Genomic DNA, 72089 nt, shown 5'->3' with positions numbered 1-72089 from the left:
TCCTCTCGTTCCCAAGTAAACTCAGGTCCTCGTTTGGCATTCCATCGTACTCGTACAATCGGAATCTTGTTGCGTTTCAAAGTTTTGATCTCACGATCCATAATCTCAACAGGTTCCTCCACAAAGTGGAGTTTGTCATCAATAGTAAGTTCTTCCAATGGTATGATGAGTTCGGGTGCAGCAAGACACTTCTTCAAGTTTGACACATGGAAGGTAGGATGAACTGAGCTCAATTGTGCTGGTAGATCCAAACGGTATGCAACTGGTCCAACACGTTCCAAGATCTCGAATGGACCAATGTATCGTGGGTTCAACTTTCCACGTTTTCCAAAACGGATCACACCTTTCCAAGGTGCAACCTTCAACATTACACGATCACCAACATTAAATTCAAAGTCTTTCCGTTTAAGATCGGCATAGCTCTTTTGGCGATCACGGGCAGTCTTAAGTCTAGCTTGGATCTGAGCAATCTTCTCCGTGGTTTCGTGAACTACCTCGGGTCCGGTGATTTGCTTTTCGCCTACTTCGGCCCAACAAATAGGAGATCGGCACTTACGACCATACAATGCTTCAAAAGGTGCAGCATTAATGCTTGAGTGATAACTGTTATTGTACGAGAATTCGGCGAGTGGCAAATGCCTTTCCCAGGCCTTTCCAAAATCAATGACACATGCACGCAGCATGTCCTCCAAGGTCTGAATCGTTCGTTCACTTTGCCCGTCAGTCTGAGGATGATAAGCAGTACTCATGTCAAGACGAGTTCCCATGGCTTCTTGCAAAGAACGCCAAAATCTGGAAGCAAAACGGGGATCGCGATCGGAGATGATTGATAAAGGTACACCATGACGAGATACAACCTCTTTGATGTACAGCTGAGCAAGTCTTTCCATTGTATCAGTTTCCTTCATCGCTAGGAAGTGCGCAGATTTGGTGAGGCGGTCAACAATAACCCAAATAGTATCGCATCCGCCCACCGTCTTCGGCAGCTTAGTAATGAAATCCATTGTGATCCTTTCCCACTTCCATTGTGGGATTTCCGGCTGTTGAAGTAACCCAGAAGGTCTCTGATGTTCGGCTTTAACCTTCGAGCAAGTCAAACACTTTCCAACATAAGTCGCAACGTCCTTCTTAAGATTCGGCCACCAATACTGTTCTTTAAGGTCGTGGTACATCTTACCTGCACCGGGGTGAATCGAATATCTCGATTTGTGTGCTTCATCAAGTATCAGGCTTCGTAGATCTCCATAGTAAGGTACCCAAATTCTTCCGGCATAACATCGGAGTCCAGACTCTCTAACCTCGAATCGAGAGACAAGTATGTTCAAATGCTCGTGAGATATGTTCTCCTCTTTGAGAGCCTCAACTTGGGCTACTCTGATCTGGTTGTTGAGGTTCGAATGGATGGTGATGTTCAGAGCCCTAACACGGAGAGGTGCCGTCCTCTCCTTTCGGCTTAAAGCGTCAGCTACAACATTGGCCTTGCCAGGGTGATAACGGAGTTCACAATCGTAGTCGTTGAGCGTCTCGATCCATCGACGCTGTCTCATATTCAATTGCTTCTGATCGAAGATGTGCTGGAGACTCTTGTGATCGGTGAAGATAGTGCTCTTAGTTCCATACAAATAATGTCTCCACAATTTGAGTGCAAAGACAACGGCTCCAAGTTCAAGATCATGTGTAGTGTAGTTCCGCTCGTGAATCTTCAATTGGTGGGAGGCATAGGCAATAACCTTTGATCGTTGCATCAATACACAACCAAAACCACTCTTCGATGCATCGCAATAAACAACAAAGTCGTCACTGCCTTCAGGAAGTGATAGGATAGGTGCGGAGGTTAACTTCTTCTTCAAAGTTTGGAATGCTGATTCGTGTGTGGGTTCCCAAATGAACTTCTTGCCCTTGTGAGTCAGTGCGGTCAAAGGACGCGCAATCAGAGAAAATCCTTCGATAAACCTTCGATAATAACCGGCGAGACCTAGAAATTGGCGAATATGTGTTGGAGTAGTGGGGGTCTCCCACTTGCTGATGGCTTCAATCTTGGCGGGATCAACTTTGATACCCTGGTCGCTCACAACATGACCCAAAAACTGTACTTCCTTCAACCAAAATTCGCACTTGGAGAATTTGGCGTAAAGTTGCTCTTGTCTTAAGAGTTCAAGCACTAGTCGAAGGTGTTGCTCATGTTCTTCTTCGCTCTTAGAGTAGATGAGGATATCATCTATGAAGACGATAACAAACTTATCCAAGTAAGGCTTGCAGACACGATTCATGAGATCCATGAACACGGCAGGTGCATTTGTCAAACCGAATGGCATCACGAGGAACTCATAATGACCATAACGGGTCCTGAATGCAGTTTTCATCACGTCACTTTCCTTCACCCTTAGCTGGTGATATCCGGATCGCAAATCGATCTTTGAATAAACGCTCGATCCTTGTAGTTGATCAAAAAGGTCATCAATTCGTGGAAGAGGATATCGATTCTTGATAGTCAATTTGTTGAGTTCACGGTAGTCGATACACATACGGAAGGATCCATCCTTCTTCTTTACAAACAACACAGGTGCGCCCCAAGGTGAGAAGCTTGGTTGGATAAACCCTCGATCTAATAGCTCTTGTAGTTGACTCTGTAATTCTTGCATCTCGGAAGGTGCGAGTCTATAAGGTGCGCGAGCTACAGGTGCAGCTCCTGGCACTAAGTCAATCTGAAACTCTACTGCTCTCTGCGGTGGTAATCCAGGCAATTCCTCTGGGAAGACATCAGAAAATTCGTTCACAATTCGAACGTCGTTCACGTTCTTCATCTCAGTTTCTACCGCTTTCACATGTGCTAGGACAGCAAAGCGTCTCTTCTTCATAATCTTTTGCGCTTTCACGCAACTAATGAGGTTCAACTTCGAGGTACATCTCTCTCCATAGATAACCAGTGGTTCGCCATCTCCTTGTGGTATGCGAAGTGCTTTATCTCCACAGATAACATCGGCCTTTATCTTGCTCAACCAATCCATACCGACGATCACGTCAAAACTTCCCAGTTTGATAGGTATCAAATCAATTTCGAAATCTGCACCAGCTATGTTGATAATAGCTCCACGACTAATATGGTCAACCTTTTCAAGTTTTCCATTGGAGACCTCGACAAGCATACTTTCCTTCAAAGGAACTAACGACCAATCTAACTTATCACAAAAATGTCTACACACATAGCTCCTATCGGCACCAGTATCAAATAGGACAGAAGCTAAAAGATTGTTGATCTTGAATATACCTGTCACCAAGTCGGGGTTGTCGCGAGCGTCCCTTACATTAACATTGAAGGCTCTAGCACGTGGTGGTCCGCCATCCTTACGCTTGTTAGGACACTCGTTTCTGAAATGGCCCGTCTTTCCACATTCATAACACTTCTTAGGCCCATTGTTGTTGTGGTTTGGCTTCACATTCAAAGTGGTAACCTTGCAATCCTTGCCAACATGTCCAGATCGTTGGCACTTCTCACAGATAACATTGCAATACCCAGTGTGGTGCTTGTAGCACCTATTGCATTGTGGTAAGGTTCCTTTGTAGTTCAGATTGGTGCGGTTGTTGTTGTTGGGGTTGGTGTTGTTGTTGTGCATGTTGTTGTTTTGCCTGAACCCTTCATGTCGTTTTACCGGGTTTTGATCATAGTTCCTACCCCTGTTGTTGTTGTGGTTGTTGTCCCATTTCCTCTTTTCACCACTAACAGTTTCGAACTTAGCCTTCTCCGGCTCGTCAAGGATGATTTGATTCAAGAGAGTATGCGCCATGCGCATTGCTTCGGGAACACTTGGTGGCTTGGATGAGGTAACATTACCCTTGATGGACTTAGGAAGTCCCGAGAAGTATTTCTCCAAACGCTTAAATTCGGGAGTGACCATGGTTGGACACATAAGAGCCAATTCCAAAAACCTACGGTTGTAGTTGTTAAGGTCGTTCCCTACGGTTTTCAATTCCATAAATTCGATTTCCATCTTTTGAATCTCGGTTCTCGGACAGTATTCCTCGATCATAGCACATTTAAATTCTTCCCAAGGCGTAGCATACGCCTCATCAATTCCTTTCGCTTGGGCCATGGTATTCCACCATGTGAGCGCGCCATCAGACAGCGTGCAAGATGCAAATTTCGTTTTGTTAGCCTCAGAACAATTGCTAACCCTGAATACCGATTCCAACTTTTCGAACCATCTGGTGAGACCGACGGGTCCCTCAGTGCCACTGAAGTAGTGTGGCTTGCAGTTTTGGAATTCCTTGTAAGTACACCCATCTCGGACGACAGGTGGATTGACAGGCGGTGGTGGTGGAACTTGGGGTTGTCTTTCAGCTAGTGCAGCAGCGACTCGCTCGTTAATCATTTCCTCAATTTGTGCCGCGGTGGGGATAGATCTCCCGTTGGCCATGATGTTCTATACAATCATTTTGACTCAAGTCAAAATCCATTATGCAAATAATAATAGTACATTATATAACAACCAACATGAAAACAGCACAACACATGTTGATTAAATAACGCAAGCAGATATAAGTACCACAAAACCATGAGATGATAACGTAAATAGAACACTTGCGCAAGAAGTAAGCAACACAAATTTCATTCATTAATGATAATAAGTTCATACATTACAATAAGTTCGTACATTACATAAGTGAAATATGAAATTACAAAAGAGGTTACAATACAGAATCTAGTACTAAGTCCTACGGCGATGGTGGGTACAAGATGTCCAAAACATGAGTCAACTGCTCCTCGAGCTCAGTAACTCGAGTCTGGAGAATCTCAATCTCCCGCCTCATTTCCTCATTAGAGGAAGATGGTGGGGCAGGTGGTGCTGGCGGTGCAGGTGGAGCCGGTGGTGCTGAAGTGGATGGTCCGGCTCTGGGTGGAGACGGTAATATCTGTGGGTCGGCGGGGTACGGCACCAGCCGTTTACGTGCAGTGATCCTACGACGCCGACCATAAGCGTCAGTGACAGTACGACCAGGAATTATGCCAGCGAAGCGATACCGCTTCTTCGGCGGGGTAGAAGGTGCCTGAATCGGTCGGTCAGCGGGATCCTCCTCATCACTGGAGTCGTCAGATGAGGTGTCGTCTGAAGAAGCATCGGTGGAAGAACCGTCGCCTGAATCATGCGGTGGTGGCGCGGGTGGCTCAACATATCCGAAAGCGGCCAACATCTGTCGGTGTCGGCCTGGCGTAATCACGGCTAAGCGGCCGTCGGCAGTGCGTCGGCAAGGTGTGCGCCAGTGGTTACGGAAGGGACCTTCCCCGAACTCCGCGGGGATCTCCATGCCACCAATGCGAGCCAGTTGCCTCAGGGGTCTGGAAGAAGACGCCGGGATAGGCACACTAGAGCTAGCTCCAGAACTAGAGGCGCCGGGGTCGCCAGTGGGTGTCGGGGCCGGAATGTCAGCAGCAGCAGCAACAGGTGCAGCAGTGGGTGGAACAACGGGGCCTGAGCCGCTCGAGATGTCAGTAGGTGGAACGTCCGACATCTGAACAAGGAAAAATAAATTTTCCATGTCAGTATGTCATAAAGCAAGCAAATAATAGGCCAACAGTTTAATTCATGTATAATAATAAGTAGCATGGCAATATCAGTAATCGTACGAAACTAGCATGCAATCGAAAGCAAGTAATAGCATGCAGTAGTGAAATCACGTAGTAGCATACGGCATATAGCAGTAACAGTAAGCAGCAGCATGCAGTAAGTTCAGCGGAAACAAGTAAACTAACAAGTTGTAGATTAGCCCTATTAGTGAATCCTACTCGGGTCGGTCTTAGACTCACTAATGCATCCTAATTCCCTACAACCAATGCTCTGATACCAAATGTGACGCCCCGTACTAAATCATCATGTACGGACCATCAACAACAGGATCATTACAAGGTTAAGTACTATATGCGTTTTCAAAACAGAGTTTACATTCATAAATAGAAGTGACGTCATAACATACGTCAATTGTTTTACAAATCAAAAGTATGCTTCGCTAAGTAGAAGCATTAAATAAGTGTACGTGACCATAATGGTCGTTACATAACATAAGTTCATAAGTAAAAAGTTTGAATGCAACATAAGTAGTCATGCGATAACAACTCTAGGCAGCGGGTTCTACAGCACGACTAGTAAGATAGCGGAAGCGACTTCAAGCACCTGAGAAAATACATGCTTAAAAGGTCAACACAAAGGTTGGTGAGCTATAGTTTAAGTATAACAGTAATGTAAGTAGGCCACGAGATTTCAGTGCTACAACGAGCGATTCAAAAGTATGTAAAAGTATATGCTTAACCGTGGGCACCCGGTAACTAACTTAACGTTTAATGTACCCCCTTAAAGTGCACTTGGCAAGTGCGTATAACCTCGAAGTATTAAACACTCGTTAAATGCTAGCGCTACTAGCCCGAGTGGGGATGTCAAACCCTATGGATCCATATCTAAGATTCGCGTTCACGGTTCAAAAACCAATGATTAAACGTTACCGAGCTAAAGGGAATGTTTCTGCCGTTATATAACCCACACATATATAAAGTTTAAGTACTCGTGCCTAGTATGTAAAACATAAAATCCGCATGTATTCTCAGTTCCCAAAATAAGTTAAAGTAAAAAGGGAAAGCTATAACTCACAATGATTAGTAGTAATGGTAAGGTAGTAGTCGGAAAGTGGTGTGCAAGTAACGGTCCAAACGTCCTCAACCTAAGTCAAATAGCACTAAGTCAATAAGTCGTCTCAAAAGGTTTACAAGTACGTAATTAAGGTCATAAGGGTCATCATCAATCATTATTAAACAAAAGGTAACAAGTAAGACTCGTTTATGAAAGTCGTTTAAAACAAAGGCTGACTTCGGTCAGTCACCACGGCCTCTACCCTTACTGAATTAAGGTGAGACCAGTGGTCATGGCTCCGTCTATGAGTCCCTTAAGTGTGGTAAAATTTACAGAAGCAAACTCGTCTTGGTTTTACCGTGGCGACGGTCTAAGTGCGAGTAGGTCAGAAATTTCTGCACAACGTTAAAGGACATGGTAACGATCGGAGGGCCATAAATCCTAAACCGTAACTCGGATTAAGACGAGTCCTATATGAAAAGTTATCTACTCGAAAAGTTCTATCTAAAAATCAAGGTTAGAACAGCCCAGGTCTACTGGTCTGTTCCAGAAGCATCAGGTCAGTAGGTTTTGGACAGAACAGTGGGTTTTGGAGAGTTCCGGTTGTCTCGGTGCTTGATGTTCATCACGGTTCTCATTCTTGATGCGTATAGCTTCAAGTGTACAACTCGTTGATGTGTTAACATCATTTTGACCAAGGTTTGTCCATCATAACTCAAGTGCAAGTGTTGTAAGTGTTTGATGAACCAAGGTTACATCAAGGCTTAGTTTCAACACTTACATGAACTTTAGAAGTAAAAACAAGTTATAAACTTAAATCAACAACTAGTAAAGTGTATGTAAGCTTTATAGCTTTTGTTTATGACAATTTAAGAAGACCATAAGCTAGATAACTTAGATCTTTCAAAGGTATTTGAAGTTGTAACTTGTAAGTTACACTTCTATGTTCTTGAAACTCATAAGTTAACTTTTAAGTTCAAGAAGATTATGAGATCAAGTCTAACTTGTAGTACTTGACCAAATAAACTAACAACATGTAAATAAAGTGCATAAATGGAGTAGTAACTTAAGTAAACAAGAAAATGATTCATAGTTGCTCATACTTTTAAGGATTCAACCAAAGTTGATCTTTAAGTGAAGTAACTTCAAAGTTACTTCAAGAACTACAAGTAATGAGTTTATACAACTATGAACTTTAATCTTTTGAAACAAAATATGTAGAACATAACTAGATAGATTATGTTCTTTGAATATTCTTGTTATAACAAGATAAAGATGAAGAAATCAAACTATTAAGTTTGCTTCTTGAAACATGAAAGTAAGTAAGTAAACAACTTAGTAACTTACAAGTAATTAACTTTAAACAAGAACAAGTAACAAAAGTTTTAACAACAAAGATTGATGATGATTAAAGTAGCTAAGGCTACGGTTTTTAGTAAGCAAAAGGAAGAAGAAATTGTTCTAAGTTGCTTACAAGTATGAGAGAATGAGAGAAGAAGTTTGAGAGCAAATTTGAAATGCAAGTGTGTGTGTAATGAATGAGAGAACTAGTGAAGTAATAATGTAAAAAATGAAATGAAAAATCTCCCCCCAAGTGTAAAGAGGCCGACGGTTGGGATAGGAAAGGGGGGGGGAGGGTTTAGTCCCTTGGTTACTTGCCTACAAAGCTTACAAAAGTTAGATTTTAGAAGGTGGTTCATGGGGATGGCAAGTCAACTAGATTCAATCCTAAGTAACTAACTAGTCCCCTTTAAATTAATACTTACACTTGTAAGAGTTGGGCTAAATGTCCATTAAAAAAAGTAGGGTGGGCTTACACAAGTCCACTAACACTAAAAGGCCCAAGTTTGCAAGTAGTTAACAAGTAATCCAATAAAAGTCCAACTTAAGCCCAAGTAATTAACTAAAAGCCTTAGTTAATTAAAATGATTAATAAAATTAATCATGGATGTAAATAATATCTTAAAATATTATTCGTGCAAGTTTCGGGTGTCACAAAGACGTTTCGGGCATTTAAAGTTCAAGTACGGGCAATTAAAGCAACATGTAAATGTAATAACATACATTCGTTTAATCACACGTATTAATAATAATAATTATTAATAAATAACGTTGGAAAAACCAGGGTCGTTACAACAAAAGCCATGCGATCGTATGGGGGTCAGACTCGGGCCACATCTATAAATAGACACGATTTTTGCTCGAATGGTACACGAGATTGATTATCAATCTTTTCTTTCTCTCTATATTTATAATTTATATTTATATTATAATTTTAAGTTAAGTTAATTTTAATAATAAGGTTATTGTAAGAATGTTTTACGGGTTTTAAAGTCAGAACTCTGTCCGTGTAACACTACGCGATAAATAATCACTGTAAGCTATGTTCTTCCTTTTTCAATTAATGTCTCGTAACTAAGTTATTATTATGCTTATTTAAGCCGAAGTAATCGTGATGTTAGACTAAATATTAAAGACGGGGTTATTGGATTTTGTACCATAATTAGGGTTTGGACAAAAGACCGACACTTGTGAACATTGGACTATTGACTATTAATAGGTGGGGGTATTGTCTAATTGAATGACAACTCATTGGAACCTGTCAAACCTATCTTCAAATTAGTTAATCTAATAATTATTAAAATGATTACGAATGTCCTATTTAGTGATGTTTATACGACATCGTTTACAATCATTTAATTAATCAATTGGATTGGGTAATTGATTATTCATTTTGGCCAAGTGGATAAATTAATATATCATGGACTAATTAAAACAGGGGTGGATTACATACAAGGGTAATTGGTGTAATTGTTAACAAAGTATTAAAACCTTGGATTACACGCAGTCGATAACCTGGTGTAATTATTAACAAAGTATTAAAACCTTGTTACAGTTTAAATCCCTAATTAGTTGGAATATTTGACTTCGGGAATAAGGTTAATTTGACGAGCATTTTATAGTTATGACCGATGAACTATTATGGACAAAAACCAAATAGGTATCAAATAATCCAGGACAAAGGACAATTAACCCAGGGTAATAAATTAAAATCAAAACGCCAAACATCATGATTACGGAAGTTTAAATAAGCATAATTCTTTTATTGTATTTCTCATCGTACTTTTATTTCCTGTCATTTTATTATTCGCAATTTTATATATCGTCATTTAAATATTGTTATTTATTCTACGCACTTTAATTATCGTCATTTATCTTTACGCTTAATATTTAAAATCGACAAACCGGTCATTAAACGGTAAAACCCCCTTTTATAATATTACTACCTATATATAATTATATATATTTGTATAACTATAGTTGTTAAAAATATAGTACGTTATCACTAGCTCCCTGTGGAACGAACCGGACTTACTAAAAACTACACTACTCTACGATTAGGTACACTGCCTATAGTGTTGTAGCAAGGTTTAGGTATATCCCATAAATAAATAAATAAAAACTTGTATCATATTTCGCCGTATTTCATATTAAAATATAATCTATTTCGTACTACCCCTCGCACACATCAAGTTTTTGGCACCGCTGCCGGGGAACTCGGCGAAACACTATATTTTTAATCTATATTTGTAAAAATATAATTATATATAAGTTTGAAAAAAAATATAAAAATATAGAAAAAAAATTAAAAAAATATATATATATTTTTAAGAGTTTGTTCAAAATATATAAAATTATAAAGTATTTTTTTATTTATAGTTTTTAAAATATAAGTTTATTTTATTTTATATAAATTATTTTGTAAAATTAAAATCTTGTAAAAATTAAAAACAGCAACTGGGCCCAAATCTGGCCGAAGCCCAAAACTGAAGCCTACACAGGAATAGTACCAGATCGAACCTATTTTAAGCCCAAACCGGATCCATCATTGTTTAAATCCTCAATCACGGAGATTCGAAGGTATAAACCGCAGCAATCGCGGATCTGCTCTGACACTGATACCTAGGATCATTAATTACATAATTAGGGTTTAATTTTTAATTATTATTATTTAAAACCTAATTAGGGTTTATATTTAATATTTAGTTTTAGTTTTTAATTAATTTGTATTGTAAGTTTTAGTTATTATTATTTATATTAATACTTTTATAAATAATAATATAAAAATAATATTATTTTTTTATAAAAATTGCATTTTTATCACTTTAATTTCTTTTTGTATTTTTTTATCAGTTATTCGTAATTTGTATATTTATCGTTCGTAATTAGTTTTAAACTTAGTTTTTGCCGTAGTTATTTTATATTTCTAGTTTTTAGGTTTTGCCGTAAAATCTCTTAAGTGCTTTTTCTTTAGATTAAGATTTAGGCGCTTTAGAATTTTGCGACGCAGTTTTTAGATTTTAGTGCCTAATTAAGTTATATCCGTTTTGGATATAGAATTCCTTTTAAGTTTTAATACCTTTAGGCGCAACTTTTTAGATTATAATTTTTAGACTTTTAAGTTTCGATGCTTTACTTTCTAATTATTATTTTTCGACTTTTTATTTTTCGACGATTTTCGACGCGCGCTTTTTCTTTCTCTTTTCTACGCTCTAGTTTTTAGGACATAGAATTTCCTAGAATTTCTTTAAAATATCGACGAAAAATTATTTTAAGCGATTAAATTGATAGACATCCAAAATTTTCTGCTTCGTAGTAATAGTTGGATTTGTTAGTGCCTGAGTTGTGGATTTTCCGACTTAAAGGATCCTGGCTCCGTGCTGCATCTTTTGGCTATTCGAAACGTGGGCAAAAGCAGAAAAGTCTATTAATTTGATAACTTATATAATTTCTAATAGGATATTCAGTAAATGCACCGAGCAAAACGTTCACCACCTTTCATACGTTCACCACTTGTAACTCGATCAAGACATTTAGCTAATATTGCCGCTGTTGATTTTTCTTTATAATCATCATCAAGTCGAACAAGTACTCCGATTCAAATTTCTGATAATCCATTTTTTGAACCCGACCTCACAATTGAGAACCCGGAGGATATTCAAGGACAATTCAGAGATCCTGAACCACTAATCATTCCTCCTGAACCACAAATCATTCAACCAGAGATTGTCAAGGAAGAAACCATTAAATCATAATCCTCTAGTGATTCAGATTCAACAAACTCAATTATGGAAAATCAGGAACCTCTAAGTATGGAAGATCGAATGAGAGTCACAAGCACGGGCCAAGGTCACGCCATTATTAAGCCAGATGTTAATGCACCAGATTATGAAATTAAAGGACAAATCCTACACATGGTAAATAATCAATGCCAATTTAGTGGTGCGCCGAAGGAAGATCCAAACGAACATCTTCATACCTTTAATAGGATTTGTACTCTATTTAAAATCAGAGAAGTTGCGGATGAACAGATCTATCTCATGTTATTTCCCTGGACTTTAAAGGGAGAAGCCAAAGATTGGTTAGAATCGTTACCTGAAGGGGCGATTGATACATGTGATGTTTTAGTTGAGAAATTTCTTAAAATATTCTTTCCGGCATCTAAGGCCGTGAGACTTCAAGGAGAAATTGTTACGTTCACACAAAAGCCAAATGAAACTTTATATAAAGCGTGGACAAGATTCGGAAAGTTGTTGAGAGGATGTCCTCAGCACGGTTTAGACACTTATCAAATAGTACAAATATTCTACCAAGGTGTTGACGTTGCTACACGAAAAGACATCGACACAACAGTTGGTGGTTCCATTATGAAGAAAACTGCAACCGAAGCTTACAAGATTATTGATAACACAGCCTCCCACTCACATGAGTGGCATCAAGAAAAAGATATTTTTCGTTCATCTAAAGCGGCTAGAGCCGATTCTAGCCATGACTTTGATTCCGTTTCCGCAAAAATAGATGCTTTCGAGAGATGAATGGAAAAGATGACTAAAGATATTCACGCAATACGAATCAGTTGTGAGCAATGCGGTGGACCACACTTAACGAAAGATTGTAACATTGAACAAATGATGGAATAACGTGAGAATGTTTCCTACATGAACCATAGGCCGGGAAATAATTATCAACCGCCAAGGCCAAACTTCAATCGAAATCAAAACATTCTTTAAAATCCAAATGGACCCAACAATAACACGTACAACCAACAAGGTCCGAATAACCAAACAACTCAAAACAACACTTTCAATCAACAAAGACCTAGCTTGTATAAACCAACACAACAAACCGAAGAGAAAAAGTCAAATCTATAAGAAATGATGACAAAGCTAATGGAATCTCAAACACAATTTATTACATCTCAAACCCAAATAAATGAGAGGTTTGATCAGTCATTAAGAACTCAACAAGATTCCATTTTGAATCTAGAAAAAACGTAGGTGCTCTTGCTAGCATGATGAGTGAGAGGGAACAAGGAAAGCTACCGAGTAATACTGAAGTAAATCCTCGGAATGAAAACATTAACATGGTGTCAACAAATTCTGAAAAACAGCACTAGAAGAATGGAAGATTTTAGATATAAGTAACAATGAAGAAGTTACAACACCACCACCACCCGAGTATGTAAAGCCAGTGGTGGCACCATACAGTCCATGTGATGCCCCGTACAAAACCATCGTGTCCGAATCATCAACAACAGGATCATTACAAGGTTAAGTATTATATGCTGTAATTAAAGAAGTTGCATTCACGATAAAAAGATGACATCATAACCGACGTCAATTGTTTTACACCAACAGTATGCTTCTACGAATAGCAAGCATGAATAAATGTATGTGACCCTTAGGTCGTTACAAAACATAGTTTCAAATGTATAAAAGTTTGAATGCAAGATAAACATTTCATACGGTGATAACACTAGAGCAGCGGGTATCTACGGCAAGGCTAGCACGACAGCGGAAGCAAATAACCTTAAGCACCTGAGAAAAACATGCTTAAAAACGTCAACACAAAGGTTGGTGAGCTATAGTTTAAGTATAACAGTATGTAAGTTAGGCCACGAGATTTCAGTGCTACAAAGAGCGTTTCAAAATAGTAGGATAAAGTATATGTTAACTGTGGGCACTTGGTAACTAACTTAACGTTTATACCCCCTAAAAGTACACTTGGAAAGTGCGTATATTTACGAAGTATTAAACACTCGTTAAATGCTAGCGCTACTAGCCCGAGTGGGGATGTCAAACCCTATGGATCCATATCTAAGATTCGCGTTCACGGTTCAAAAACCAATGATTAAACATTACCGAGCTAAAGGGAATGTTTATGCCGTTGTATAACCCACACATATATAAGTTTAAGTACTCGTGCCTAATATGTAAAACATAAAATCCGCATGTATTCTCAGTTCCCAAAATAAGTTAAAGTAAAAAGGGAATGCTATAACTCACAATGATAAAGTAGCGGTAAAGTATGACTCGGAAAGTAAGCAAGTAATGAAGGTTGTCCAAACGGGTCCTCAACCTAAGTCAAATAGTACTAAGTCAGTATATCGTCCGAATAGGTTTAAAAGTATGTAAATAAGGTCTTAAAGGTCATCATCACTCATCATTAATCAAAAGGTGCAAAGTAAGTTTCGTTTATGAAAGTAGTTTAAAACAAAGGCTGACTTTGATCAGTCACCACAGCCTCTACCCTTACTGAATTAAGGTGAGACCAGTGGACATGGCTCCGTATATGAGTCCTTTAAGTGTGGTAAAATTTACAGAAGCAAACTCATCTTCGTTTGACTGTGGCTACGGTCTAAGTGCGAGTAGGTCAGAAATTTCTGCACAACGTTAAAAGGACATAGTGACGATCGGAGGGCCATAAATCCTAAACCATAACTCAGATTAAGATGAGTCCTATATGAAAAGTTATCTACTCGAACAGAGGTATCTAAAAATCATAATTACAGTAGCCCAGGTCATACAGCTCAGACACAGAAACAGTAGAACAGTAGGGTCAGTAGGTTCCGGTGGTTCTTGGTGTTCGATGCTTATCACGGTTCTCATCCTTGATGCATATAGCTTCAAGTGTACAACTCGTTGATGTGTTTGCATCATTTTCACCAAAGTTTGACCATCATAACCCAAGTGTAAGTCTATGACATGAAGCACAACTCATTTAAGAGTTGTATGTAGTTTGATGAACCAAAGTTACATCAAAGTCTTAGGCTTGTCACATACATGAACTATAAAGTGATATTAACCAAGTTTTGACTATTAGGACACAAGTGTAAGTCTAAGATGTGTATCACAACTCACTTAAGAGTTGTATGAAGTTTGATGAACCAAAGTTGCATCAAAGTCTTAGATTTTACACCTACATGAGTTATAAAAGTAATATTAAGTTATGAACTTGAAAGTAGACTTATGCCAACAAGATCTTAAGTTGTAGAACATAGTTCTTAGTTAGATCTTGAAGATCTTAGACCCAAAAGTATAGATCAAACATAAGTGTACAAAGTTATAATTAAAAAGTTTCATTTACATGTTCTTGAACTAGTAAAGTTAACTTTTAGTTCAAGAGAAATGAGATCAAGACTAACTTGTAGTACTTGACCAACAACAACCAAAATCACAAAATTAAAGTGCAAGTAAATGAAGTAGTAAACTAAATGAACAAGTTAATAAGTCATGGTTGTTCATACTTTAAAGATTCAAACCAAAGTTTGATCTTTAAGAAAGTAAACTTTAAAGTTTACTAACATGAATTACAAGTATGATTTACAACACATGAACCTTAAATCTTTTGAAACAATAAATGTAGAATCATAAACTAGTAAGTTTATGTTCTTGTGTTCTTGAAAATACAAGATATTATGAAGAATCAAACTAAAGTGTTGATTCTTGAAACTAGTAAGTAAGTAACAAACAACTACAACTAACAATTACAAGTCATTAAACAACAAAGAACAAAAGATGATGATGATGAGAGTGTAGCCAAGGGCTACGGTTTTGTTAAAGAAAAGAAGAAGAAGAACAAGTTCAAGTTGCTTACAAGATGAGAGAAAAAGTGAGAAAGAAAGTTGCAAGTTTGAGAGTGTTTTTGAGAATGAGAGAATATGAGTAAACAAGTAATGAAAAAAAAGATTTTTGAATCCCTTTGTGCCCATCTAGGCCACGGCTTTCAGCAGAAAAAAAGGGGGGAAGGGTAAGGTTTAATGGTTACTAGCATGTAAAAGTCATAAAAGGTGGTTAATGGAGGTGTATGCATGGGGATTATATGTTAACTAGATTCCAATTGTGAATAACTAACTAGTTACATCTTAAAATGATACTTACATGTCCTAGTGGGCTAGTTAATCCAATTAAATAGGTAGGGTGGGCTTATAAGCCCATGTTCAAGAGTCCATAACATTAATCAAGCCCAAGTTCAAGTAGTTTAACAAATAAATCCAATTAAAGCCCAAGTAACTAACTAATCACCATAGTTAATTAAAATGATTAATAAAATCAATCATGAATGCAAATAATATCTAAATATATTATTCGTGCAAGTTTCGTGTGTCGCAAAGACGTTTCGGGCAATTAAAATCAAGTACGGGCAATCATGGCAACATGTAAATGTAATAACATACATTTGTTAAATCACAAGTAATAATAATAATAATAATTATTAATAAATAAACGTTGGAAAATCCAGGGTCGTTACATTACCCACCTGTTAAAGAAAATTTCGTCCCGAAATTTAAGCTGAGGTAGATGGAGGAGTCGGGAAAAGGTGAGGATACTTCCGCATCATTTGATCCTCTCGCTCCCAAGTAAACTCAGGTCCTCGTTTGGCATTCCATCGTACTCGGACGATCGGAATCTTGTTGCGTTTTAAAGTTTTGATCTCACGATCCATAATTTCAACAGGTTCTTCCACAAAGTGGAGTTTGTCATCAATTGTAAGTTACTCAAGTGGTATGATAAGTTCAGGTGCAGCAAGACACTTCTTCAAGTTTGACACGTGGAAGGTAGGATGAACTGAGCTCAATTGTGCTGGTAGATTCAAATGGTAAGCAACGGGTCCAACAAGTTCCAAGATTTCAAAAGGACCAATGTATCGTAGGTTTAACTTTCCACGTTTTCCAAAACGGATCACACCTTTCCAAGGTGAAACCTTCAACATTACACGATCACCAACGTTAAATTCACAGTCTTTACGTTTAAGATCAGCATAACTCTTTTGACGATCACGGGCAGTCTTAAGTCTAGCTTGAATCTGAGCAATCTTCTCCGTGGTTTCGTGGACTACCTCGGGTCCGGTGATTTGCTTTTCGCCTACTTCGGCCCAACAAATAGGAGATCGGCACTTGCGACCATACAACGCTTCAAAAGGTGCAGCATTAATGCTCGAGTGATAACTGTTGTTGTACGAGAATTCGGCTAACGGCAAATGCCTTTCCCAAGCCTTTCCAAAATCAATGACACATGCAGGCAACATGTCTTCTAAGGTATGAATCGTTCGTTCACTTTGCCCGTCAGTCTGAGGGTGATAAGCAGTGCTCATGTCAAGACGAGTTCCCATGGCTTCTTACAAAGAACGCCAAAATCTAGAAGCAAAACGGGGATCGTGATCGGAGATGATCGATAAAGGTACACCATGACGAGATACAACCTCCTTGATGTATAATTGAGCAAGTCTTTCCATTGTATCAGTTTCCTTCATTGCTAGGAAGTGTGCAGATTTAGTAAGGCGGTCAACAATAACCCAGATGGTATCGTATCTGCCCACCATCTTTGGTAGCTTGGTAAGGAAATCCATTGTGATCCTTTCCCACTTCCATTGTGGGATTTCCGGCTGTTGAAGTAAACCAGAAGGTCTCTGATGCTTGGCTTTAACTTTCGAGCAGGTTAAACATTTACCAACATAGGTCGCAACGTCCTTCTTAAGATTCGGCCACCAATACTGTTCTTTAAGGTCGTGGTACATTTTGCCCACTCCAGGGTGAATCGAATATCTCGACTTGTGGGCTTCATCAAGTATAAGGTTCCGTAGATCTCCATAATAAGGTACCCAAATTCTTCCGGCATAACATCGGAGTCCAAACTCCCTAACCTCGAATCAAGAGACAAGTATGTTCAAATGTTCGTGAGATATATTCTCCTCCTTGAGAGCCTCATCTTGGGCTACTCTGATCTGGCTGTTGAGGTTCGAATGGATGGTGATGTTCAGAGCCCTAACACGAAGAGGTGCCGTCCTCTCCTTTTGGCTCAAAGCGTCAGCTACAACATTGGCCTTGCCAGGATGATAACGGAATTCACAATCGTAGTCGTTGAGCATCTCGATCCATCGACGATGTCTCATATTCAGTTGCTTCTAATCGAATATATGTTAGAGACTCTTGTGATCGGTGAAGATAGTACTCTTAGTTCCATAAAGATAGTGTCTCCACAATTTGAGTGCAAAGACAACGGCTCCAAGTTCAAGATCGTGAGTAGTGTAGTTCTGCTCGTGAATCTTCAATTGTTGGGAGGCATAAGCGATAACCTTTGATCGTTGCATCAGTACACAACCAAAACCACTTTTCGAAGCATCGCAATAAACAACAAAGTCGTCACTGCCTTCGGGGAGTGATAGGATAGGTGCGGTGGTTAACTTCTTCTTCAAAGTTTGGAATGCTGATTCGTGTGTGAGTTCCCAAATGAACTTCTTGCCCTTGTGAGTCAGCGCGGTCAAAGGACGCGCAATCAGAGAAAATCCTTCAATGAACCTTCGGTAGTAACCGGCGAGACCTAGGAATTGGCGAATGTGGGTCAGAGTAGTGGGAGTCTCCCACTTGCTGATAGCTTCAATCTTGGTGAGATCAACTTTGATACCCTGGTCGCTCACAACATGACCCAGAAATTGTACTTCCTTCAACCAAAATTCACACTTAGAGAATTTGGCGTAAAGTTGCTCTTGTCTCAAGAGTTCAAGTACTAATCGGAGGTGTTGCTCATGCTCTTCTTCGCTCTTAGAGTAGATGAGAATATCATCTATGAAGACGATAACAAACTTATCCAGGTATGGCTTACAGACATGATTCATGAGATCCATGAATACGGCAGGTGCATTTGTCAAACCGAATGGCATCACGAGAAACTCATAATGACCATAACGAGTTCTAAATGTAGTCTTCATTACATCGCTTTCTTTCACCCTCAACTGGTGATAACCGGATCGCAAATAGATCTTTGAGTAGATGCTCGATCCTTGTAGTTGATCAAAAAGATCGTCAATTCGTGGAAGAGGATACCGATTCTTGATTGTCAATTTATTGAGTTCACGGCAGTCGATACACATACGGAAGGATCCATCCTTCTTCTTCACAAACAACACAAGTGCGCCCCATGGCGAGAAACTTGGTTGGATAAATCCTCGATCTAACAGCTCTTGTAGTTGACTCTGTAATTCTTGCATCTTGGAAGGTGCGAGTCTATAAGGTACGCGAGCTATAGGTGCAGCTCCTGGCACTAAATCAATCTGAAACTCTACGGCTCTCAACGGTGGTAATTCGGGCAATTCCTCTGGGAAGACATCGGAAAATTCGTTCACAATTCGAACGTCGTTCACATTCTTCACCTCGGTTTCTACCATTTTCACATGCGCTAGGACAGCAAGACGTCCCTTCTTCATAATCTTTTGCGCTTTCACGCAACTAATGAGGTTTAACTTCGAGGTACATCTCTCTCCATAGATGATCAGTGGCTCACCGTCTCCGTGTGGTATACGAAGAGCTTTGTCTCCACAAATAATATCGGCCATTATCTTGCTCAACCAATCCATACCAACGATCACGTCAAAACTTCCCAGTTTGATAGGTATTAAATCAATTTTGAAATCTGCACCAGCTATGTTGATAATAGCTCCTCGACTAATATGGTCAACTTTCTCAAGTTTACCGTTGGCGACCTCGACAAGCATACTCTCTTTTAACGGGACTAATGACCAATTAATCTTATCGCAAAAATGTCTACATACATAACTTCTATCTGCACCAGTATCAAACAAGACAGAAGCTAAAAGATTGTTGATTTTGAATATACCTGTCACCAAGTCGGGGTTTTCGCGTGCGTCCCTTGCATTAACATTGAAAGCTCTAGCGCGCGGTGGTCCGCCATCTTTTCTCTTATTTGGACACGCATTTCTGAAATGGTCTATCTGCCCGCATTCGTAACACTTCCTTGGCCCTGTGGGGTTCGGCTTCCCATTCAACGTGGTGACCTTGCAGTCTTTTCCAACATGCCCAGACCGTTGGCACTTCTCGCAGACAACATTGCAATACCCAGTGTGGTTTTTGTAACACCTCTTGCATTGAGGTAGGGTTCCCTTGTAGTTCGGGTTGGAGTTGGTGTTTTTGTTGGGGTTTTCACCGTTGTTGTTTCCTCTGAAACCCTCATGTCATTTCGCCAGGTTCTGTTCATAGTTTCTTCCCCTGTTGTTGTTGTGGTTATCCCATTTGCGCTTCTCACTAGTACCCGCTTTAGACTTAGTTTTCTCCGGTTCATCGATGGTTATTTGATTCATTAAAGTATGCGCAATGCTCATCGCTTCGGGAACATTCGGTGGCTTGGACGAGGTAACATTTCCCTTAATGCTCTTAGGGAGTCCCCAGAAGTATCTCTCCATTCGCTTGAATTCTGGGGTGACCATTGTCGGACACATCAGGGCTAGTTCTAAGAATCTTTTGTTGTAACCATCAAGGTCGTTCCCAATGGCCTTTAACTGCATGAATTCCATTTCTATCTTTTGGATTTCGGTTCTCAGACAATACTCCTCAATAATGGCACATTTAAATTCTTCCCATGGCGTAGCATACGCCTCATCAATGCTTTGTGCCCGTGCCATTGTGTTCCACCACGTGAGCGCGCCGCCAGATAGCGTGCAAGAAGCAAATTTGGTTTTGCTGTCCTCCGAACAGTTGCTAACTCGGAATACTGATTCAAGTTTCTCGAACCATCTGATGAGACCAACCGGTCCCTCAGTGCCGCTAAAGTTATGTGGTTTACAGCTCTGGAATTCCTTATAAGTACACCCATTTTGAACGGGTTGAATAACCAGTGGTGGCGGTGGTGGAGCTTGGGGTTGCATTTCCGCAATGGCTGCGGCTACACGTTCTTGGATCATCTCTTCAATTTGAGCAGCAGTAGGTGTGGATCGACCGTTAGCAATGGTGTTCTAAACAAAAATTTTGACTCAAGTCAAAATCCAGCATTCAAAATATAATAATATAGTATATAACAACCAACATGTAAACAGCATAACACATGTTAATTAAGTAACGCAAGTTGATACAAGTACCGCAAAACACCATACAGTAACGTAAATAGAACACTTGTGCAAAAAGTAACATCAAAAAGTTTCCATTCATTAATAATAAGTTTCATACATCATCATAGATTCGTACAATACATAAGTGAAATATGAAACTACAACTAGATTACATCATGAAATCTAATACAAAAGGTCCTACGGTGAAGGTGGGTGTAGGATGTCTAAAACCTGAGTTAACTGCTCCTCGAGCTCCGTAACCCGAGCTCGGAGGATTCCCACCTCCCACCTCAGTTCCTCGTTAGAGGGAGATGGTGGGGCAGGCGGTGCAGGTGGTGCGGGTGGTGCCAGTGGTGCGGGTGGTGCAGACCGCACGAAACAGGGTGCAGACGTTCCGGCTCCAGAAATAGTCAGTACGTAACGGGGTGTCTTAGGCACTTGTGGGTCGGCAGGGTACGGCACAAGCCGCTTACGAGCAGTAACCCTACGACGTCGACCAAACGCGTCAGTGAAGGCTCGTCCTCCGTTGATCCCCAGAATGATGGTACCGTCGAAGCAATACCGCTTCTTCGGTGGGGTGGAGGGTGGCTGAATAGGTATATCGGCAGGGTCCTCATCATCACTGGAGTCGTCTGAGGAAGAGTCATCTGATGAAGAATCAGCGGATGATGAGTCATCCGAATCATGTGGTGGTGGCACTGGTGGCTGAACTGGCCGTCTATAGGCGGCCATCATCTGTCTGTATCTGCCTGGCGGAATCGGCACTAAACGTCCATTAGGAGCGCGTCGGCACGACATGCACATATGGTTACGGAATGGCCCTTCCCCGAACTCCGCGGGAATCACAACACCACCGATGCGGGGTTGTGGTTCCGAGGGTCTGGGAGCAGATGGAGCTGGAATCTCCGTAGGGTCCACGTGTCCGTCAATAGTATCCACTGGTGCCGGCGCACTACTACTAGCTCCGGAAGACGAAGCGCCGGGGTCACTGGTGCGTATCGGGATCGGTGTGTCGGCATCAGCTGCAGGTGGGGTGGCTGATGAGTCTGGACTGCCCAAAACGATAGCAGGTGGAGTATCCGACATCTGAACAAGGAAAAATAAATTTTTCCATGTCAGTAAGTCATAAAGCAAGCACGTATTAGGTCAACAGTTTAAATCATGTATAACAATAAGTAGCATGGCAATAATAACGAATCGTACAGAAGTAGCATGCAATCGAAAGCAAGTAATATCATACGGTAGTGAAAACATGTAGTAGCATACGGCATATAGCAGTAAAAGTAAGCAGCATGCAGTAAGTTCAGCGAAAACAAGTAAACTAGCAAGTTGTAGATTAGTCCTATTAGTGAAACCTACTCGGGTCGGTCTTAGACTCACTAATGCAACCTAATTCCCTACAACCAATGCTCTGATACCAAATGTGATGCCCCGTACAAAACTATCGTGTATGAATCATCAACAACAGGATCATTACAAGGTTAAGTACTATATGCTGTAATTAAAGAAGTTGCATTCACGATAAAAAGATGATGTCATAACCGACGTCAATTGTTTTACACCAACAGTATGCTTCTACGAATAGCAAGCAGGAATAAATGTATGTGACCCTTAGGTCATTACAAAACATAGTTTCAAATGTATAAAACTTTGAATGCAAGATAAACAGTTCATGCGGTGATAACACTAGAGCAGTGGGTGTCTACGGTAAGACTAGCATGACAGCGGAAGCAAATAACCTTAAGCACTTGAGAAAAACATGCTTAAAAATGTCAACATAAAGGTTAGTGAGCTATAGTTTAAGTATAACAATATGTAAGGTAGGCCACGAGATTTCAGTGCTACAAAGAGCGTTTCAAAACAGTATGATAAAGTATATGTTAACTGTGGGCACTTGGTAACTAACTTAACGTTTATACCCCCTGAAAGTACACTTGGAAAGTGCGTATGTTTACGAAGTATTAAACACTCATTAAATGCTAGCGCTACTAGCCCGAGTGGGGATGTCAAACCCTATGGATCCATATCTAAGATTCGCGTTCACGGTTCAAAAACCAATGATTAAACGTTACCGAGCTAAAGGGAATGTTTATGCCGTTGTATAACCCACACATATATAAGTTTAAGTACTCGTGCCTAGTATGTAAAACATGAAATCCGCATGTATTCTCAGTTCCCAAAATAAGTTAAAGTAAAAAGGTAATGCTATAACTCACAATGATAAAGTAGCGGTAAAGTATGACTCGGAAAGTAAGCAAGTAATGAAGGTTGTCCAAACGGGTCCTCAACCTAAGTCAAATAGTACTAAGTCAGTAAATCGTCTGAATAGGTTTAAAAGTATGTAAATAAGGTCTTAAAGGTCATCATCATTCATCATTAAACAAAAGGTGCAAAGTAAGTTTCGTTTATGAAAGTAGTTTAAAACAAAGGCTGACTTTGATCAGTCACCACGGCCCCTACCCTTAGTGAATTAAGGTGAGACCAGTGGCCATGGCTCCGTATATTAGTCCTTTAAGTGTGGTAAAATTTACAGAAGCAAACTCGTCTTCGTTTGACCGTGGCGACGGTCTAAGTGAGAGTAGGTCAGAAATTTCTGCACAACGTTAAAAGGACATAGTGACGATCGGAGGGCCATAAATCCTAAACCGTAACTCGGATTAAGATGAGTCCTATATGAAAAGTTATCTACTCGAACAGAGCTATCTAAAAATCATAATTACAGTAGCCCAGGTCGTACGTCTCAGATACAGAAACAGTAGAACATTAGGGTCAATAGGTTCCGGTGGTTCTTGGTGTTCGATGCTTATCACGGTTCTCATCCTTGATGCATATAGCTTCAAGTGTACAACTCGTTGATGTGTTTACATTATTTTCACCAAAGTTTAACCATCATAACCCAAGTGTAAGTCTAAGACATGAATCACAACTCACTTAAGAGTTATATGTAGTTTGATGAACCAAAGTTACATCAAAGTCTTAGGCTTGTCACATACATGAACTATAAAGTGATATTAACCAAGTTTTGACTATTAGGACACAAGTGTAAGTCTAAGATGTGTATCACAACTCACTTAAGAGTTGTATGAAGTTTGATGAACCAAAGTTGCATCAAAGTCTTAGATTTTACACCTACATGAGTTATAAAAGTAATATTAAGTTATGAACTTGAAAGTAGACTTATGCCAACAAGATCTTAAGTTGTAGAACATAGTTCTTAGTTAGATCTTGAAGATCTTAGACCCAAAAGTCTAGATCAAACATAAGTGTACAAAGTTATAATTAAAAAGTTTCATTTACATGTTCTTGAACTAGTAAAGTTAACTTTTAGTTCAAGAGAAATGAGATCAAGACTAACTTGTAGTACTTGACCAACAACAACCAAAATCACAAAATTAAAGTGCAAGTAAATGAAGTAGTAAACTAAATGAACAAGTTAATAAGTCATGGTTGTTCATACTTTAAAGATTCAAACCAAAGTTTGATCTTTAAGAAAGTAAACTTTAAACTTTACTAACATGAATTACAAGTATGATTTACAACACATGAACCTTAAATCTTTTGAAACAATAAATGTAGAATCATAAACTAGTAAGTTTATGTTCTTGTGTTCTTGAAAATACAAGATATTATGAAGAATCACACTAAAGAGTTGATTCTTGAAACTAGTAAGTAAGTAACAAACAACTACAACTAACAATTACAAGTCATTAAACAACAAAGAACAAAAGATGATGATGATGAGAGTGTAGCCAAGGGCTACGGTTTTGTTAAAGAAAAGAAGAAGAAGAACAAGTTCAAGTTGCTTACAAGATGAGAGAAAAAGTGAGAAAGAAAGTTGCAAGTTTGAGAGTGTTTTTGAGAATGAGAGAATATGAGTAAACAAGTAATGAAAAAAAGATTTTTGAATCCCTTTGTGCCCATATAGGCCACGGCTTTCAGCAGAAAAAAAGGGGGGAAGGGTAAGGTTTAATGGTTACTAGCATGTAAAAGTCATAAAAGGTGGTTAATGGAGGTGTATGCATGGGGATTATATGTTAACTAGATTCCAATTGTGAATAACTAACTAGTTACATCTTAAAATGATACTTACATGTCCTAGTGGGCTAGTTAATCCAATTAAATGGGTAGGGTGGGCTTATAAGCCCATGTTCAAGAGTCCATAACATTAATCAAGCCCAAGTTCAAGTAGTTTAACAAATAAATCCAATTAAAGCCCAAGTAACTAACTAATCACCATAGTTAATTAAAATGATTAATAAAATCAATCATGAATGCAAATAATATCTAAAAATATTATTTGTGCAAGTTTCGTGTGTCGCAAAGACGTTTCGGGCAATTAAAATCAAGTACAGGCAATCATGGCAACATGTAAATGTAATAACATACATTTGTTAAATCACAAGTATTAATAATAATAATTATTAATAAATAAACGTTGGAAAATCCAGGGTCGTTACAGTCCATCCATCCCATTTCCAAGAAAAGGAGTTGAGTATGAGCAAGTGATAGGTAATAAAGTTTGTGATACCTCTGGAAAGAAGAAGAAGAATAAGAAAGTGCAAGAAACAAAAACCGTAAAAATAAACCCGGTGAAGACAGTTCCACCAAAACCTCCACCCAGGTTGGATGATCTGGGTGAATTTATTGTTCCTTGTTTACTTAGTGATTGTGTCATGTATGATGCACTAGCAGATTTAGGTGCATGTGTGAGTGTTATGCCTCTTTCATTATATAAGAGATTAGGAGTAGGTGAATTAAGTCCAATGGAAATGAGTGTTCGACTCTTTGATCAAACCATTAGGCACCCAGTTGGAATTGCTGACAACCTACCCGTTCAAGTGGGTAATTTAACCTTTTTAGTCGAATTTATTGTCATTGACATAGAAGAGGACTCAAGTGTTCCTCTAATTTTAGGTCAACCATTCTTAGCGTCCACCGAGACATTCATTAATGTAAGAGAGGGTAGAATGACACTTAGTGATGGTGACAAATCGGTCACCATTGTGAGTCGAAAGGCTAAATCTCTACCAACCAAAACCATTGAACCAACAAAAATGATCGATAAGAACCATATTGTTTTACCAACTCTAACGGTAGTGCTTAACAATAATAAAACGCCTAAGTATGGGGAAGATGAAGTAACATCTAATGATGACCTGATAACAAAGAACCCCGTTGTTGATACGAAATTAAATGACCCCATTATTAACAGTTCAATGAAGAAACTTATTAAACGGATTCATGATGCTAGAATCAAGGGGAACTTTAAGTTATGTAACCGGTTAGTATCCAATCTATCGCCTAAAGAAAATGCGAAACTAGTTGAATTTATGGAAATTACACAGGAATCCGACCAATGGCTTAAAGCAAAAGTCACAGATATGCAAGTTGATTATGGTCCAAGAGAAATTGACAATGAAATTAATCACAATTTTGACACCACAGCTACCTAAGTGTGGGGAGATTCAAATGTTCTAAAAAGAAAACGCTGTCTAGAGTTAGTTGTTCTTTTCTCGTGTAGTTCCGAGAATGGAATCCGATTGGTCTTTTCCACTAGCAGGCACTAAAGAACTAGTTTTCTTCCCCCATTCTGAATTTTTGTTTTGTAGGTTTTGTATGAAATTAATACGCTTTTTAAATTTATGTTTTGTGTGAATTTAAAAACAAAAATTTTCTTTATTTCATCAAGTTTAAAAAAAATAATTTCTAAAATTCGTCGTAAGTTAAAGACTAGATCATAGAATCGAAATTGCTTAACCCAAAGACGGGGCGAAAAATTTTGTTATCATTATTTTTAATTTTATTGATCTAAAGTATACAAAAAAATTTAAAAACCCAAAAATCTTTGCTTTTAAAACAATCGCTTTAAAAACGACAAATTTTAAATTTTGTCAAGGGACGGACTAGGTAAACATACCGAAACTACCTAAAGTAAAAGGAAACAAAATTTTAAAAAATTATTTATTTAAATTGTTTTAATAAATAAAGGTTTTATAAAAATAATAATAATAATAATAATAATTATATATATATATATATATATATATATATATATATATATATATATATATATATATATATATATATATATATATATATATATATATATTATATGTTTGTAGTTTATCTTATGTACAAAACAGGGTAAAACAGCGCACTTTCAAAGACTGGCATTAAGTTCAGCAAAAGCTACTAATTTTGATGACATGACGCAAAATATCAAATGTGATATAAAATAATATGTTTGCAAACTCGGTATTTTTAATCACTTTTCTACACTAATCACCCTCATGAATTTATAATTATAGTCTGATTTCATGCAAATGAGGGCATTGCATGATCTCAATTGTGGGGAAGGGTTATAAATTCTCTCGGGTTTACACTTAGTTTAATTGCCAAATTTTGTGAAAATTTGAAATTTTTTTAACTAAATGAATTCAAAATCATGTTTATACATATTTATGAACGATAAAACTAGGTGTTAATACCGAATTTATTGTTACCTCGGAGAGAACATAAATGGAGAAACAACCCAAAAAGCTTGAATTCATTTAAAATGGAATAGAAGAGAATAAAATGGCAAAGAAAAGAGTAAATAAAAGCTAAGTGTGGGAAGAATGCACCAAGTTCTTTAAAACAGATATCACATATTTTTGTACAAGATTATTGCAGGTACTTTTGCTTTGGACTAAACTAATCAGTTTTACCCGATTTATTGTAATACCTTATAAAGAATAGATGGATCTACACGATGAATCAATTCCATCATTAAAAGGAAGTAAAGTCTTCCGAAAAAGACACGTGCTTCTTGATTTAGGTTAGGAAGTTGTCGTCCAGACCAGCTGTAGGTTGACGAAAAATCTAGAAAAGTCATCTCTAAAATTAGCAGGAAATCCACGGACCTCAGCATCAAACAGGGTCGCCAAGTGGTCAGACTTATCCTAGCCATGAGAGGATTTGTCTCATAAAATGGGGTGGGCGCCATGCAAATTAGCTTGATCAGACTAATGAATCAGACCTCCAGAAAGGATAATCTCCTTAAAGATTAAAAATCAGCTTTTAAGCCTGATATTACTCAATCCATGAGATTGACCTTAAAGATTGAGAATTACAAACGCACGGAATTCAATGATATCTAAACTCGAGCTTGAACGAGAAAATATTTTGATCAAATTAAAACCGACTTGTTTTCTGAAAGCCTATTTTCAATACGTTCACTACCATTGAACGTAAAATCCTAGGAATTCATCGGAATTCATTAGGTCACCTGAACCAAATTGGATGTCAACCGTAAGAACGGTGGTTGCATAGCATGGTCGAAGACAGGATCTTGTGCCAGACCGAAAAATTATAGGGTGATCTTTACTATTTCTCCTACAAAGGATAGTAATTGCATCCGACACGTTGTGGACCATGAACATCTGCATGTCATTAGACATTGCCTTAACAGTTGCTTGTTCATCGCTTTCCTTTACAACCGGACGGTAGTTTACCGAAAGGTAATATACGGAGCAAGTATACTGGACGTGTTGCTTTCCTAATACAAGGTTAGCAAGTGGGTGACACAAAACCGCAAGTTTTGAGCTAAAATTTTAAAATCTGAAACCCACACAACCCACAAAAATAATTTGCAAACACCGGTGAAGGGTTATTCCGGAAAACTTATCTAGGGTAAAAGCTAGAAAGATTTTTCAAAAGATCAAATGTTTTCATAAAAATCCAATTTCCTTAAAGGATCTAAATTTTCATAGTCATGTGGGACTGTAAACCACATCGTTACTATTATTGTTTATACCACCGTATCAAAATCACTAATGTATAAAGTGTGAGAATAAAAAATGATTCGAGTGAAGTGTGATTTAATTTCAAGTTCTGTATTGCTTGAGGACAAGCAACGTTTAAATGTGGGGATATTTGATAGTGCTCCAAATGAACATATATTTAGTCGCAATATCATCCCAATATGTAAAGTTTTTAGTTGTAATTATTCTATTTTTAAGTTGTAATCGTTTAAATAAATAAATGTGAAGACGAAACACGAAGATTAAAGAATTGAAGAAAAAGTGCCACTAAAGCCTGAAAAGTGCCACTAAAGCCATAGTGCACTCAAAAGTGCCACTAAAAGTGATTTAAAGACTTGCGCGGATTTTGGGAGTTAAGGAAAATAATTTTTTGTGCAAATTACAAATTGCAAAACGCAAAGTACAAGATATCTACGCGTACGAAAGAACGTTCGAAAATTCGAAACCGAGACATAAATCAAGCATCCACGCGCGAGTCAATGGACCTAAAATTACAAGTCAACTATGCACTACAATATAATATAATATATATATATATAATTATATATAATTATATATATTATATTATATATTAATTTAATCGAGCAGCTCACGTTTTGTTAAACAAAATATCCTGATTCAAGGGGCCATGCGATCCACAAAAGCCATGCGATCGCATGGGGGTCAGACTCTGGCCACATCTATAAATAGACACGATTTCTGCTCGAATGGTACACCTGATTGATTATCAATCTTTTCTTTCTCTCTATATTTATAATTTATATTTATATTATAATTTTAAGTTAAGTTAATTTTAATAATAAGGTTATTGTAAGAATGTTTTACGGGTTTTAAAGTTGGAACTCTGTCCGTGTAACGCTACGCGATAAATAATCACTGTAAGCTATGTTCTTTCTTTTTCAATTAATGTCTCGTAACTAAGTTATTATTATGCTTATTTAAGCCGAAGTAATCGTGATGTTAGACTAAATATTAAAGACGGGGTTATTGAATTTTGTACCATAATTAGGGTTTGGACAAAAGACCGACACTTGCGAACATTGGACTATTGACTATTAATAGGTGGGGGTATTGTCTAATTGAATGACAACTCATTGGAACCTGTCGAACCTATCTTCAAATTAGTTAATCTAATAATTATTAAAATGATTACGAATGTCCTATTTACTGACGTTTATACGACATCATTTACAATCATTTAATTAATCAATTGGATTGGGTAATTGATTATTCATTTTGGCCAAGTGGATAAATTAATATATCATGGACTAATTAAAACATGGGTGGATTACATACAAGGGTAATTGGTGTAATTGTTAATAAAGTATTAAAATCTTGGATTACACACAGTCGATAACCTGGTGTAATTATTAACAAAGTATTAAAACCTTGTTACAGTTTAAATCCCTAATTAGTTGGAATATTTGACTTCGGGAATAAGGTTAATTTGACGAGCATTTTATAATTATGACCGATGGACTATTATGGACAAAAACCAAATAGGTATCAGATAATCTAGGACAAAGGACAATTAACCCAAGGTAATAAATTAAAATCAAAACGTCAAACATCATGATTACGGAAGTTTAAATAAGCATAATTCTTTTATTGTATTTCTCATCGTACTTTTATTTCCTGTCATTTTATTATTCGCAATTTTATATATTGTCATTTAAATATTGTTATTTATTCTACGCACTTTAATTATCGTCATTTATCTTTACGCTTAATATTTAAAATCGACAAACCGGTCATTAAACGGTAAAACCCCCTTTTATAATATTACTACCCATATATAATTATATATATTTGTATAAATATAGTTGTTAAAAATATAGTATGTTATCACTATCTCCCTGTGGAACGAACCGGACTTACTAAAAACTACACTACTCTACGATTAGGTACACTGCCTATAGTATTGTAGCAAGGTTTAGGTATATCTCATAAATAAATAAATAAAACTTGTGTAATTTCGTCGTATTTCGTAATAAACAATAATAGTATTTCGTACACCTCCGCTCGCACATCATATACCTTATATCAGTATTATATGTAATAAATTCATAATTTATCATAAACTATCTAACGACAAAATTAAACATACACGCATGCATAAACATATATACTCGAGCACTAGTCAGGGATACACTATTAATATATAAAAGATAAGATATGAGTGCTCACGTATCAATATTGAGATTCAATATTGCAGGAAAGTACGTAGACGCAACGGAGATGATAAACACTAGATTTGACTCACGAACATACCCCCGAATAATACCCATAACCTCCATAGCTATAACCCATAATTTTCTTAGCTCTATCCCGCTCGTAAAACACATTTTGAAATAACCCGAACATACCCTCGTCGTAGTATTTTAGGTATAATACTAATAATAATACTTATACTAATAATAATAAGATTAATAATAATATTAATCTTTAATAATAATAATATAATTATCAGAGGGAGTAATATAAATGTAAGTGTGTGTGTCGAATGCCAGAACTCGATTGAGCTTTATAATGCTTTCTGAATCTTGACCCCATGCGATCGCATGGTCTTCAAGGCACACAGCCATGCGATCGTATGGCCAGCCGTGTCCAGCTCCCTTCGTTTAACTTATTGCTGCCGACAGTTTTTATTAATTAAAATTTTATATATTTAAATTATATAATTATATATATAATATATTATATTTACATGCATAGTTAAATTGAAATTTTAGTTTCGATAACTCGTACATTGTTTCTCGACTTATGTTCCGGTTTCGGTTTCTCGAACACATTTTCGTACGCTTAGAAAACTGGTACCTTATGTTTTGTGTAAAGTATCTTTATAAATAACAAGACTCAAATCAATGAAAACTAATCCACTCAAAATATAACTTATTCATTTGAGTGTTGTGGTCATTTGCTTCTATAAATCAATGTCTCGTTATTTATCAAAGTATATTTAATAATATGATTTTAAATTCAAAACGTTTTATGACTAATTTAATATTATATTTTATCACTTTGTAAAATATAAATATATTTTCATTTAGAAATATAACTTATATATTTTAGAAATATTTATTTACTAATATAATATTTAGTTTTTCAAAACCAGTTATATTTCAAAGTCCGGTTTATATAAGTTAACTCGTTTAAATAATAAAAGTTATTATATCAAATAATGTTTTTAATAATATGAAAACTAAATAATTAAATTACCAAGGGACACGAGGCAGTCACTGTAAAATATGATTTTGAAAATTAAACGGGAATCTCCACAACTTTTGACTAACTCTCGCTACTTGACATCTTGTCCTCATTTGAAGATCACTTTACCATTATTTCCGAATACCGTTAAAAAGAAAGGTTTCCTAAATCAAAGTGGACCTCTCAACAGAGATCCGTAATCATATCACCATGTATCTGATAGTTCAATCATTTGATATTATCTTTTAATCTCGTCGATAAATATAATAAACTTATATTGAAACAAATACGTTCATGTAAAGTATTATACATCTAATACTTGTTATAATATATATATATATATATATATATATATATATATATATATATATACATATATATATATACATATATATATATATATATACATATATATATATATATGTATACACATAATCATATCCATTTATATAATGGTTCGTGAATCGTCAATATTTGGTCGAGGTTAAATGAATGTATGAACACAATTTAAAATTTTTGAAATTCGACTCAACAAACTTTGCTTACCGTGTCGGAATAATATAAAGATAAAGTTTAAATTTGGTCGAAAATTTTCGGATTGTCAAATCACGTAAGTGTACACGTCACCTTGAAAGACTAACCGGTTAGTTACGATAATATTCTCTTGGGTAAATATGAGTGTAAAAATAGATTGGTTATATTTGATATTATGGTAGTCAAATGATATATCCGATAAGATTAAGTGTTTAATACGAGCTTATGTGATATTATCCTCTTTAGGGATGAATAAATATGTAAATTTAGAGATTAACAAGGGGGTATATGATATTATCATCTTTAAATAGGTAAATATGTAATTTTTAAGGTTAGTAATGTGATATATGATAAAATCCCTATTAATTTTCTACATATACTAAAAGCCATTAGCTTTATGATCGTTTGGTATACTCTAGCTACAATGTGACGTTTCCATTGTTTTATTCATTTTTCCTTTTTTTCCTTCTAAACATTGTGTTTACTTATCTATAATTTTATTTAAAACACTTTTTTTCTTATTTGATAAAAGGTTTGTACAAATTCTCGATATGCCTATTGGTATTATAAATTATCGAAGCATTGTTTAACATATACTCCATGAAACCATCTGCAAATGATTTTTCAGCATAATAAACGTGTAATCTCTACTACTGAAATAATGTTAAATATATAACGCAAAACTATCCCGTATCAACGTGGATAAGCGAGGAAACCCTTCTATGAACGAGCACATTGGCTCTCCCATAGAAGGTAAAACCTCGGGTAATCAAGCACCCCGAGTTTGAGATCTGGTACCGGGTGATTTGCGCATTATGCACACTCTCTTTTTAAACAATTTGACATAGTCAGAAATTTAACTAGAGTGGTGTGCTTCGTTGGACAACTCGCTCGTTATTATACATATGGATTATGGAGTTGACAATTTAAATTTAAATACGACAACAAAAGCGAATATGAAATGAAGAAATTTGACAAGCAAATTGCAAATGTCAAACATGTGTGAATTGTTGAATAATCCTCTTACTATACTTTCAACGTACAAGTTAATCAGTCGATTTATTTTTATTTCTACAAATATAAATCTGTTATTGGATAAAAACGAATAAAGATGGAGTGGACTGTGGAGTACGCCGTCATGCCAAATCTTTTCTAGCTAAGATCAAGTTTTGTATTACCGAATGGTGACAAAATCCACTGAGGAATTAATATACTAATAAATACGCACTTACATTTACAATTGAGTTGATAAACCTTGGTGACTCGATCAGTTATATTATACTCTTCAAGTCCTGATCGAAGATTTAGAGATATTTTTTTTTTTAACAGTAAGTTTTGGAAACAAGTTTATAAAACTAGAAATTTTGAAAAGGTTTTTATAAATCTAGTAAAAACGGACTTTCAAAAACCGATTTGCAGTTTCTCACAACAAACCGACTTTTGAAAAGTCGGTTTTGTCCATGTCATCAAAAAACCGGACTTTGAAATGTCGGTTTGCTTATGTGATATATATATATTTTTAAATCTTACAAACTATTAAAAGGAAAATATATCAAACTTACAAAAATTTAATGTGAAAAATAAAAAATCTTAGAAGCACTTTTAGTTTAGTTTTTTTTTTTTTAACAAGCACTTTTAGTTTAGGTTACAGTCCTAAAATTAATTTTTGCTTAATTAACACAACAATAACAAATAGTATATCTTTTATCAATTAAATTTCAAAACTGTAACTAGTTAGAGTTATTCTCAACGAGCCTAAATAATTTGATTTGAACTACATTTATAAATCTTTGCAAGTTTGATATTTTCCCTTCTAGTAGTTTATAAGATTTCAAAAAAAAAAAAAAAAAATGCGACATGACATTTCATAGTCCGGTTATTTTTTCTGGTGACATGGACAAAACAGTCTTTGTAAAAGCCATTTTGTTGTGACAGGTTGCAAACCGGTTTTTGAAAGTCGGATTTTACTAAATTTGTAAAAACTATTTCAAAATTTTAATTTTGTAAATTTGGTTTCAAAACATATTATTTCATAAAAAATAATCTAATAAACACCGAAAATCGAATCTCTTCGTTCCTCTTTCTTTTGGGGGGGCAAAGAAAAAGCTCGTAAAGTCCATTGGGTAAGCTGGGACAAAATACAAAATCCTATTGATAAAGGAGGGTTATCAGTTGCAAGTTTAAAATCGGCGAACCTAGCTCTAATTTATAAATGGCGATGGCGTTTAGTAAACAACCAAGACGCATGTTGGGCAAAAGTTATCTATGCAATACATGGTAAGAGCAACGGTGGAGATCTACCATGTGCCAAAAATGCTACTAGTACATGGGCGAACATTGTTAGATGTATAGACTTGATTCACGCAAGAAACTATATTTCATCAAATCGTCTACGTCTCAAATTGGGCGACGGCTCGAAAGCCCTATTTTGGCATGATCCATGGATTTTCGATTCATCTCTAGCTTCACGTTATCCTCGTTTATACTCCTTGGATATGAACCGCTCAAGTAATGTGGCTTCAAGATCTTCAAACGGTTCATGGTTATGGTTTTGGCGACGCCCCCCTAGAGGAGGTGTTGAAGAGAGCCAACACGCGGATCTAAGAGAGGCTCTTTCATCGATAAGCCTATCTGCATCCACAGACTACTGGACATGGGAAAATCCTCCAAACAACGTATTCGAAGTTACTCAAGCTAGACGCGCTATCGAGAGTTCTATCATGCATAATTCCCCTTCTTTCTCCATGTGGTGCAAAACGGCTCCAATTAAAGTGAACATCTTCATTTGGCGCCTTAATCTTGACCGCCTTCCAACGATTCCGAATCTGGAGCATAGAGATGTCACAGTGGACAGAGATTGTTGTGCCCTTTGCGACGTCTCTGAAGAATCTCGGGATCATCTTTTTATAAGGTGCGATACAAGCTATCAGATTTGGTGCAGGATTGGTATTTGGCTAGACATCTCTTTCCCAATTTTGGATTCAATAGAAGATCTTTGGTCTTGGATCAATTCCCTCCCCCAGATTGGCAATAGACGGTTCATTGTTAAAGTGGCGGCTATTTCAACTCTTTGGCATATCTGGAGTCTCAGGAACGGCATCATTTTCAAGGATCACAACATCAGAAAATCTTACGTTTTTGATTATATTGTATTGTCCGCTTTTAATTGGATCTATTCGAGGTACCACAAGTCTACTTTAAATTGGACTACGTGGTTACACTCGCCTCTCTATTCCTTGTAATTTCCTTGTACTTTTCTTAGCTCCTTGCTAAGTTTTCTTTAATATATTTTGCCGTTCTAAAAAAAAAAAATAAACACCGAAAATGACACTTACCAACCAACTCATAATTCTCAAACTTGTATGTTTATCTTTCTTAATTTCTTTCTGTCCACACTTCATCCTATTTTCCTTAAGTACCAAAAAATAATTACATAAAAATCAGCTCCATTATCCTTAAATCTTATCCTTAAATTCCCACACTTTCATGTACGTATCAAATTAGTTATCAGTTATGTTGTCAACAATTAGATCTTTGCGGCTTCGTCGCAATCTACTTGCCGTTTACATCCTCATAAAACGTCTTCCCGTGACTGCAACCGAATATTTGTTATCGTTATACTACTCATCATGCAACCTCGCGCCATGCACCGTTGATCTCGACGATCACCAAACTTCCATGCACGTATGGGTCCCAAATCATCGTAAATTCGACAAACCTAACCTCATCCTTATCCACGGGTACGGTGGTAACTCAAAGTGGCAATTCATACTACAAATAGGTGAATTGGCAAGTAACTTCAATGTTTACATACCCGATCTCGTGTTTTTTGGGAACTCATGTTCTACAAGAAATGAACGGACAGATACGTTTCAAGCAAAGTGTGTGTGTGATGTAATGAAGAAACTGGGAGTTGAGAAGTATAATGTGTATGGGATTAGCTATGGCGGGTTTGTAGCATATCGAATGGCGGAAATGGAAGAAAAGGTGGTGGAAAAAGTGGTGATTGTGAATAGTGGAATTGTGTTTAAGGAAGAACAGAAATTGGATTTGTTGAATAAATTTGGAAAGAATGTTGTGGATGTTTTGGTACCGGAAAAACCGGAGGACATAAAGTTATTGTGTAGGATGTCAATGTATAAATTGAATGTTTCAAAATGGTTACCTGATTTCTTTCTCAGGGGATTCATCGCGGTAATTTATTACAGTAATTAAGTTAAAATTTAATTGATTCATATCAGAACCAAGGCCATTTTTGTTATTGCATAAACCCTACTACCCTTGCCAACCAGGTTACATGTAACATCCTAGTTTTATGAGGTACTATTATTTAATTATTATTGTTCGGTGTTAGTTACTTGAAATCTGTTAGTTAAAGGACACGGGTTGCAAAAAATAGGACCTTATTTGCAAAGTTTTAAAGTGGGCAGGGTAGTAAGTGTAAAATTTGTATTTTAGACAGACAAGCTCAGGGCGTATTTTTAAGCCTGATTTCACGCTGGTGGCAAATCTTTGTCGTTTTTCGGACGTCGGTCTGTGGTTGTTTCAATACACCCCAGAGGCATTTAATTTTTTTTTATGTAAAACTGTTTTTAGACCGTTGTTCTTATTTATGTGTTACTCCGAATTAGTTAACATTAAGTTGTTAATTGTGTTTTGTTTCTGTTAAAACATGATACTGCTTGTTATATATGGATTATATATCTAATTTGGATTTTTGAATTGCTGCAGGGAGATGGTTGTAAGAAGGAAAAAAGAGAACTGGTGGAATATTTGCTTATGGAAAAACCTCATCTTCAATTTCCTGTTTTAAATCAGGTCTGTTAATGTTTATATGTTGTACACAAGTTTTACTAATCATTAACATTTACTTAGATTAATGATAATAACTAAACTTAAGTTGAAGGGATGGCTTACTAAATTAAATAACTTAGTCCCATAAATTCATTTTTGAAGTTTTAAATCTTAACTGTTAACATCTACTAATTCTAGCTAGTACTTAAGTTGAACTGATAATGATATTTATTTGATTGTGAAGGAAACACTTATAATATGGGGAGAAAAAGACAATATTTTCCCAGTTCATTTGGCACATCAGTTACAGAGGTTAAATCTCTTGCATTCTTCATGTTCATTTGGACATGTATCATTTTTGTTATCTCTCTTGTTATTTTAGCTGTAGTAATTAAAATTAATTACATAATAAAAGAAAATTTTGTTTCATTACAGACACTTGGGTCCAAAATCAAAGCTAGAGATACTTAAGGATGTAGGACATGCTGCAAATATGGAAGCTCCAACTTCACTCAACAAATTTGTTACATTATTTGTAACAAGTTGATGTTCTTAGATACAATATTTTGTTGTTTATAATTTGTTTAATATACAAGTCTCTGTAAAGACAGAATATTCATAGTTCTTAGGTTACTGTAATCTTGCCATGAATTTGTCAACAATATTCCAAATTACCGAACCAAAAATGATTTAAGGAAAACAATCGAAGAAAAATCGAAAAGCATACTAAGTGTTAGTACTAGTTACTGCATCATCTGTTTTCCAAAGAGAACAAAACGAAACAGGTTGGCCTTTCCACCATAACCCTATACATTTATCTTTTTCATCAAGTTTCAGATCCCAATTATTGTCATATTTTCTCAACAACGCGCGAGCTCCGTCCATCACATCGTCCCTAAAAACATCCCCAACAAACCCGACGCTAATCATCCTTTCACTCCATCGCTCTTTCGTTTCATTCATTTCACAATTATTAATCAACGCTTTTGAAGCCTCGCCTTCCATCATCTTTCTTTCATCCATTTCTCTACCTTTAAACGCAGCGCTCGTTGAGTCCAAAAAATTCCATAAGTAATCCACCCTCTTTGAAAATCCTGAATCGAAAGTACTACAACTGTTGCAGCTGCAGTCCATGTTGTTATCGCTTAAAATCACTCCTTTTGGTTCTAGACTTCGTATGGTTTTCAAAAAATCTGTTCTGTTGTCTGGATTGTTATGGTTTAGATTGTGAAGTCTAAACTGAGCACAAACGATTAGCGTCTCATCTTGGGACGAGTTGATGACATCATCATTAAGATTTTGTAAAGGACAATTGTCTAGGTTGTTGATGTGTAACTTGATTTTGTATTCATTTGCGAAACGAAGAATGTTTGGGATGAAATTGTAACCGTGTGGGCTGTCTGCAAAAGGGATTTGATTGTTGTCGTGTGTTGGAGGTACTACCGTGAGTCGGACCGTTGGTGGTGGCCCACCTGCTCGACGACTCAATGCTTCTAGAAGCGTGGGCCATTGGATTCCATGAGAGACTCCAATATCAAGTATGTGAAGATTACGTGGGCCATGTTCTTCGCTCTCCGACAACACTTGGAGGATGGAGTTGTTGGCTATATTGTTTGGAATTGTGAACCATGGATTGATGTCATTAAAATTTATTAGAGATTGTTGAAAGAATTTTGGCTTCACCGTCGAGAAATTTATTGGTGGGACCGATTGGTAGTTGGTGGACGAGAGGTGGTGGTTGAGGGCTTGGAGCCCGTGTGCTGCCAGTCTGTAGTTGGCATCGCCAGTTGGTGATGCCAACTCACGAAGGACTAGGAGGAGGTGGCGGACACGTTTCACATTACCAGTAGTCATTGCAGTCACGCATGGATTTAGCAATTGCTCGGCCCACCTACCGTTTTTGTTGTTAACACTTTTACAACTACCTTTAGTTGACTTTCCTTGACTCCTTTTGTTTATTGGCTTCTTGACTTGTCCTGCAGGCCGATCTTCAGGCGCTTTGCGTTTCTTGGATAAATCAGAAAAGATTTTATTTGACTGATCATGAACGAAGAGATGATTACTAGTCGTGGCGATGGTTATCTTTGTATCAGTACTAGTGATATTACTTGCTGAATTTTTTGCAGAGTTGGAGGTAGTTGAACTGTAAAGCTCTTGTTCTAGATCTTGGGCGGGTACCCACCAACGATCATACGGGTCATCTAAAAATGATGGTAGATACGAAACCGAATCTTCTAGCCAATCTGACACTGGGTCGGTGCTAGAGTTTGGGTCGGGTTCATCGAAAGATATAGTTTCTTGATTTGGGTCAGATTTGAGAGGAATATAAGGTGAGAAAAAGGTGTCTTGCTTGATCATTGAATTGAATCTCAAACAAGAAATGCAAAAAGTGTGTAATCTGAGGAAGATTAGAAGTAAATAATAGAATTAAGGGGTTGGTAATTGGTCTTATATGGGCAATGGAAGTGAAAGGAATGATAGAGATTAGATAATTGTGCTGTTTTTTGGAAGATATGATGTTTTGTTTTGGGTAATTAATTCTAAACAAATGATTGTTATTGGATCTTTAATACTGTAAAATATAAAGAAGTGTGCACAAATTGTAAAATATTTGGATATTTGGATGGATTTTAATTGGCTTACATGGAATTGTTTTAAAACTCAAGCCGGCATATTTGTTTTCTTGTAGGATTAGTTAACATATTAATAAGAAGGGAATTGCTAACTGCTTGTCGTTTTTATACAACACATAAATAAATTAATTAAGATGATATTAAGGTTTTGGTTATAAAAAATAACGTCTCAATGTTTTTAGTTGGATGATTTATGTTACAACTCCACCATATAAAACTTCAAAAATTATCATATATTATTAACAAAGTAAAAGCATCCAACCAACTAATTGAGATGATGACATTTAATCTTATTAGTGCCAACCATCTAACAGCTTTACAACAGTTCTAGATTAGAATATAAACCATTATAAATTATTAATATTAGATTAATAGTATTAATTGGTTATTAATAATAAAATATCCTATAATCTTAATCATCAATATGTTTGGAAGGCCTGCCTAACAAAAAAGGAATCAAGTATATTAAATAATTGTGCCAATTGCCAAATTATAGTAGGGTACAACTACCCAAGAATATGCAATGTATATTTGCATGTTTAGTAAACACACGAAACTTATAACATTTTCTTTGGAATATTAATAAATAGACAGGGAAGAAACTTTATTACAAGTGCTTAATCTTGGACAGCAATGAAACCCCATTAGTGATTCTGTTTTACTCTTATTTTTAAAGGAATTATTATACACACCCACCACGATTATTTTACAAGAATATATACATAATAATGTCCACTCCAAAATTTGATTTTTCTTTATTGTTACGATATTTATAATGATTACCAATCTTAAAAGTCTTAGACACTTTAATAAACCGTAAACCCACATTAAACTAGTCTCATGATCAAACCCTCTCCTCTCTTATAATATCATGTAGAATATTGAATACCCCGTGAGGTATACTAAATTAGTGGTTCACTATTTATAGAGATTATATAGTGAAACCCTAACGGATTGTAAGCCTACAAACATACTTGGACGAACTTGAGCCATATAACCTAATTATACCGTGATAAATTTTACCCTCATCACTACTTTCCTTACCTTCGTCAACGTTGTGATGACTAGTGATCAACTCACATTGATCGTCTCGCAATTCCACCTCAAACTCGACAAACCTTATGCAAAATCGTAATAGAACAATTCTTCATCAAACTTGCCATATTTCATCTCCATCTTGAAAGTGAGGAGGGTTTCCCTGTTCAGGGTTATCAAAAGGGCATGTAACTATGTAAGTGAGCCACTATGCAACAAACTTGTGCCAAAAAAAGTGGAGGTATTTATGTGGAGAGCAAGAAAATTACGTCTTCCAGTTTTGGTGGAACTTGATAAAAGAGGGGTTGATCTTCACTCGGTCCGTTGTCCATTTTGTGATGACGACATTGAATCTGTTAACCACTCTCTAATTTCGTGTAAGCATGCTTCCGAGGTTTGGTGCAAAGTATTCGATTGGTGGGGTCGGGGAGGGGTTCCTTTCGTTAACATCGGGGGATCTCTTTCTTGATTCGGGGCAAACAAACTCTTTTGTGGGGAAATCAATTTGGCAAGCGGTTGTTTGGACATGTTCTTATTTAATTTGGAAGAATCGAAACCAAAAAGTATTTTCAAATAAAAGTTGGAATGTACCAATGGCAATCAATGAAATTCAAGTAAAAAGTTTCGAGTGGATCGCGAAGAGGTGCAAGAACAAGATAATCGATTGAAATAATTGGCTCCACAACCCTCAAACTTTCATCTAGGTGGGATCAATTCTGCTTGTTGCCTTCTTGTCAACATTCGAATTCCTTGTACTTTAGAAATTATTGAGACAATATCTAGTTTTCTTGGTGTGCTTTGTATTACTTGTGAGATGTAGCTTGTTGTGATGACCCGTCCAAATTCATTTGAACGAATACATCATTCATCGATTTCACAGTGAGATACTGACCTCTACATGATACGTTTTGTAAACATTGCATTCTTTTGAAAAGGCACACCATAATTGAATATCAAATTCTAAGGTTTTTGACGTTTGATGATTTCTACATATAGACAATCTCCGTAAATAATAGTTTACACTACTACATTCGTTGATAATGCAATCAAAATAAGATACATGGTGATGATTTTGTGAATGCAACGTTATCTTGAATAAAGCATGTATGACTCCATGCACATAGCTTGTATCACATATAAGCAAACAGCGGAAGACTTCTAGGAACCTGAGAATAAACATGCTTTCAAGTGTCAACACAAAGGTTAGTGAGTTCATAGTTTTAATGTTGCGCATAATCCGTATATAAAGGTGGATCACAAGATTTCAGTTGTTTCATCCAGAAACGTTTATCAAGATATTCTACAAGATTGAGCACCCCGGTAACTAAGCTTTAACGTTATAATAAGTACCCATGTTTTAACATACATGCAACCAACATGTACAATACACGCAATCCAACGTGTACTAACCTCAAATAGCATACGCCTGTTTTATAGTTCAGGCTAGGGTTTCTATACCTGGAATAGACGGGGATGTCAAGCCCTATGGATCCATATATAACTACTCGCGCCCACCAGTTCTTATAACCGGCAGTTACTAGTTACCAAAGCTAAGGGATTTTCGGTTCAAACACGGTGTAGAATTTAGTATGTACTTGTATCCATTGCGTTTAAAATAAAGTGCATGTATTCTCAGCACAAAAATATATATTGCAAAAGCAATTAAAAATGGAGCAAATGAAACTCACCTTAGCAGCACATAAGGTCATTCACCAAAATGTGACCGAAAGTCGGAATGCAAAATAACCGTAGATCTTGACCTAGAGAACATATGTTGGTCAATACATGTCTAATAAGCTAGGTCGGGTAATAGTGTATCACAATCCTAATGCTCGAGACCGACATACAAAAGTTAACAAAAGTCATCTCAAAAGTTAACCTGACCCAATATGATCTTTAAATCTATACGTGTCTATTAACATAGTATAAGTCTTGATAATTGAATGAATTTATAGTTTATCAAACTCAAAATATTATTTATTTCAGGAGCTATGTTATATTTGAATTATCATGGCAATCAACATATTTTACTATTTCACATAGTTTTCCAATACTTGTAAAATCATATTATAGTGTTTATAAGGCTTTGAAATATGATAAAACAGTCAACTTTGACAATTGTTCAAAGAGACGTGCCTTATATACAAATTCATTTACTCGACTAATAATATTTAGAAATTTAATTTATCAATCTCACAAACAAGTTGTTTAAATATCAATTGTAGATTCAAAAACAATTTTAATTAATATTAATTATAATTCAGTTGACCATAACTTTTAATCCCTTCCTCGAAAACACACGATTTCTAAATGAAAAGTTATTAATTTTTCGATAGCTTTCCAACGACATGCATATCATATACTTTATATCAGTAGCATATGTATCGAATTCATGATTCATCATAAACTATCTAACAACAAAATTAAAGCATACAAGCATGTATAAACATATATACTCGAGCACTAATCAGGGATACACTATTAATATATAAAAGATAGGATATGAATGCTCACGTATCAATATTGTGATTCAATATTGCAGAAAATTATGTAGACGCAACGGAGATGATAAACACTAGTTTGACTCACGAGCAATACTCATGAACTATACCCATAACCTCCATAGCTATAACCCATAATTTCCTTATATATCTCTATCCCACTCGAAAAAACCCATTTTGAAAACATGCGAGCAGCACCTCGTCGTAGTATTTTATGTATAATACTTAATAATAACACTAATACTACTAATAGTAATATTAGAATTAACAACAATAATAATAATAATAATAATAATAATAATAATAATAATAATAATAATAATAATAATAATAATAATTAATAATAATAATAATAATAACAAATATAATTATATATATTTAGAGAGAGATGTCGAGAAATTGAATGAAATGAATCAGAAACTGAAAAACGTCGAACTTTATAGATGTGGCCTGAACCATGTAGCCATGCGATCACATGGCTGTATAGGCCATTCCCCATGCGATCGCATGGGGTGCCTTTCCAGCCCACACTCGTTTGTTTTCTTGCTTGTCGACATATATATATATATATATATATATATATATATATATATATATATATATATATATATATATATATATATATTAATATAATTTATATTAATTATATATATATTAAATTATATTCATGTGCATAGTTGACTTGTAATTTTAGGTCCGATAACTTATACGTTGACACTCGACTTATGTCCCGGTTCCGGTTTTCGAACGTCCTTTCGTACGTTAAGAAAACTTGTACTTTACGTCTCGCGACACGTACCTTTATTAATAATTAAACTTAATCATCGATAGACTATATTACCCAAAGTATAACCTTTACATTTGAGTGTTGTAGTCATTTGCTTCAATAAATCAATTTCTCATTATTTATCAAAGTATATTTAATGATATTGTTTTAAATCAAAACGTTTTATGACTAAGTTAATATTTTATTTTATCACTTTGTAAAATATATATTCAAATTACGTTATTTAAACAAAAATATTTTAACAATCAATTCCTATTATATCTAAAAATGTTTTCGCACATTTGAAATTAAATCAATAGAATATTATGAAATTTAGTTCTTCACTAACTTTTGTCTAAATCTCATTATTTGACACTTTGTTCTCACTCGTAGATTACTTTACCATTTATTCCGTATGCCGTTAAAATGAAACGATTTCTTAAATCAATGTGGACCTCACAACAGAGGCTCGTAATCATATCACAATGTATCCGATAATTCAATCATTTGATATTATCTTTTAATTCCTTCGATGAATATGTTAAACATATATTGAAACAAATACGTTCATGTAAAGTATTATACATCTAATACTTTGTTAACATTTTCAATTATTATAACTATATATTGTATATACATATCTATATGTACATAAATGTTCGTGAAACGTCGAGTATAGTCAAAAGGGTAATTGAATATATGAACATAGTTCCAAAATTTTCGAGACTCAACATTACAGACTTTGCTTATCGTGTCGGAAACATATAAAAATCAAGTTTAAATTTGGTCAGAAATTTCCGGGTTGTCACACTTGTTTTGGTTGTGTGGTCATCCACCTGATGTGCATTGGGTTGTATTTGTAATTATTTTGTTGATATATATAATCCTACTGCCTTTCCAAAAAAAAGGGCATGTAATTTTAATCAAGTGTACGCGGTTTAACTAGATAAACTCGTGATCCTTTACTAACCCTTGTCTAACACCACAAGATTTGAAATTGAGACTTTTCACAGGGATTTCAAAGCCCAACCACCGAGCTCTAAGTTAAAGGTGGGTATTTCTTGACCATGGTGTGTAAGATTATTTGGTGTTAGGAATTTATGGACCCAACAACGACCACCAATCGAAAGATTGTGATCCCACAAATGACAAACAGACAGAATAACAACAAGAAAAGAAAACGACACATGATATTACGTGGTTATATGCAATCGGTGTGATTGCTTTAGTCCACGACCAACTAGAGAGCTTTTTATTGATTTTTCGTGCATAGGGTTACAGATTACAATAGGTATATTTATAGTGCTAATCAAAATTAGGAAACAATTTAATAACTTGCTGGCTACGCACATCATCGCGTTTCGCGATGACCTGTCGCGACACGCGACCAACTGCATCCACACGCGACAAAATAACTTCAAACGTTACACCTTCAGACACCTCGTTCTGTCACACCTGTCGCGTTTGAGGCTAGTATACCGCGTCCTGGTGCTGTCGCGTTTGGCGACAGAACAAGCCAAAACGCGACAGCCCTTGTTTCTTTGTTTTTGATCTTCTTTGCAACTATCCATGTGATGGCCCCATCAAACACTTAACGGCTCCGTCACTTGGTCCCACAGCTTTATCGGACTTAAATGAATTTAATAAACAACGTTGCATTCTTTTATTTCAATAGTTTCCCAAAAAGGAAACATACCAAAATATGTAGTTTAAACAGCCCAACATATCAATAACCAAAGTTGATATTAAAACATTGTCAACAAAACCTACAAGTTTAAATTATTCAAAAATAGAATGCAAGTTCAAAGTTTCATAATTGTTTAACAAAATCTGCCCAAATGCATGCAGACTCTTCTAACACAGTGGAAGCATCAAACAAACCCAAGTACCTGTGAATACATGCGAGTAAACTGTCAACAAAAATATTGAGTGAATTATAGGTTTAAATAAACGTATAAGCTTTAGACCACAAGATTTAAAATGTTAGAAAACATAAAACATTATTCCATTATCAATGAGCCACCTGGTAACCACATAACCATTTATTTACCCTTGCCAAACACAATAATAATATACACTGAATAAGTGTATCTTCAACTAAATACGAAGTACTAAACATTCCGATTATAAATTGCTGGCGCGACTAGCTCGAAATGGGGATGTCAAACCCGATAGATCTATCCGTAGGATTCGCGTTCACCAGTAGAAACCAGTGATTACAGTTACCAGACTAGGGAATATTTTTGTTCAACTCATAATGAATAATTTAATTTAATTGCCACTTGTGTCTAAACGTAAAATAAAATGCATGTAATCACATCCCAAAAATATACTTTGAAAAGTATGTAAAAACGGGACTATAATTCACCTTAAAGCAAAAGAAGTAACCACACAAAAATGCGAACAGCAGACGAAGTAAAGTGATCAGGAATGATCACAACGCCGACCTATAAATAAAGCAGGTCGATATAAATAACTAACTTAGGTCAAGTCTTAGTATGATAGCTATTGTACATGTTGCAAGTAGACATAGAACAACACTCAACATGCACCAGTTTGATCGGAACAGCGTACGGACACACACTTTCTATTTTTAGAAAGTTTCTATTTTTAGCAGGTTTCTATTTTTGGAAAGTTTCTATTTTAGGAAAGTTTCTATTTTAGGAAAGTTTCTATTTTTGGAAAGTTTCCAAATTTAGAAAGTTTCCATATTTAGAAAGTTGCTATTTTTGGAAAGTTTATAAGTTAGGAAAGTTTCCTTAATTAGAAAGTCAACAAGAGTCAACTGAAAGTCAAAGTCAACCGAAAGTCAACTCAAAAGTCAACCTTGGTCAAACATAGTCAACATAAATTTTTAAAGTATAAGTTATATTAATAATATAAGTTATAATGTTATTTAAAGTCATATATGTATAATTATGTCATAACATAAGTTTAATTAAATTAAAATGAATTATTAAAGTTAACATAAGTTTAAATGATATAATTAATATAACATAAGTATTTAATTAATTAATTAAATATTAATCATAATATAAGTATTATTAATTAATAATAAATTTTAATAATATCATAAGTATTATTAATTAATAATGAATTATTAATCATATCATAAGTTTCTAAATAAAATTATTAAATCATAAGTATTTAATAATTAAATTATAATTAAATAATAACTAAACCTTATAATAATTAAATAATTACTTAATCCTTATTATAAGTCTTATTATAATAATCTAATAATATAAGTTTTATACTTACCATAAGTATTTTTCATTAATAATAAAAGTATTATTAATCATAAGTTTAATTAAATGTTTAATTAAATCATAATTAATTAATAAATGATATAATAAATATATATATCATAAGTCTTAAATTAAATAATTACTTTTTATATCATAAGTAATTTATTAATAATGAAATTCATTATTTATCATAAGTCTTATTTAATAACCATAAGTTTTAATTAAAAGTTCATCGGGTCATAACTTGAGCCCCGGGAATCAGTTTTCGGCGAGTCTTATATATATCTTCGCCTAACCAACCCACCCAACACATTAGTGTACTAAAGAACACCCCAAGAACAGCCACCAAGTCATGACCTACAGCCATTATTCAACTTGGAGCTTTAATCCGTTCAAAAACATGTTTTAGTCATAACGAGTGATCCGTGGCTCGGATTTCGATGATCCGAACATGAAAGTTCATTCAATCATCAATCCTAACACATTAGTACACCCTAAAGACTCCAAAAGTGGTCAAAAAGTTGGACCATACCTGTACCAATTCGTTCTTACATTTTAATTTCAATTAAACACCATTTTAATCATATTTAGAGCTCCGGGAATCGAAATAACATGAATTCGGAGTCTAAAATTAATGTATTGATGAGAGGAACTCATCTAAACACTTTAATTTCTCTTTTATATTAGTTATTTCCTCAAAAAATAACAAACAAACTGCTGTCCCAAAACAATCAATCCGAAAACATATATAATCGAGCATTTCTACGCATACAATCAACTATACAATAACATATAAGCATCATACTATCATTATATTACATAAAAATAGAAAAATAAATGAAAAATTAAAAAGCTAGGGTTAGGGTTTATACCCTAATCGAGAAAAGAAAGATATGAGCGTGTAGAGATCGAAGAGATGAACGCGGTTGTGTAAACGATTAGAGGATCCAAGCTTTATTTTGATTGATGGTGATGATGATGTTGATGGTGGTATTCGGCGGCCACAAAGAGAAAAAGGAAGAGGGAAAATGCTAGAGAGAAAAATAGGTTTGTAGTGTAAATGATGAAATGAAAATTGAAATGCAAAAATGAAAAACAAAAGGGGTTCCCCCCTCCCCTTTTGGTTCGGCCGAATCCATGGCATGTGGGTGGGCCCCACTAACCTAACTTGTTAAATGTTAAATAACTTGTGGCCCGAATGCTCGATCGAAACCCGAAACGCGAAAACACGACTACGCGGTTGAAAATTCGGAGAGATAACAAATACGCGACGAAAAATATATATAAACACTATATATAAATATATGACATTAAAATATCATATTTAAAATAATTAGGACTTAAAAATCCCAAAAGCTTGATCGTTGGTTTGAAAACCGAAAAGATTTGCCGGATAGAAATCCATGACTCGTATAAACGTACGATTTAAAATATGAATACAAATATTCATTTAACACATAATAATTAATATATTATTACAAAAATAATAATATAGGTCATGGAAATGACGTGGCACGAATAACAGTTAACGGACATTAAATAATTAACGGTAAAAGATAACGAAAAAAGTAGGGTCATTACAATCTGTAACAGACTGGAACCTGAGCTAGTTGTAAGTGGACTATTTTGCCCTTAGGATTTTATTATTTGTTTATTTAATTTGGACTCAGTTAGGGCCGCCTAACGAGGTACGAAAGATTTAAGATAACTGATAAATACCCGTGTGTTGAGGGGTATGGGTTTTAACCCAATTAAGTGACTAGAGAGTTGTGGTTCAGCTCATTTTTCTCCTTCTCTCAAAAATTCTCAAATTACATCCCGTACCTAACTTCATCTCCCTCTTGAACCCTAATTCTCCAAATCTCGATTTGAAGTCTAATTTGTGTTAGAAATCGATTCTTTGTGTTTTACTGATTCAAACAAGGTAAGAATCATGAGTTTTCATGCTTGAATTTGTGTAAAAATGGAGTTTTTGTGCTAGGTTTTACAAAAGTGTATTTTGGGTCAAAATTGCTTAATTTGTTGTTGTTTTGATGTAATGTTTGTGGGTTTATTTCCAAAATGTTTTATAAACAATATGTGATGAGTTTTGAGGTTTAAAACGAGTATATGGTCGAGATTTGGTAATTTTTGGCTGAAACCCGTCACTTTTCCAATTTTCAGCAGCTCAAGAACACACTCGGTCGAGTGTCTTTTGGAAGTGGGCCGTGTGTGTACACACTCGGTCGAGTGTCTTTTGAAGTGGGCCGTGTGTCTACACACTCGGTAGTGTGTCTTTTGAAAAGATAGTCGGTCGAGTGTCTCTATTCATTCGGCTGTGTGTCTACACACTCGGTCGAGTGTCTATGACACACACTACCGAGTTGGGTAGTGTGTCTTTTCAGCAATTTGAGAAATTTGTTTTGGTCATAACTTTCAAACCGTAACTCCGTTTTTGATGAATTAAATATCGTTGGAATCGTATTGAAGATTACATTTCAATGATGAACTTTTGAGAAGATGGATCAAACTATTTTTGGGGCAGGAAAATAGGTTTTGGCGTGCGTGTCCTGTTTTCCACGTACTTGTTTGACAATAGTGAATGGAGTTACGTTGTGGACTGGTGAATTGATGTTATGACCTAGTTTATAGTATGATTTGGTTATAATATTGATTGATATATGTATATTGACTTCGTTTGTGTTGTTTTCAGGTGATAAGAACAAGGAAGAAGCTCAGAAGTAAGATAACTGAGCTGTAGCTGGTAATCGGTGAGTGGGTCTATCTTCGGATAGAGTTTAAGTAGCATGTCATGCTACTATGATTTATTCTATTACCATGCTTTGCTATAATGTTATTGCCATGTTTAGATATTGGTTGCCATGCTAGTGAGTTTATTACATATTTATTGAGATTATGTGATATTATGTGCGCACTGTGTTTGGCACCAGTCGGGCCTGATGAGGCTGGGGACTCGTAACCGGGTCTGAGGAGGTTAGAGTTCGTGTGAGGTCAACCGGGCCTGGGGAGGTTGGGTCCAAGGACTATCGATTGTGGAGTATAGTATTGAATGACGCATACCCTGCGTCCGGATAACTATGCTGTGAATCATGTAGTAAGGACTATCGGTAGACTCTAACTCGATCAACTAGGAGTCGTGTGCTCGTACAAGCCTCTGATCCTCATATTGTTTTTATGTTGTATGCTAGTTGGTTGTTAGCATGTTAGTGATATTGTTCGCATGTGTGGTGCTTATGCGATATCTGTAGATAGATTTCATTCACTTAGCGTTATGCTAATCCCCTACACTTCCACCCTTGCAGGTTTAAGTTCTGCTAGTTTGGATAGGTGCTAGTGTTGAAGACATGTTTGACGTGTGAACTCTGATGTGGACTTTTGCAACATGTATTTTGTAATAAGTAACACCGTCGTGTAAACTTAAACTTAATTATGTGGATTTATGCTGTGATGTATTTAATGTTGTGATTTTAATATAAAAGTCATCCGCTGTGTTTAAAAAAAAATGGCCGGTGTTACAAGTTGGTATCAGAGCATAGGTTTGGCAGCAAGTACATGCGTGTATATTGTTCCCAAACCTTGTGACTAGTCAAACATGTCAATGGGATGGGGGTTAAGTGAATGTAGGATTTGTGTGCGTGTTAGTTGTGATTGAACTAACTGATATCCACTAAGCTTTTGTGTGAGCTGTTTTGTAGCACAGGTATGGCTGATAGAAACGCAACTGACCCATCCAACCCCGGAACATTTAGAGCACCAGAAGAGGGTGTTGAGTCGGATGAGGATCAGAATAGTTACATCCTTCAGTTAGAAAGCAAGCTAAAAGAGGCTGAAGACAAAATTAATGAGCTTGAATTGGCGAGGCATTCTGGAAATGATGATACACCACCTGGATTCCCAACCGCGCAATCCCAAACAATACCTAATGTGCACCAGAATCAGTTTCAGAACCAAATTCCTAACCAATACTATATGCTACCTCAAAACGCTTTTACTTACCAAAATCCCATGATGATGAACCCATATCAAATGCAAATGTTTCAATAACCATACATGCAACCACCTAAAAGGTGTACTTATAAGAACTTCCGTGATTGCAAACCCTCCGAGTTTTCTGGAAGTACTGATCCGACTATAACTTTCAATTGGTTGCGAGAAATTGAAAGGGTATTTGAAGCGTGTCAGTGTGAACCTGAGCTAAAAGTAACATATGCTAGTCAACTGTTGAAAGGCAGGGCTATGATTTGGTGGGATTCTTTGATTTCCAGTATACCGAAGGAGCAAGTGAGTATGATCACGTGGGAGCAGTTTCATGGAAAGGTGTGTGAACAGTATTGTAATCCATTTGATATGAACCGAATCAAGACCGAGTTTCTTGAAATGAAGATGACACCTCAAATGACAATCGATGAGGTAGTAGAGAAGTATATGGATAAACTGAGGTTTGTACAACAGTGGGTGCCAGACGAAGCGTCTCGTATTCAGCATTTTGTAAATATCATTCTGCCAGAGTACCGAACTTTTGTTAGAACAGCTACATCGTTGTCTCAAGCTGTTATGCTAGCCAAGATGGTGGAAAGTGATGTTAAGGCAGCTAGATATAGGATGTTTGGCAATGTGGTAAATCAGGGTGGACAGGCATCTAGTCAATCAGGATCTAAGTCCAAGAAGTCAGGCGGGTTTAGATCAAAGGGTAAAAGTGGTCAGAGTAGTTCTGGGTCTGGATCTGGTAGAGGGGATTGGTGCCGCAATTGTAAATCTTCACATAATGGTCAGTGTTCAGATGCGACTAGGCAATGTATAAGATGTGGTGTAATTGGGCATGATTCACAAGCTTGCTCATTCCCGAGTAGTGTGTGCTGGAATTGTCATCAATCTGGGCATCGTGCAGCAAGTTGTCCATCCAAGAATGTTAGTTCCGGGGCGGGGTCAGGTGTGCGTTCGGCATCAGCCGGAGGGTCTACTGCCTCGAGTGAGCAGAAGAGGAAGAACCCTCCATCAGCAGAGGCCAGGGCTTTTCAGTTGTCAGTTGAGACAGTTACTGTAATTGACGAAGTGATCACCGGTATGTTTTTAATCAACTCAATACCTGCTCGCGTATTGTTTGATTGTGGTGCCAATAGGTGTTTTATGTCCCTAGATTTCTGTGCTAAGCTAAATTTACCAGCTACTGTATTACCCAAGCTGGTTAGTGTAGAAGTAGCCGATGGTAAGACCACACCCATCGCAACATATGTGTCTGGGGGTTTGTATAGAGATCGAAGGGAAGTCTTTCCCGGTGACTTGTTTAGTGTTACCTATTCCTAGCTTTGATGTAGTATTAGGAATGGATTGGCTGAGCTCGCTTAGGGCTAATATTAAGTGTGATAGGAAAATGATTACCTTTCGTTCGACCGATGGAACCCGTGTTGTGGCCCGAGGGGAGCGGGGCGGGTATAATTTTCCGTTGATAACCATGATGAAAGCAAAAAAGTCGATGGCAAAGGGTTGTGAATCATTTCTTACATATGTGATTGATGTGAAGAAAGAAAAGAAAACAGTGGCCGATATTCCGATAGTATCAGAATTTCCTGAAGTATTCCCAGATGAGTTACCAGGTCTGCCGCCGATAAGGGAAGTCGAATATAAGATTGAGTTGGTTCCTGGAACAACACCAGTTGCAAAAGCTCCATACCAATTAGCGCCGTCTAAAATCCGTGAAATGATGTCACAGATTCAAGAGTTATTAGATCGTGGGTTTATCCGATCGAGTTCTTCAACGTGGGGTGCTCCGGTATTGTTTGTTAAAAAGAAAGATGGGTCAATGCGTATGTGTATTGATTATCGTGAATTGAACAAAAGAACAGTGAAGAATAAGTATCCATTACCTCGAATAGACGATTTGTTCGATCAGTTACAGGGTGCTTCATTCTTTTCTAAGATAGACTTACGATCCGAATATCATCAGGTTCGTGTTGCTGAATCAGATATACCAAAAACAGCGTTCAGAACAAGGTAAGGTCATTATGAATTTCTTGTCATGCCGTTTGGGTTGACGAATGCGCCAGCAGTCTTCATGGATCTAATGAATAGAGTGTGTCGTCCATTCTTAGATAAGTTTGTGATCGTGTTTATAGACGATATACTAGTGTATTCAAAGACAGAGAGTGAACATGCTGAACATCTGAGACAGGTTTTGAACTTGTTGAAACACGAGCAACTATTTGCAAAATTTTCCAAATGTGAATTTTGGTTACGTGAAGTGCAGTTTTTGGGTCATGTGATTTGTGCCGAAGGTATAAAGGTTGATCCGATAAAGATAGAAGCGGTAATGAATTGGAATTCTCCGAAGACTCCGACTGAGATTAAGAGTTTTCTGGGATTGGCTGGTTATTATCGCAGGTTTATCAAAGACTTTTCTAAAATAGCAGGTCCGTTGACTAAGTTGACCCGTAAAGATGTAGCCTTTCGATGGACTGATGAACAGGAAAAGGCTTTTCAGATTTTGAAACAGCTACTGTGTCAGGCACCAGTGTTAGCTTTACCAGAAGGTTCAGACGACTTCGTGGTATACTATGATGCGTCATATGCTGGGTTGGGCTGTGTATTAATGCAAAGAGATAAAATAATCGCTTACGCCTCGTGACAATTGAAAGTTCATGAGAAGAACTATCCAGTGCATGATCTTGAAATGGCTGCAGTAGTGTTTGCTTTGAAACTATGGAGACACTATTTGTATGGAACTCATTGTGTTATATGTACAGATCATAAGAGTTTGCGGTATATCTTCTCACAGAAAGAATTGAATATGCGTCAGAGACGATGGCAAGAGTTGATCAAAGATTATGATTGTGAAATTAAATACCATCCGGGTAAGGCAAATGTGGTTGCAGATGTTTTAAGTCGCAAAAAGTCTAGTGAGAATGTTAAATTCCTGCGTTTGAGTATAACTTCAGATTTTATTGACCAATTGAAAACTGTTCAAGCCATTGCTTTGGAAGATGAACATGTTAAATCTGAACTTATGACTAAACGAAAATTTGACCTAGCCGATGACTCACGTGGACTTAAAACCTTTAATGATCGTGTTTGGGTGCCTATGCTTGGAGACTTGAGGGAATTAATCTTGACAGAAGCTCACAAATCTAGGTTGACAGTACATCCGGGTAGTAATAAGATGTATCATGATTTAAAAACAGTGTATTGGTGGCTGACAATGAACACATATTTCGCTCGATATGTCGAAAAGTGTCATATTTTGCTCAAGTGAAGGCAGAACATTAGAAATCTTATGGTTCATTACGTCAGTTACAGATTCCAGAGTGGAACTGGGAACATATAACGATGGATTTTGTGACCAAATTACCTCGAACTCAGAAAAGACATGATATGATTTGGGTAATAGTGGATTGTCTAACTAAAAGTGCTCATTTTCTTGCTACTCGTGAAACAGCTTCGTTAAGTGAGTTAGCCGAATTGTATGTGAAAGAGATAGTTAGTCGACATGGTGTGCCATTATCGATCGTTTCAGACAGAGATTCCAGATTTGTGTCGAATTTTTGGAATAGTCTTCAACAGAATCTGGGTACACGTGTGAATTTAAGTATAGCTTATCATCCTCAGACAGACGGTCAGAGTGAAAGAACGATACAGACTTTGGAGGATATGTTAAGGGCTTGTATGTTAGAATACGGTGGTTCGTGGGATACATATTTGCCGTTGGTCGAATTCGCGTATAATAATTCATATCATTCGAGTATAGGGATGCCGCCCTATGAAATGTTATACGGTCATCGTTGTAGAACTCCGACTTGTTGGTTAGAAGCCGGGGAGAAACAGTTTGCAGGTCCCAAAATTGTTCAAATGACAACTGAAAAAGTTGCAATTGCGAGAGAAAAGTTGAAAGCCGCTAGAGATAGGCAGAAAATGTATACTGATCCGCGTAGACGTCCAGTAACCTTTAAGGTGGGTGAACGAGTGTATCTAAAAGTTTCACCGTGGAAAAGGGTTATCAGATTCGGTAAACGTGGTAAGTTAGTACCGAGATTTATTGGTCCGTTTTCGATCAGTGAAGTGTTGAATGATCAGACTGTGGTGTTAGATCTTCCGTCAGAGTTAGCCGGTATTCATAATACATTCAACGTGTGTTATCTTCGTAAGTGTAAAGTCGACGATGAAACGCAACTTCTTCCTTTAGAAGATTAAGGGTCGATTTGAATAAGAAATTAGTGGAAGAGCCGGTCCGTGTAGTTGACCGAAAGGTGATTAAGTTGAGAAAGAAAGAGATACTGATGGTATTGATTGAGTGGAAACACAATTTGGGTTCTAATCTTACGTGGGAAACAAAAGAGTTGATGAGAACCTGCTACCCTCATTTGTTTGACCAAGACCAGATTTCGAGGACGGAATCTCTTTAAGGGGGTGGATTTGTAACAGACTGGAACCTGGGCTAGTTGTAAGTGGACTATTTTGCCCTTAGGATTTTATTATTTGTTTATTTAATTTGAACTCCGTTAGGGCCGCCTAACGCGGTACGAAAGATTTAAGATAACTGATAAATACCCGTGTGTTGAGGGGTATGGGTTTTAACCCAATTAAGTGACTAGAGAGCTGTGGTTCAGCTCATTTTTCTCCTTCTCTCTAAAATTCCCAAATTACATCCCGTACCTAACTTCATCTCCCTCTTGAACCCTAATTCTCTAAATCTCAATTTGAAGTCTAATTTGTGTTAGAAATCGATTCTTTGTGTTTTACTGATTCAAATAAGGTAAGAATCATGAGTTTTCATGCTTGAATTTGTGTAAAAATGGAGTTTTTATGCTAGGTTTTACAAAAGTGTGATTTTGGGTCAAAATTGCTTAATTTGTTGTTGTTTTGATGTAATGTTTGTGGGTTTATGTCCCAAAAGGTTTTATAAACAAGATGTGATGAGTTTTGAGGTTTAAAACGAGTATATGGTCGAGATTTGGTGATTTTTGGCTCAAACCCTTCACTTTTCCAATTTTCAGCAGCTCAAGAACACACTCGGTCGAGTGTCTTTTGGAAGTGGGCCGTGTGTGTACACACTCGGTCGAGTGTATTTTGAAGTGGGCCATGTGTCTACACACTCGGTAGTGTGTCTTTTGAAAAGACAGTCGATCGAGTGTCTCTACTCATTTGGCCGTGTGTCTACACACTCGGTCGAGTGTCTATGACACACACTACCGAGTTGGGTAGTGTGTCTTTTCAGCAATTTGAGAAATTTGTTTTGGTCATAACTTTCAAACCGTAACTCCATTTTTGATGAATCAAATATCGTTGGAATCGTATTGAAGAGTAAATTTCAATAATGAACTTTTGAGAAGATGGATCAAACTATCTTTGGGGCAGGAAAATAGGTTTTGGCGTGCGTGTCCTGTTTTCCACGTACTTGTTTGACAATAGTGAACGGAGTTACGTTGTGGACTGGTGAATTGATGTTATGACCTAGTTTATAGTATGATTTGGTTATAATATTGATTGAGATATGTATATTGACTTCATTTGTGTTGTTCTCAGGTGATAAGAACAAGGAAGAAGCTCAGAAGTAAGATAACTGAGCTGTAGCTGGTAATCGGTGAGTGGGTCTATCTTCGGATAGAGTTTAAGTAGCATGTCATGCTACTATGATTTATTCTATTACCATGCTTTGCTATAATGTTATTGCCATGTTTAGATATTGGTTGCCATGCTAGTGAGTTTATTACATATTTATTGAGATTATGTGATATTATGTGCGCACTGTGTTTGGCACCAGCCGGGCCTGAGGAGGCTGGAGACTCGTAACCGGGCCTGAGGAGGTTAGAGTTCGTGTGAGGTCAACCGGGCCTGAGGAGGTTGGGTCCAAGGACTATCGATTGTGGAGTATAGTATTGAATGATGCATCCCCTGCGTCCGGATAACTATGCTGTGAATCGTGTAGTAAGGACTATCGGTAGACTCTAGCTCGATCAACTAGGAGTCGTGTGCTCGTACAAGCCGCCGATCCTCATATTGTCTTTATGTTGTATGCTAGTTGGTTGTTATCATGTTAGTGATATTGTTCGCATGTGTGGTGCTTATGCGATATCTGTAGATAGATTCCATTCACTTAGCGTTATGCGAATCCCCCACCTTTCCACCCTTGCAGGTTTAAGTTCTGCTAGTTTGGATGGGTGCTAGTGTTGAAGACATGTTTGACGTGTGAACTCTGATGTGGACTTTTGCAACATGTATTTTGTAATAAGTAACACCGTCGTGTAAACTTAAACTTAATTATGTGAATTTATGCTGTGATGTATTTAATGTTGTGATTTTAATATAAAAGTCTTCCGCTGTGTTTTTTTAAAAAAAAAATGGCCGGTGTTACACAATCCAACAATCTCCCACTCAAAGGAGAGCAAAACCCAGAAATCTCGTCAACCCCAAAACTCACCATTTCAACCAAGAACGTCGAACCACCTCTCATACCGCCAATCAAACATGGAACACGCAAACTCAACATCGCTGGAAGAGCAGACTTTCGATACAAGGTCTTCAACACTACTTGTTGAAATCAATACCAATAACCCTTAGAACTCTCTGGTTGACGTCTTCTTTCATCAAGTAACAAGAAGACCAGTTGAAGCTATGCAAAGCTTCAACTTTCTGATCGTAACCACCATAGTACATATATCAGCAGGATTCTCTGTACCAAGAATTTTTTTGACAACTAAAGTACCATCTTCAATAAGTTCGCGAATTTTATGATACCTTTGTTTTATGTGTTTCGTACGACCATGAAACACCGGGTTCTTCACCAAATGAATAGCACTTTGATCTCGTCCCAACTCAAACATAAAATTCTTCAGCCATACAAGTTCTTTGCAAGCTTCTGCTGCTGCTATATACTCAGCCTCCGTTGTTGACAGCGCAGCAAAGCTTTGAAGTTTGGACATCCAACTAACCGTCGTCTTACCAACCGTGAAAACATACGCCGTAGTGCTTCTACCCGAATCGTCACAACCACCCAAATCAGCATCAACGTACCCTCTCAAAATGGAATCACCTTTAGTGAATTGCAACCCCATTTTAGAAGTACCTTTTAAGTAGCGCAAAAGCCACTTTATACCTTCCTAATGCTCTTTACCCGAATTCGACATAAAATGACTCACTACTCCTACTGCATAAGCTATATTGGGTCTTGAACAAATCATTGCGAACATAATACTGCCCACTGCTAACGCGTAGAATTTGAGCCATTTCCTCCTTGTCTACTTCCGTTGTAGGTGCTTGACTTTTCGTTAACTTTAAAGTACCGCCTAAAGGCACGGATCTTGCCTTTGAATCATCCATGTTGAACCGCTCTAACACTTTCTCAATATACTTGGTTTGAGATAAAGTTAAAGTACCTTCAACCCGATTCCTTTCAATACTCATTCAGAGTATCCGTTTAGCAGCCCCTAAGTCTTTCATCTCGAACGCGTGAGACAACTTTCTCTTCAACCTGTTGATCTCTAACATATCCGAACCTGCAATCAACATATCATCAACATAAAGTAACAATATAACATAGGAGGACTTGAATTTCTTCAAGTAACAACAATGATCTGACTCGCTTCTTGTAAAGCCACTCCTTGTCATAAATACATCAAACTTCAAGTACCATTGCCGTGGTGCCTGTTTTAACCCATACAGACTTTTCTTCAATTTGTAAACCCATCTCTCTTTACCAACTACCTCGAACCCCTTTGGTTGCACCATATAAATCTCCTCTTTAAGATCCCCATGTAAAGATGCAGTCTTTACATCTAATTGTTCTAGATGTAAGTCATCAGCAGCAACAATACTCAAAACCAATCGAATCGTAGTCATCTTCACAACCGGCAAAAAGATCTCATTATAATCAACTCCTTCCCTTTGTTGAAACCCCTTAACTACCAACCGAGCTTTGTACCATGTGACGATCACTCCAAATCCATATGGACGAACACGTCATTCATCGATTTCATTGCGAGGTATTTGACCTCTATATGATACGTTTTGTAAATATTGCATTCTTTTGAAAAGGCACACCATAAATGAATATTTAAATCAAAGATTTTCGACATCTGATGATTTCTACATATAGACAATCACCGTAAATAATAGTTTACAATAGTACTTCCATTGACAATGCAGTCAAAATAAGATACATGGTGATGATTTGGTGAATGCAACGTTTCCTTGATAAATATGCCATGTAAGACTCCATGCACATAGCTTGTCTAACATATAAGCAAACAGTGGAAGACTTCTAGGGAACCTGAGAATAAACATGCTAACAAGTGTCAACACAAAGGTTGGTGAGTTCATAGTTTTAGTGTTTCGCATAATCTGTATATAAAAGTGGATCACAAGATTTCAGTTGTTTCATCCAGAAATGTTTATCAATAGATTCTACATAACAGAGCACCCTGGTAACTAAACTTTAACGTTATAATGATAAATACCCCATTTGTTTTAATACACGCAAACCAACGTGTCCTAAACTCAAATAACACACGTCCGTTAAATGGCTAGCGCTCTAGCTCGGACGGGGATGTCAAGCCCTATGGATCCATATACTGTTATTCGCGCCCACCAGTCCATATCCTATGTACTGGCAGCTACTAGTTACCAAAGCTAAGGGATTTTTGGTTCAAACTCAGTGTAGAATTAAGTATGTACTTGTATCCATTGCGTTTAAAATAAATTGCATGTATTCTCAGCCCAAAAATATATATTACAAAAGTAATTAAAAAGGGAGCAATGAAACTCACCTTAGCAGCATATAAAGTCGTTCACCAAAATGTGACCGAAACTCGAATTACCAAATAACCGTAGATCTCAACCTAGAGAACATATGTTGGTCAATAAATGTTTATCAAGCTAGGTCAGGTCATAGTGTATCACAATCCTAATGCTCGAGACCGACATGTAAAAGTTAACAAAAGTCGTTTCAAAAAGTCAATTTTGACAATAGTTCAACAAAACGAGACATACCTTATATAAGGATTCATTTACTCGTTTGGTAATATTCAAAAATCTAATTTATCAATCTTACAAACAAGTTGTTTAAATATTAATTGCAGATTCAAAAGCAATTCCAATTAACGTCAATTATAACTCATTTGATCATATCTTTTAATCCGTTCATCGAAACTATTCGATATCTAAATGAAAAGTTATTGATTTTTCGCCAGCTTTTCAAAAACATGTGTATCATATACCTTTTACTAGTAATATATGTATTTAATTCGTGATCTATTATAAACTGTTTAACGACAAAATTTAGCATACACGTATGTATAAATATATATACTCGAGCACTAGACATGGATACACAATTAATATATAAAAGATAAAATATGAGTGCTTACGTATCAATATTGAGATTCAATATTGTAGGAAAGTACGTTGACGTAACGGAGATGATAAATACTAGGTTTGATTCATAAATATACCCCCGAACATTACCCATAATTTCCTTAGCTCTATCCTGCTTGAAAACCATTTTTGAAATCGTTTGGACATAACCTCGTCGTAGTATTTGATGTATATACTAATAATAATAATAAGATTAATAATAATATTAATCTTAATAATAATAATAATAATAATAATAATAATAATAATAATAATAATAATAATAATACTAATAATAATAATAATAATAATAATAATAATATTAATAATATTAATAATAATAATAATATTAATAATATTAATAATAATAATATATATAGAGAGATATCGATATAGATTGAGAAAATGAACCAGAAATCGATCAATTTATAGGAACATTTCTGTCCCAGCACCTCATGCGATCGCATGAGATTTGTATGGGATTCTCATGCGATCGCATGAGACCCTCAGCCAGCTCACAATCGTTTGTATTTTTGCTTGTCGACATGATTATTTAATATAAATATAAATATAATATATTTAATTTATATAATTAATTATATATTATATTAAATTCACGTGCATAGTTAACTTGTAATTTTTGTTCCGATAAGTCGTACGTTGTCACTCGACTTATGTCCCGTTTTCGGTTTTTCGAACATCCTTTCGTACATTTAGAAAACTTGCATTTTACGTTTCGTGTCACGTACCATTGTCAAAATATAGCCTTAAATTATCCATAAACTATACCACTCATAGTATATCTTAAACTTTCGAATGTTTTGGTCATTTACTTCTATAAATCATCGTCTCGCTATTTGTTAATATATATATAATATATACATTTTCATTTTAAAATAGTGTTTTACTGTAGCAAAGTTACTGTAGCAAAGTTTTTTTACTGTAGCAAATAGTGATTTTCGAAAACACTGTAGCTTTTCGGGTAATGTAGCAATTCGAAAATACTTTAGCAAATTAGTGTTTTACTGGTTCATCTTAAACGTTTTAGTTAACTTATCTAAATATTAATCGAATAAATAATCGAATGTTAATATCGTTTACTAAATAACTTGAAATCACATATATATATATATATATATATATATATATATATATATATATATATATATATATATATATATATATATATATATATATATATATATATATATGCACATTAAGTTATATATATATTGTTCGTGAATCTTCGAGAACAGTCAAAGAATAATTGATTACATGAATATAGTTCCAAAACTTTGAGACTCAACATTACAGACTTTGCTTATCGTGTCGAAAACATTAAATCATTTAAAGAAAAAGTTTAAATTTGGTCAGAAATTTCCGGGTCATCACATACCGCTTTTCCCGTTCAACTCATCTTTGACCCGAAAGACCCATTTACTGTGCAATGCCTTTTTCATTGGAGATAATTTCACTAAAGACCATGTCTTATTCTTGATAAGTGACCCCATCTCTTCTTTCATAGCAAGCTCCCACTGTATGGATTCTTTTGAGTGTCTTGCTTCAAAATAACTCTCGGGTTCACCATTCTCGGTATAGAGCAAATAGTTTGCTGATGGAGAAAACCTAACAGTAGGTTTGAGCGTTCTACTAGAGCGTCTCAATGGTGGAGTAACGGGTGGTGGTGATCGAGTTAAGTCACCATCATCCCCACCAATATAGCTCTCATCATTTTCGGAGTTAGCACCACTCTCCGAATCATCTCCATCACTTTGATCCTCACCGTCAATCGGCAATTCAATAGTTCCTGAACTCCCACTAGAACCTGTATTCACATCAACAAACTCATCAAGCATAACCGGACTATGATTAGAATTAACCGTTACCTTGGTGCCATACAACGAGCTTTCATCAAAAGTAACATCTCTACTACGAATCACCTTCCTCGCCTCATTGTTCCAACACCTATAACCCATGTCATCCAACCCATACCCGATAAAAGTACATTTTCTTGATTTAGCTTCAAGCTTGTCTTTGTCAATGTATTTGGTTTTCACATACACATTACAACCGAAAACCCTTAAGTGAGCCAAACTCACCTTTTTACCGATCCACTCTTCCTCTGGGATTCGAAACTCTAACGGTGTTGATGGTCCCCTGTTAATCAAATAAGCTGTCGTGTTCACGGCATCTGCCCAAAACATCTTTGGTAGACCCGCAGTTAACCGCATACTCCTAGCACGCTCATTAAGCGTACGTTTCATGCGTTCGGTAACCCCATTGTGCTGTGGTGTTTCTGAAACTGTTTTCAACATACGAATACCAGTAACTGTACCCGACCAACTTTCAGGCAAAGACGAAAGCAAAATCAGTGCCTGAAGTTCATCATCAAACACAATCTCCACCGAGGCCAATCTTGTAATGAGATTGTTAAAATCATTGATATGATCTGCAGCACACGCACCTTCTTTCATCTTTTGGTTGAACGATTGACGCATGAGAAAAACCTTATTAGCAGCGTTAGGTTTTTCATACATGTTTGTAAGTGCCTTTAAACACCAAAACGTAGTCTTCTCGTTAATAACGTTGTAAGCAACGTTTTTTTGCAAGAGACATCCTAACCGCCCCTAAAGCTAGGCGATCCAGGAGATCTCAATCTTCTTGTTTAACGCTATCAGGCTTCTTCTCTTCTAGTGGTAAGTGTAATTTTTTCTGGTACAAATAGTCTTCTATTTACATCTTCCAGAAACCAAAATCTTTCCCATCGAACCGATCAATCCTAAACTTTCTTTCGTCCGTCATCGTGCCCAATACGAACCTTGTGCTCTAGATACCAGTTGTTAGGAATTTATGGACCCAACAACGACCACCAATCGAATGATTGTGATCCCACAAACGACAAACGGACAGAATAACAACAAGAAAAGAAAACGACACAAGATATTACGTGGTTATATGCAATCGGTGTGATTGCTTTAGTCCACGGCCAACTAGAGAGCTTTTTTATTCATTTTTCGTGCATAGGGTTACGGATTAAAATAGGTATATTTATAGTGCTAATCAAAATTAGGAAACAATTTAATAACTTGCTGGCTACGCACATCATCGCATTTCGCGATGACCTGTCGCGACACGCGACCAACTGCATCCACACGCGACAAAACAACTTCAAACGTTACACCTTCAGACACCTCGTTCTGTCACATCTGTCGCGTTTGAGGCTAGTATACCGCGTCCAACAATTGGTTATGCTACTATCAATGTGCATGATCACTCATGTTTAGTTTAGTACAGCAATTTATTTGGTAGTTAAGTAGTATATTAACTAAATGATACTATGGTTTTAATTAATGTTTCTTCGTATTAGTATATGGAATTAGAATTGGTATTATATTGTTCACCAAGTTTCATACTTAAAGTGGAAGAGTAGACTGAAACGTGCGTGAGTGATATCGGTTCTTAAGGATAGAAGATAGGATCGTGAGTCTGTTCCGTTTGTAAATCCGACTATATATTAGTCATGTATGTGGTGAATAAAGTGTGTGGCCAAAATGTAGACTCTTTGGAGTGCAAGTGTGTAACACACATCCTCTTGAACACCGCTTGAAGCATCTTGCATATGTGCCAATTTTTAAAAGATTATCAACAGACATTAAAAGCTAGTGCCAAATAATATCTCAAAGAAAACCACACAAGAATGTTCAATTTTTGTTCAACCATAACGTTTTATAGATTTGTGTATACCAGTGGCAGAACTTGAACCGGAGTACAGATGGGGCGGATGTAAAAATTTAATAAATTTTCATTGTCAGCAGGGGTAAACACTAAAAAAAATCTTATTTATTAGTAAAATTTTCAATTTTTTAGTGTAAATTTTATTTTTCCCGTTAAATCCAGGTGGGGCGGATACCCCCTCCGAAGTACACTATATTCTGCCACTGGTGTATACTCTTTGGATGGGTATGTAGAGGTTGGTGCTATTGAGATGAAGGTTGAAGGCCAAACAATTCTATTCTAATTCTAATTCTATTTAAATGAGGATACATATTCTAACTGATCTTAATTATATTTGACTAAACTGTATTCTCAAAATGTAAATACTGATACTAATAGCTCACATATTGAATGGGAAATTCAATACTATAATTTTAAAAATGAAGATTTTGTAGTGTTTTATCCTTAACTTTCCTAGTTAGAGTAAGGGTAAATGGCCCGAAAAGGTAACATAAGTTACCCAATTTAACAGTCAAGGTAACCCCAAATCGTGTAAGTCCGAAAAGGATTTCAATTTAATTTATGCGCAATAAAAGGATTGCGTATTTAAAATTTTTAAAATTGAGGTAATTTTCGTCAAATTCATTAACAATCGTTAGTCAAAAATACACGTTTGGTCCCTGAAGTTTCCTAATAAATTGTACCAAAAGTCCTATCTATTATCTTAATTAACAATTGATTATTGACGTTCGAGAATCAGATCGAGTTCGTTGCTCAAATTGAGATCTGAATAATGAATATAATTTCTAAACAAAAACTTGACGTTCGAGAATCATCATAGTCCTTTAACAACAACAAATTCGTGATGAATCAGATCGAGTTCGTTGTTCATGTTCTATGGTGATTTGGTCTCTGGAACGATTAATATCATATTTAGAAAAGTAAAAATGCAAAGTTCGTTAGATTCATCTCGTGAAGCTCTATGCAAAGTCTTAGCTTCTAATTTGCTTATCTGGGGATGAATTTTGAGGTCAAAGGTTCGAAATCAAAAGTCAACCGCAAGTTCATAAATCGAATTCGAGAAATCCTTGATGTTTCAGGTTTTTGTGTGTGTTTGTCGAGTGTTATACACTTGATTTGCAACAAGTTTCGTGAAGGATTCTAGGACTGAAAACAACAAAATCGCCAAGTTAATTTTTTTGCTCATCATGAACTCGCTAGTCTGTTCATCATTTATTCTGAATTTTGTTACTGTTTTTGGCCCAATCGAGTGTAACAAGTAAATTACTTTGGACTTGTGTATCAAAATGTTAACATCATCAAACTTTTAGAAGGCTACGTGGATGTTTTTAGCCATGTATGTTTATTTAGTAAAAAAAAATTTAGCTTTTTTTTTTTTTTTGTTAAATTTTTTAGGTAGGGTTAATGATGTGTTTTTAATTTGAGTATGAAGATAAGAATGAAAGTGATGAAGGGATTGATGGTTTAAGATTTGACTTTGGATTGCATTATACAAGTATAGTAATGGAGGTTTTGTTTGTTAATGGAGGTTTTGCTCACGAAGATGATGAAAAGGATGATGGATGAAATTTTTAAGAAATTTCAGGGACCAACTTTGTATTTTTGACTAACGATTGTTAATGAATTTGACGAAGATTACCCCAATTTTAAAATTTTTAAACACGCAATCCTTTTCTTGCGCAAAAATTAAATTGAAATCCTTTTCGGGCTTACACGATTTGGGGGTTACCTTGATTGTCAAATTGGATAACTTATGTTACCTTTTCGAGCCATTTGCCCTTAGAGTAATGGTGCTCGGAAGAAATGTAACTTGACTTAAATTAAGAGGCATGTCTATATGTAAAGTTATAAGGTCTCAGTCATCTCCCAACCATAATATACTTCCCCCAAGATTAAATGTCACATCAATGAAATATTTTCGCCACATCAAAATTTCCTCATCGGAATTAAACACTCCTAATGATGACATACTTGCTCATAAAAATTGTGATCCATTATATTAATTAATTAAACAAGTTACACACATTTTGTGTAAAAAGTGTAGATTGGCAGGGACACCTTAACCCTATGTTGCCTATGGCAACCCACCAAGCCAACCCCGTAATAGCCGGATGCCTGTAAATCACCTCCACCGAATACCCCATGAGTGGCAAGCACGAGCCTAACCCGAAGGCATACTCCGAGGGAATTGCTCCCCCCGGGACTCGAACCTGCGCCATTTTGTGTAAAGCTTCCAAACATCGGGCCCCAGCTTCAAAGGGACGGGTACCGTTGAAGCACTGCTTCTTTGGTAGTTACACACATTTTAGCTAAAAGTACAACATATTAATTCAATGCTTTGTCTAGAGTTATGTTATTTGTTGACAAGAAACAGCATGAATGGAGCAGGACTGAGGAGGGCTAAACAAGGAAGTGGCGAAACTACTTGGGGGCAGGGGACTCGCCCTCAGTGGATTTTTTTTCAGTGTAAAAATTTTGAATTTTTCGACTTTGCCCCCAGTGGATTTTTTTTTTGCCCTAAAATCTACATATTTTGCCTCAAAACCTTCAAATTTTGCACAAAATTCTCCAATTTTTGCCCCAAAACTTTCAAATTCTCCAATTTTGACTCAAAAACCTTCACAATTTGCCTAAAGACCTCAATTGTTGCCCTAAAACCTCCATATTTTATCTAAAAAGTTTGCTACATTTTAATTTTTTTGCCCCTGGTGAAAAAAATCCTAGTTCCGCCACTGAAACGAGGGCTAGTCATTCCATCCAAGTCCTCAAGGGCTAGAAGCTGGACGATCTAGGCGTTGGGAACAGCCTCAACATAAGTTAAAAAGTCTGTAGCTTATACTAGTATTGCAGCTAAAACAATAGTTTCATGCAGTGGCGGATCTAGAACATTTCGTTAGTGGTAGCACAAAAACTTTTAATGACAAACTTTGCGACTTGTCGATAAAACTTTTGATAGGAAATCAAAAGGCTAAACGGTCAAAAAGTGCCTCTGCTAAACTTTTACTAAACATTAAACGGTATTTATATATTTTAATGTCATTCCGTACTTTTTTACACTGATCATACAAATTAAGACCATTTGTAACAATGAAGGCTGTCGGTTTATAGTGTGAGTTTTTTTTTTTTTTTTTTTTTTTTTTCACTTATTTGCTAACTAGACAGTGTGAATTTTTAGTGTGAAGTTGTGACAACTCGAAAATTTCCAACCAACTTTATCTTTATATTATTCCGACACGATAAGCAAAGTTTGTTAAGTTAAATCTCAAGAATTTTAAATTGTGTTCATACATTCATTATAACCTCGACCAAATTCCGACGATTCACGAACCGTTATATATAAATAAATATGTATATATATGTATATATATATATATATATTATAACTTGAGAATATTAATAAAGTATTAAACGTATAATACTTTACATGAACGTATTTGTTTCAATATGTTTATCGATGAAATTAGAAGATAATATCAAATGATTGATTTATCAGATACATTATGATATGATTACGGGTCTATGTTATGAGGTCCACTGTGATTTAAGAAATCTATTCTTTTTGACAACATTCGGAAAATGGTAAAGTGATTTATAAGTAAGAACGTGAAGTGTAAATAACTTAGATGTTGGATATCGACAAGTTAAGTAACTCGACATTTTTCATTAAGATAATTTCATACGTTTATTTAACCTTTGAACTTTATCCCATGCTTCACCAACAAACTGTAATTTAAAAACTTGAAACCTATTGTGAATATATATGATTCTACTTTTCTAAAACATTTTATGATATAACGATTTCCATTATTTTAACCTTTAAACAAAATGATTCTTAAAAATATATTTGGTTTTGGAAAACAAAATTATTATATTTATTTGATTTAGTTTCAAACATACAAAAACATTTTCAGTTTAAAAAGAACTTTATTATTAAAACGTATATAACTTTTATAAATATCTAGAACCACTTTTGACAACTCATTACTTAACCAGTATGATAAAGATAACGATATTTATATTTTATTTTATTAAATATATATAACAATTTAAATTAATATTATATATATTTATACGCGTATTATACGTACATAGTTTTATACTTTTACTATACTTAAACTTACCTTTACTTTATTTTTACTTTACTTTAACTTTAATAATTTACTTTAATAATTCATACTTTAATAATTCACTTTAATAATTCATACTTTAATAATTCACTTTAATAATTCATACTTTAATAATTCACTTTAATAATTCAAAAATCTATTATAAATAGAATTCAATAGGTTTCATTATTTCATAGAAACTTGAAAATATTTTTCTCTAAACTCTCTCAATCGATTTACATATATATATTTACTCCGTATTATTTCAAGATATTATTAGTATACATAAAATATTACGTCAGAGTGCTGTCCGAGTGATTTTGAAATTGTTTTTCGAGTGGGATTGGATTAAGGAAATTATGGGTTATAGCTATGGAAGTGATTGGGTATGGTTCATGGGTATGCTCGTGAGGTCAATATAGTGTTTATCATCTCCGTTGCGTCTACGTACCTTTCCTGCAATATTGAATCTCAATATTGATACGTGAGTACTCATAATTTAACTTTTACATACTAATAGTGTATCCTTGACTAGTGCTCGAGTATATAGGATTATGCATATTTGTACTTTTGATATTGCCTTTAGTTAGGTTATGTTGAATCCTGAATTAGTTATATATGTGACTGAGATAAGGTATAAGATATGCATGTCGTTGGAAAGCTAACGAAAAATTAAGAACTTTTTATTTAGATATCGAATGATTTCGATGAACGGATTTGAAGTTATAGTCCATCGAATTTTTGTATTATTATTAAAAATGATTATTATTATCGTCGTTATTATCGTCGTTCTAGTTTTATCTTATTATTATTATTATTATCTTTATCAATAAAAGGATTTATCATTAAAAAAAATTGTTATTTTTTATTATTATTACTATCGTTATTATCGTTAAAGTTATAATTAGTATTATTATTATTATCCAATTATTATTATTATTATTATTATTATTATTGGTATTATTATTATTATTATCATTATTAATATATATATCATTATTTAAAAATGGTTATTGTTATTGTTAATATTATTATTACTATATTATCATTAAGATAATTATTAGCATTATCGTTAATAATGTTATAGTAACTATCATTATTAATATTAGTGTAATTAAAACAAATATTTGTAACACCTAATTATTTTGATTACTATTATTATCATTATTACGAACACGATATAAAAGACGATTAAAAGCAATTAAACGAAACGATTAGGAAATAATGGGTAAGAGTATCATGATGAAATTAAAATATTATAAGATATTGATTTAGATAAAATTATCGTTCTTATTATTTTTATCATTACTATTATTATTAAAATTATCGTTAGTATTAAAACTATCATTTTAACAAAAATTATCATTTTAATAGAAATGTCATTGTTACTATAAAATATCATTATTATTATTATTATTTTAAATAGAATTATTATTTTAAAGATAATATTAAAAATTATCGTAAATATTAAAGTTATCATAATTAGAATTATCGTTTATCATAATGTCATCTTAGTAATTATAAATATTGATATTTTTATAATAATAATTATTATTACAAAATAATACAACTTTTACTTACTATCATTATAGATATTATTTTATTAAATAAATATTTGATACAAACATATTTTACTACGTGTAATAACTTACTTTAATAATACCTATCATATTATCTTTATAATATTAAATGAACCCTATAAATTTTATTACTTAATATATATAAAAGTATATTTTATTATATAAATATAATATAAAATTTTATTTATTAATAAATAAATTATATTATTTACTCTAATAAATCTTTTAAAAATATTTAAAAATATAAAACGACGATATTTAAACTATATATTAATCATGTATAGATTTATGGAAATTATTTTGAGTCAAATTTACTTTTGTTGACTTTTGCATATTAGTCTCGAGCATTAGGATTGTGGTACACTATGACTTGACCTAATTTGTTAGACAAATATTGACCAACACATAAATATATATAATTAATTTAGGTTCGTGAATCCGAGGCCAACCTTGCACTTGTTCAATGACGTTATATGTATTTTTACTACGAAATACAGTATGGTGAGTTTCATTTGCCTTTTTACCCTTTATATTTTTGGGACTGAGAATACATGCGCTTTTATAAATGTTTGACGAAATAGACACAAGTAATTGAAACTACATTCTATGGTTGAATTATCGAAATCGAATATGCCCCTTTTTATTAAAGTCTGGTAATCTAAGAATTAGGGAACAGACACCCTAATTGACGCGAATCCTAAAGATAGATTTATTGGGCCTAACAAACCCCATCCAAAGTACCGGATGCTTTAGTACTTCGAAATTATATCATGTCCGAAGGAGGATCCCGGAATGATAGGGGATATTCTTATATGTATCTAGTTAATGTCGGTTACCAGGTGTTCACCATATGAATGATTATTTTTTGTCTCTATGCATGGGACGTATATTTATGAGAACTGGAAATGAAATTCTTGTGGTCTATTAAAATGATGGAAATAAATGATTATGATAAACTAATGAACTCACCAACCTTTTGGTTGACACTTTAAAGCATGTTTATTCTCAGGTGTTAAAGAAATCTTCCGCTGTGCATTTGCTCATTTTAAAGATATTACTTGGAGTCTTTCATAGCATATTTCGAAGAACGTTGCATTCGAGTCATTGAGTTCATCAAAGATTATTATTAAATCAATTTATAGTTGGATAGTGAATATTATGAAATGGTATGCATGCCTGTCAATTTTTATTGTAGAGAAAGATTGTCTTTTAAAAACGAATGCAATGTTTGTAAAATGTATCATATAGAGGTTAAATACCTCGCAATGTAATCAACTATTGTGAATCGTTTATAATGTATATGAACGGGTTCTTTCAGTAGTAATGGCGGTGTAAGTTTTTGGTGAGGGTAAAGAGTGTGGTGATGATGTTTTAAATTATAATTGGTAAAGTAGTAAAAAAGTTTTAAAGTAATAATATAAAAATAGTATAAAATTAATAAATACAAAGCCACGGCCGTGAGTTTTCCGTGGGAAACCAATTCACGCTCGACCCATGAATATAAGCCACGCCCCACTACTCGGAAAAAATGCTGTTGGATTCTTGTCATGTCACCATTCACCACCCACGTCGTGAGTTGGTGACCATTAGAAAGGGTCTAATGGAAAAAAATGAGTTGTACAATCTTTTCTTTATTCAAAATATAACTTAAAGTAAAACACAATGATTCAACAAAAAAAAAAAAAAAATATGTAATTACAAACGCTCTGTTCTTACATGATATTCGAATTTAGTTATACTTTAAGTAATGAAAAGTAAAACTTTTGTATGTTTAATGATGAAAAGTAAAAACTCGTATATAGTGGTCTAGGTGGTTCATTATACTTTGTTCGTGATTTCGTTGTTTGTATTGTGTTTTTCATCTTTTCGATGAATTTGATGGTAATAAAAGTCTTAGCTTTTTTTCAGCAAAAAAAATAAAAAATAAGCATATTCTTATAATGAAATTCATTTTGTAGTTAGCATGTCTCCATTAATCATTATTTATTTATGAGTAATAATTCATCAACCTACCT

At 35.6% G+C, this 72089-nt stretch overlaps 3 protein-coding genes across 3 annotated transcripts; 2 read left to right on the top strand and 1 right to left on the bottom strand.

Moving 5' to 3' along the window:
- Positions 1-34833: 34833 nt before the first annotated feature.
- LOC139866646 (uncharacterized) lies at positions 34834-35580 on the top strand. Its single transcript, XM_071854935.1, has one exon. The coding sequence runs from the start codon at positions 34834-34836 to the stop codon at positions 35578-35580; it is 747 nt and encodes a 248-aa protein (XP_071711036.1).
- A 177-nt stretch (positions 35581-35757) lies between these two features.
- On the top strand, positions 35758-38172 carry LOC139866861 (uncharacterized). Its single transcript, XM_071855154.1, has 4 exons — positions 35758-36532; positions 37070-37156; positions 37377-37444; positions 37568-38172. The coding sequence occupies exons 1-4, from the start codon at positions 35852-35854 to the stop codon at positions 37677-37679; spliced, it is 948 nt and encodes a 315-aa protein (XP_071711255.1). The 5' UTR covers positions 35758-35851; the 3' UTR covers positions 37680-38172.
- On the bottom strand, positions 37803-39592 carry LOC139866860 (protein NODULATION SIGNALING PATHWAY 1-like). The gene has a single exon (XM_071855153.1). It carries the CDS (start codon positions 39488-39490, stop codon positions 37859-37861), a length of 1632 nt encoding a protein of 543 aa, XP_071711254.1. The 5' UTR covers positions 39491-39592; the 3' UTR covers positions 37803-37858.
- Positions 39593-72089: the final 32497 nt, after the last annotated feature.

This window comes from Rutidosis leptorrhynchoides, chromosome 9 (assembly GCF_046630445.1).
Source record: "Rutidosis leptorrhynchoides isolate AG116_Rl617_1_P2 chromosome 9, CSIRO_AGI_Rlap_v1, whole genome shotgun sequence".
In the NCBI taxonomy this organism is placed as follows: Eukaryota; Viridiplantae; Streptophyta; class Magnoliopsida; order Asterales; family Asteraceae; genus Rutidosis; species Rutidosis leptorrhynchoides.
The sequence above is the reverse complement of the archived record's forward strand: the minus strand, read 5'-3'. Positions and strand labels throughout refer to the sequence as shown.

Bases quoted from the DNA above. Each gene is read 5' to 3' on its own strand.
- LOC139866646 (XM_071854935.1), top strand. From the start codon at position 34,834: ATGAACCGCTCAAGTAATGTGGCTTCAAGATCTTCAAACGGTTCATGG.
- LOC139866861 (XM_071855154.1), top strand. From the start codon at position 35,852: ATGTTGTCAACAATTAGATCTTTGCGGCTTCGTCGCAATCTACTTGCC. The intron at 36,533-37,069 runs GTAATTTATTAC...GAATTGCTGCAG, and splicing joins TTCTCAGGGGATTCATCGCG to GGAGATGGTTGTAAGAAGGA. The intron at 37,157-37,376 runs GTCTGTTAATGT...TTGATTGTGAAG, and splicing joins AATTTCCTGTTTTAAATCAG to GAAACACTTATAATATGGGG.
- LOC139866860 (XM_071855153.1), bottom strand. From the start codon at position 39,490: ATGATCAAGCAAGACACCTTTTTCTCACCTTATATTCCTCTCAAATCT.